This window comes from Sceloporus occidentalis, unplaced genomic scaffold, assembly GCF_023333645.1.
Source record: "Sceloporus occidentalis isolate IW3139 unplaced genomic scaffold, rSceOcc1.0.p SCAF_234, whole genome shotgun sequence".
Classification (NCBI taxonomy): domain Eukaryota; kingdom Metazoa; phylum Chordata; class Lepidosauria; order Squamata; family Phrynosomatidae; genus Sceloporus; species Sceloporus occidentalis.
In genome coordinates, this window is record NW_028317214.1 from 315,732 (window position 1) to 387,820 (window position 72,089).

Below are 72,089 nucleotides of genomic sequence, written 5' to 3' on the forward strand. Positions count from 1 at the left end.
TGCACTAATCCAGAGATTTTGTTTTATATATGTCTGCAAAGACTATAATCCTATTTCACTACAATGAAAGAAGTGGCATGTCTACACAAGATGAGAATAGCCTATGTTTTGATTCAATCATTTTAATTATTTCATATTAAAATTAATATATACATACTTACAGGTGCACACTGTAAGGAGATACACATTTTAGAAACATATGATACATAAAAACATTTTTTTAAATTTTAAATGTAAGTGCTAATCTCAATATATATGTTTCCTTATCCTTTTAAAAATGTGCATTGTTAATTCCATTATATATACTAAAACACTGTCATGGCTACCATCAGTATATTTAATAATGTTATGTTTGATAACAAAAATATTATAAAACATGCACATCAATTTTAGTCTTTATGATTTAATTACATATGGGGAAAAAAATGAAGAATCTGGACACACAAAATAAAATATATATGAAAAAATAAATTAGTTTGCCCGCTCATAGCACTAAATGCGTAGTAGAGTATATTTTTAAGACCTAATCATGAGGACAAAGAGAGACAGATGAGATAGAGAGGGAGCCGAATTATCTACCTAAGTGGATAAAGAGTTTAGAGAGGTGTTGAGTCAGGGGTATTATTTCCTCACCTGTCACTTAGCCATCTCTTCTAATAAGACATTTTTGTATTATATCTCGAAAGATCTGGATCACCATTTTACGTCTTACCTGACTGTTACTGTAACTCCAGAAAGGATTTCTTTTTTTTTATTGCTTTTATTATAGCATTTTAAACATACTTGCTTTGCAAACATGTCGTGACATTATCTTTTTTCCCCCCTCATATTTTCCTCCTGCATAGGCAATATAATGAACATACCATACCCGATTGGACATCTTAGATTATAATTCTAGCTCGATCAAAGGGATTTTGCTAAGCCTGGGAAGCACTGTTTGCAGTGGGCAGAACTTTCTCTCAGTCAATCTGTGCTGTTCGTAGCTACTCAGTTGTTCATGTTTGGTTCAGGAGCCTAAACAATCAAAGATGGATTTTGGGGCGCTGGAAACAGTGGTTGCTAATTCTGCTTATATTACCGCGAGAGGAAGTTTTGATGGAGGCTTCAATCCACAAATTACAAGGAACAAGAAATATCGTTCCAAACTAAAGCTTCCACCCCTCTCAGAGTGTGAGCATTTGAAGGATCAGATTGATTTGGAATTTGAAAACATTTGTGTCAAGCAGCCCATTGGCAAAAGATTGTTCAAGGAGTTTTTGGGATCAGTCGAGCAGTTCATCCCTCCATGTGAATTCTGGAATGATATTGAAGACTATGACACGGCCGAGGATGAAGACCGCTTGCGGAAAGCTAATAGCATCATTAACAAATATTTTGATGCACACTCTAGGCTATACTGCCGCTATTTAGATGAGAAGGCCTTTGCACACATAGTAGTGAGAAGTAATAGAGTTCCAGATGGTCTATTTAAGGAACAGCTTAAAGCTACCATGAATTATTTAAAGGAAAATGCATTTCTTCAATACAAGGAGGGCAAATATTTTTCTAAATTCCTTCAATGGAAGTGGTTGGAGGCCCAACCAGTTGGGGAGGACTGGTTTATGGACTTCAGGATCCTTGGTAAAGGTGGATTTGGGGAAGTGTCTGCTACCCAAATGAGGGCAACAGGTAAAATGTATGCTTGCAAGAAACTCAGCAAGAAACGATTGAAGAAGAGGAAAGGCTTTGATGTAAGAATTTGATTTTACATTTACGAATCAGTTTCATTTCATGAGAAAAAAGTAGCTGTAGCCTTGAGGATTTGGATTACTTTGACTGGCTGAAGATCACATGACCATATTGCTTGAAGACATTGTTTGTGTGAAGGTCACAGTGTATTAGTGTTGTAATACAATAAGGATTTGACATACATCTTATTTTAAAATCTCAGCAGTATTTACTGCATACCTAAAATAAATTAGCACATTATTGTGCTCCATAAACAGATTTTTATCTTATATTGTAATTTCCTACATATATCAATGTAATTATTAGAAAAAAATACAAGTGATCATAGTATTATTATTACTATGGTATTATTATTATTATATTAATTTTAAATCAAATACTTTAAGAACAATTCAGAAGAACTATTAAAAAATAAATCCTGGCCCTGTATGTATATGTTTGAAAGTTAAAAAAAGCCACATTAAATAGCTTGTGGATAATTCAAATAAAAAATGATTACCCAAATGAGCAAGTATGAAGATTTCCAAACAAGTATGTGATTAGAAATAACCCCCCCCCAAATTGCTATTATTATTATTATTATTATTATTATTATTATTATTATTATGTATTTATACCAAAAAGAAGTACTTTTCAGAATTACTTTCACTAAAAACCAAGAATACTGATGTAGTTATTTATGCTTTATTGTTCTATAATTCTTTACAACTAAGTTATTATTAAGTGAAAGTATGGGCATAGTAGTGTGCAAGCAATGAAAATCTGATACACAGAATATAACTTGCTTTGCGTAGCAATATGATTCCCAGTACAGGGAGTATTACTACAATACAAAGGAATACAAAGTAATACATTGAATAGTTATGAGGCAAAAAACTAAGCTCAGTACTATTAATAGTGTTTTTATTATACATTTCAGTTTCATTTTACATATCCAAGCATTTTCTGTATTTCATTACATAAAGATTTGTATTAATATTGATTTTTTTTCTTTATTACAAATGTTTACAAGTAATTTAAGGAAATGAGAGAAATGAATTAGGGGTCTAGACCTTAGTGAAAATTAACTCAGTTAAAGCACAGACATCCAAAAGTAGTCTTAGCGGTACTTTTCAGGCAACTATAGCACAAGGAGAGATATTATCTCAAAACCCCATCAACTACATCAATTACTTTTTAAAGGAACCGTAGTGTCAACATTTTCCCCTAAAGCCATAATATCAAAGTCCATCTAGCCTCCTGCTCCCACGCTGGACACCTCTATGTAAAATATATCATGTCAGTGGTTTTTGCTGATTTCAATCCTGAAGCCAGCCACAATGTTAGTAAATGTATTGGGAATCCATCAACAGTTGCTTCAAATTCATGCGCAAAGCTACACAATGTCATGCCTGTAGAACACCTGGTGCTTCCAGCCTTGAATTAGTGAAGAAGCAGCACTTATCATTTGAAATGTTGTTTGATTTTTAAATAATGATTAGTAAAGCAAACCAAGTTTACTCTACGGATCATTGAAACAAAAAGAAACATGTCTGCACCTTTGAAAAAAGTACCAAAAGCTGATACCATGTGTACAGACCTCAGAAGTAGAACATGTTGATAATATCTAATGTTCTTCACCTATGCAACATGCTTATTTTTAAAACATTATTTAATATCCCATATATCAAAATAGATTTTTTACTGCAAATGATTGTCTCTGAAGTGACCAATTACATCTGAAATCTAGGGCTCTGATGATTAGTTGTTAAACTCATTCTTACAAGAGCCGTAATCATGCCCCATTTTCACTCCCTATTATTATCTTTTCTAAAGGCTAGGGGACTTGATGCAGAGGTGTGAAAAGCCACATGTGCTAGCTCAAGAACCGGCATACTACAGGACAGATCGTAAACCATAAAAACAGAGCAGACCAAGAGATCCATACACTAATTTTTAAAATATTGTACAAAGTAATCTGGTTGGTTTCTGTTATGGTTTGTGAAGGTTTAGTTAGCCTTGGTTCTCATTCTGGTGACCTTCTCCATAATTGTATCATTGCCAGTATATGCATATTTTAACCCCTTCACAGCCTTACGACATATTACAGTACTGCGCAAAAGTTTTAGGCAGGTGTGAAGAAATGAAGGTAAGGTGAAAATGCTTTACAAATTAACAAAATGCAAAGTGAGTGAACAGAAGAAAAATCTAAATCAAATGTTTGGTGTGACCAACCTTTCCCTTCAAAACAGCATCAACTCTTCTAGGTATACTCGCACAAAGTCAGGGATTTTGAAAGCATATCGTTAGGCTATGTTAGACAATTATACCAAACAGATGCTAATGATCATCAATTGAATATGAATAATAAACCTGCTGTGTAGGAGAAATATAACTGGGTAAGAATCAGCCAAAATCGGTGAGGTTGCTGAAGTTTAATGTCAAAAGTCATACACCATGGTAAAAATTAGTGCAGCAATGAGACAAAAGGTAATTAAACAGAGGTTTCCAGATGATCTGTCCAAGCTCTTTTGAAGAAGCACAAGGAAATGGGCAATGATGAGGACTAAATGCAGTGGTCGCCCAAGGAAACTTAGTACAGCAGATGGAAGACACATCATGCTTACTTCCCATTGCAATGAGAAGATGTCCAGCAGCTCCATCAGCTCGGCATTGTCAGAAAAAAAGTGAGACCCTAGTACACCCATCTGGAGAAGTCTGGTCAGAAGTCATGTTCATGGAAGACATGAGGCCAAAAAGACATACACTTTTGACGTGGAAACAAGGTCAAGCAACTCAACTATTCATGAAAACACAGGAACTAAGGTGCAGAAAAATTGCAGCAGGTGCTCTGGACGGGTCAAGATCTGAAATATTTGGCTGTAGCAGAAGACAGTTTGTTCGCCGAAGTGCTGGAGAGTTGTACAAATATGAATGTTTGCAGGCAACAGTGAAGAATGGTGGAGGTCCCTTGGAAGTCTGGAACTCCATTTCTGCAAATGGGGTTGGAGATTTGATCAGAATTAATGGTCTCCTCAATGCTGAGAAGTACAGGCAGATACGTATCCATCATGCAATACCATCAGGGAGGCATCTGATTGGCCCCATGCAGCATGACAACAACCCCAAACATACAGCCAAAGTCATTTAGAGCTATCTTCAGTGTAAAAAAAGAATTAGGAGTCCTGGAAGTGATGTTATGGCCCCTATAGAAACCTGATTTCAACATCATCGAGTCTGTCTGGGATTACATGAAGAGGGAGAAACACCCAAGGCTGGCTAAATCCACAGAGGAACTGCGGTTAGTTCTGCAAGGTGTTTTTACATCCTACCTCCTGAGTTCTTTAAAAAACTATGTACAATTATACCTAGAAGAATTGATGCTATTTTCAAGACAAATGGTGGTCACATCAAATATTGATTTGGTTTAGATTTTTCTTCTGTTCAATAACTTTGCATTTTGTTAAATGAAAAAACACTATAAAACCATAAACATGTCTGTTTTTGAAAGCATTCTTACTTTACAGCATTTTTTCATACCTGCCTAAAACATGGTCTACATGACCATTAAGACATAATATGTTATATTTTTTCACAAGTGGAGACATTATGATGGGAAGTGGATATCTGCTTCCAAATCAATGTACAATTTTCAATATGATTTGAGAGTCATGCGTATTTTTTTTTAAAAGACACTGAAAAAGGCAAAGTGTCAGGGCCTTACTCCGCTTTATGTTTTGTCTACTAAAGCATGTGCGCCACCCACACATATATTTTTTCCCTTATTTCTTCCAGGAAATAATAATTAATAACTAATAATTGCTCAGTTGTTAAATATTAAACTTAACGAAACATAGGCAGCTTCATTATAGATCAGTCATTGAAGGGACAGCGTAGCCCTGGGGAGGGCTGGCAACAAAGAATGCATAGAGGTAGTTAAGCAGTACTTTAATAAGCATTATTTTCCTGACCCCCGTAAAAAAGGGAAAAACTGCAGCTTCAGAGGTGTTGCGGAACACCCCCATCTGCTGTCTGAAAATCTGCCATATGCCATAAAATCCAAATGGTGGCACTCCCGTGGCAGAAGTGTCCCATAAATATTTTCCAAATGCATTACTTATTATTAATTTAACTACGTATGTTTGTAAACGTTCCATCAAAACAAAATAACTCAGATTCACAACGCATTCATACAGTATTATACCACTTTCATAATTATATCATTTAACTTTGAGATCATATCTTGTATCTCTTGGAAGAAGTGATGCCATGGAAACTGTGCTGTTAGGCATTGTGCTCTGTAGTGTATATAAGCACATGTGATCGCTGCCCAAATGAGAAGCAGCCATGTGGAAGCCCCAGACAATGCTGCTGGAACAAACAGTATACAAATATAATTAAGTAAATTAAAAGGTTTATGTTATTTAGGGGATGATGTGATATATGTAAAAAAAAAAAAAGGAGCTCTTTATAATAGCCTTTCTTTTTAATTTTAGGGTGCTATGGTTGAGAAAAGGATCCTCGCTAAGGTTCACAGTAGATTTATTGTGACTCTGGCATATGCGTACCAAACGAAAAGTGAGGTCTGTCTAGTGATGACTTTAATGAATGGAGGTGACCTACGGTAAGTGGCTAACAGGGACCCTGTACACTATTCATTTTGGTTGAATATTATAGCTAGCCATGTGTATTCGTATGAGGATATAGGCTAATTAGACACAACGTTATCTCTATAATTTGACACTAATATATACACACAAACACTGCCACTTTGCCAACATGTAAGTGTGAATGCTAGCCCCTATAAAGCTGTATAAAATGACTGCACATGCCACATTTGCTACATATCGTTGTATGATGTTGTTTCAAACATTGACTGATCTGGCTTTATTTACCCCATTCTCTGATACTTAGGCTTTATAAAATTGTGCTTAACATCACATTCAGCTATATACATAAGAAGGATGTGTGATTTCCATGCTATAAACATTTTTTGGAGTTGTGTACCTAGCTATGCCAGAGATTTTATTATACTATGGGAATAAGTCTTGGTGAGTTAAGTGGAAGACCAGATTTCTTTGCAAATTAGTATGAATATGGGCACCAGGAGTTCTCATCGGTGTTCATAGTTAGTGCTGTTATAAAGCGTTTGCTGAAAAGTGTAAAATGTTCGCTCAAAAAGGAGGTAGAAACTGCTCAAGTGAAAACCAATATGTTTTGCATTTTTAAAGGTCACCACTCATCTGAAGATAATGGCCACAGAATACTTTTCATATTTTTTTGATGTGGGTAAAGGTGTTTTGCTCAGGTCTACAGGGGTGTGAAGTTCTCCTTGTATCTGCTGAAGTAAAAAAAAAAAAATAAACATTACTACAATTGTGATGTTAAGTAAAGAAATGCACATGTTTTTTTTTTTAGGTTCCACATTTACAATGTTGATGAAGAAAATCCAGGCATTGATGAACCCAGAGCTTGTTTTTACACAGCTCAGATTATATGCGGGTTGGAACATTTGCACCAAAATAGGATCATCTATCGAGACCTCAAACCAGAAAATGTTCTGTTAGATAATGATGGTAATTACTATTTTGTTATCTTGCCTGTTGTTGGTACATATTGTACCTTAAATTATGTGTCAATTAAATGTTTTGTAAGATATCTAGGATTCAGAATGAAAGTTTTCCGTTCTTTCAATCAGAGTATTTGAGCTGTGGTAGAAATATTTCCTCAATTTTTATTTATAATAATGCCCCTTTGGCTGTATGGGTGCAGACAAATTCTGGTGGAAAGCCTTACCAGAATAGACTGTTATAGGACAAGATTGGGTCCAAAAATGCACAAGCACAGATTCAGTGACCAAATGTTCTCTGCTTTTTAAAATTTGGTCAAGACCAGTTGACTCGCTGGATATTTGCCATGGTCCCAATGGCCAGTCAGAGTCTGGTTTCTTGTTATTACTCAATGACATTTGAGTTGGAGAGGAAGAAGTCTCTGTAACTGGGGCCTCTAAGTTATCACCTATCACATTTTTAATTACTCTAGGTTGTAAAGGCTGTGTAATGAGTAATAATAAATAAAAAAGAAAAAACACCTACGGTTGTTTCTGATAAATATATCTCTTATTTTTAATCTTCAAACACCCTTACAGATATTTATTTCATATATAGAACTGTAAGACATAGGTTTTAGAATAGGTGAAAACCCTTTCAGAATACTTCATTTACCGATAGTGTAGAGACAAGAGAATGTATGTGTTATCAGTTCAAACTATTTGTGTGACGTGTGCTGTATGATTATTAAACTGGCAGAAAGATATTATTTCCTTCTTAAATCAAATCTTAGGTATTCCGTTCTGTAGAACATACCTGCATTGAATTGAGATATGGATGAACTTCTGCTAGTGACATTGTTTCTACGTAATAAAGTAACTGAGATTTACCCAGTGTACAGAAAGAAACACACGCTCATATATATATATATATATATATATATATATATATATATATATATATATATATATATATATATATATATGAGCGTGTGTTTCTTTCTGTACACTGGGTAAATCTCAGTTACTTTATTACATAGAAAAAATATATATATTCTGTTGATTTTCCACTAAGGGGCACTGATGACATTCATGGAGTTTTAGCCATGTGGCCCTAATTGAAATATGCACTACATAAATATATTGAAATAAACATTAATTAAATATCTGATTTCAATTTATGTTCTATAATCAAAGTAATTAGATGTTTTAATGAATACGCTGAGACCCATTTTTTCATGATTAGTGAAGCAAGTTATATGTGCTTTGCCGTGCCATTTCTTTCAACAAAAGCAAGCAATAATTAATTTAGAAGCTTCTGTAAGGCCACACTAGTGGGTATCTGTGGACGGATACCACATGGTGCAGATGTGCGTAGCTTGGCAAGAGCAGCACCCTTTCTCTGTGCTAGTAGTTCATAATATTTTTGTTAATTTTTACTGCCCCACTATTGCCAAAGTACCATCAAATTATAGTAGATCCACATATCCGCCTGTGCATGGGTAAATCTAAACAGGTCTAATTTTTAGCCATACTTAGTTGTGTCTAATGGTACTCCAAGAATATGGTACCCTACCAAATGCCAACTCCAACCTTCTACTAAAAGCCAAACTCCAACACTGGATACAATGTCTAGATTTCACTATTCTTGGTCACTGAGTATATTTATGAAACACTACCAGAATTAAAATATATTTTTTGTTCTGGTTTCAATTTATTACAGCATATAAAATGCCTTTTTAACTGGTCACAAACAGGGTTTGTCTTGCTCGATCGACATAGAAATATAGTGTGATGGCACACAAGACTCTTTTGGCCCATCTAGTCTGTACTTTTTTCCTGATGTAAAAACTTTAATCTTAGATTCAGGATAGCTTTATGGCTGTTCCATTTATCTACCACCTTCTTGGTGAAGTAAAAAAAAAATATTTTAGGTTGCCTGAAAAATAAACTGCATGCCAAATATTTTTAAGAATGCAGCATATTTATACACAATCCAATTGAATGTAGACTAAGAGTTAAAAGACTTGTATGGTAAAACAAAGCTTATGTTTACATTGCAGGGAATGTGCGTATATCTGACCTTGGGCTTGCTGTTGAATTGAAGGAGAAGAAATCAAAAACCAAGGGTTATGCTGGAACTCCAGGTAAACGACTTATGCAAAACACTGCCATAACATCTTTGTAAGGGATTTTAGTGAAATCTCGTTAAAAGCTTTCTATTCCAGTCTGACAGATATTTACTCTCGGATATGAAGTACCAATATCATTGAGAAGCAATAATGTACTTATATTTAAAATACAATTTAAAAACAGAGAATGGTGGGCAGTTGGAGACGATCAAGGTCACAAGACGTACAGAAACCAAGTGGGATGAGGGGTCCAGAGTGAGTTGACAAGGGGTCCAGGGTTAAATGCAAGCCCACAGAAAATGTACTTTGTGTGGGACCCCTCCTAAGTACAGTGACCATGTAGAAAACAAAGGCTAAGTTCCCTGAGCACTGAAAAGAGTTTTTTCTGTTGTACTATAGAATTACATCCAAGTATGACTACTTTGCTAAAAAAAAATATTTTTTTTTCATTAGGAATTATGTCATGGTGTGGAATTCTCCAACAAAATGTTATCTTCCATTTATATAAGGCATACCTTTCAACTGTCACATTTGTTATGGGACAGTCCTGTTTTTTGTGCATGGTCCTGCTGTTCCCTTGAGCTGATCATAGGCTAGTTAGGGAAATCAGAAGATCTCCCCATAGATATGAATTTTATATTACGTTGTTTACTATGTTTAGTTTCCAGTTATTGGTTACTCAACTATAAATGGCATTGAAAAATCTTGTTCTAGCTCACACCACATCAGACACCAAAACATTCTGTTGTGTTGATTTTGTGGATACAAATAATTTGTCTGGTTCTCATAATAATTATATATATAATTTGGATTTCATTACTCATTTTGCAGGTTTCATGGCTCCTGAGTTGTTACAAGGTGAAGAATATGATTATTCTGTAGATTATTTCTCTTTGGGTGTCACATTATATGAAATGATTGCAGCACGTGGCCCTTTCAGGAGCAGAGGAGAAAAGGTACTGAATCTATTTTATTATGTAATTAATGCATAGGTTTGGGTTTATTTTCTCAAACATTTTTATTGTAGTGAGTTCTTCACCAGGTTACAAAAAGCAAAAACTGTCGGCGCTTCTCACCCTAATAAAGTTGGCAACAAATATATAAACATAATATAAATGAGAGGTTTTGGTTATATCAATTGGCCAAAGCATAATTAAGCTCACCCGCCATGTCAAGGCACACTCTCAATAGGGTGAGAACCTACTCTCACCTCCTACATAGTGGGCACATAAAGCAGTTTATACTGCTACCAAAACATTATTAATATGTTGGGGGAGGGCCAATTAAAGCTCCTCCCAATTTACCCCAGGACAGCAAGTTGCTACCAGACAAATGAGGAGCCAACAACCTCACATATGTGCAAACAGAGAAAAGAAAAATGTTGGTACGCTAAGCTAGTCCCAGGCTCAAATAATACAAATGTGTAAAAAGAGCCCTACCAAACAGTGTGAGAATGCTGCAAATACAGTGTTTTGGCTGTACAGTGTATACAAAAAACAAAAACTGTGTGCTTCTCACCCTAATAAAGTTGGCAACAAATATATAAACATAATATAACCTCTGCATATAATATGCATTATATGTATGTTATCAATTACGATCCTGATGTGCAGGCAACACGGATCTCCCTAACCAGGTCAACAGGGCCCCGTGGCGATTCTATAGGGGAGGGGGCAATCAGAAAGGCCACCTCCCCTGTGTTCTTCCCAACCAGCCCCTCTCGTCAGGCGCCCCCGTGGGCAGTGCGCACCCAGGCACCATCAGCGCTGGTCTGGGGTGTGGGTGCCCGATGATTAGGGCTGGTTGGGGATATCACAATCCCCCTCCAACCGGCCCAACATTAGGGAGTGCGAAGTCTGTCAACTCAGTGAATGCAAGCAGTGCAGGTATTTGTATGTTTGTAAGCTGATATGTGTGTATATGTATGTAAAGGCAGTCAGGTGTAAGGGCAGTGTATGTGTGTGTATATGCGTATTAATGGGCAGGTGTGTGTAAGGGCAGTGTATGTGTATCTGTGTGTTTATGGGCAGTTGTTTGTAAGGGCAGTGTATGCGTATATACGTGTTAATTGACAGGTGTGTGTGTAAAGGCAACGTGTATGTGTATTTGTTTGTATATGGACCGGTGTGTGTAAGGGCAGTGTAAATAAAACAACCTCTGCAAAAACAAAAAATAGCTGGAGGGCACACTTTTCAATTCTGGCCTTGGGTGCAAAAGGAGCTAGCTACAACTCTGCCTGATGCAAAGGCTCAGGTCCTATTCATTCCTTGATCTTGCTCAGATTGTGGATATCTTTATGCCTACCCTATGCATGTTTTGAATTACCTCACTCTGTTAGCCTCTTCCACTTCTGATGGAAGCCAGTTCTGTTTATCTACCACCCCCTGCAGTAAAACTTTCTTACATTAAATTTAAATCCCTGACCCTCTAGTTTTTTTCACTATGACTTATTCTATTCTCTTATTCTAACATTTGCTAAATCCATTTAACTATTTAAATATTTCTATCACATCTCCCCTTTCTCAAACTATACATATTAAACTCCCTTAATCTTTCAGGTTGTTTATTCTGCAAACCATTTTGGTAGCCCTCTTCTCAACCTTCTCAAAATGTCAATAAAATACCCAGGAATAGTTATGTTTACATTTTTTTTGGTGAAAATTAACTGTAAGTAATGAATTGTACAAATCATCTAAACTAAAGCACATTTGATACCTACCAGACTAGTACAAACATTAATTGTGTAGACCAGACATGTACTAGCGAACAAACAAAAAAGCATTATCTTATATTGACTGTTTCAGGAACTCGCCAAAATTGGATTTTTTAAGAGGAATGGGCTGTTTAAGGGCTGGATGGAACTCTGATCAGAGATTATGGCAATCCCTAGTCACATAATCTTAAATGAAGAGTTAATGCTGACCTCTAGTGGTTTCTTACATTAAGAAAAAATACTTAATAAAACTAACCAAATATTAATTCCAGGGCTGCCTTTACTTCTAATGAGACCCTGAACATGTTGTTGGTCCTAATACATATATTTTATGTATTTAGACAGAACTTCTGTCATATTTGATTGGTATTAGTGGGTTATTTGATAAGTAAAGTCAGCATTTGAACTCAAATGCTTATATCTTACTGTTGGCTACAAATGAATCTGTATAGCTTCTAGAAACCTCAATGTATCAAGTTAAACAAGACCAGAAACAGCTTAGTATAGGTACTTAGGGTCCCTAAAAAAAACTTTCAGAATGGGCCTCTCCCATATGTGCCTAAATTCCCAAGGACTTTCCAGGTTAGGCCACATGGAGTTTGCTCTTTTCCAGAGGAATGTCTTCATTCAAGAGTCAGAGCTAGTCACATAGAGGCAGTAGCCACAGTTAGCAGGCTTGCAGATGGAACCTAGGCAACGACTAGGCCTGACCAACAACACGCCCCTGCTGAAGACTAATAGAGGCATTGGTAGCTAGGGAGTCTCCTGACCAAGTGGGGGCCTATGTGGCTATTTAATATGCTGATATGGCATTAATGAGAAATAAAATCTATTTTAAAAGATCCACAAAAAACTAAGCGCCAGCCTTACATCTATTAATCCTGATGACTCTAAACATCCCTACCAAGATCTGGAAATGCCTGGAATATTATAGTAGGCCTTTCTTTTGTAGGCTTGGAAAGTTAGCTGGTAACTTCACATAACATGTGTAGTTTAGCATATACGGAAAATATATAACAAACTATTCTGCTATTTCTATTCCAGGTTGAAAACAAAGACTTAAAGAATAGAGTTCTCAATGATCCAGTGGCATACTCTGGAAAGTTCGGTGTGGAGTCCCTGTCCCTCTGTAAAGCTTTACTGGAAAAAGATCCTAAGAAAAGGATTGGGTTTAGAAATGGAAATTGTAATGATCTCCGAATGGCAGCCTTCTTCAGGGAAATTAACTGGAGAAAACTCCAAGCAGGTACATGCAGTCAAGTGCATGCAGACAACTGTCTACTCTTCCCCCAACTCATGTATAAAAGAATAACCTGGTGGTATAGAGCTCACTTATAGCCCTACAGCACCCCATGTTATGCTCAGTGGGCACATATAAATCACATGCACATTCTACTGCCATACAATAACACACACATGCTAACACCATATGGGGACAGAAAACTCAAACACCATCCACTTACACATCCTAACATACATCCACCCTCTCCTGTCATTAAGTGCAGCTTGCCACCTACCCTTCCCTCGTACTTTGTGTAGATCCCTGCCTTCACTGCAACTCGCACTCTTCGTGCCAGCTGCTGTCTTACTACTGGAAGGTTCACCTAACGCATGTTATGGGACCCCACTGAACACCTTGGTTACCAGCAGTCTGGGTAATGGCCACCTGTGCCACCCATCTTAGCAAACCCCTGTTAGTTATACTTGTTTCTTGTTATCAATTAATATATTTTTTTAAACTATTTACCTAAACAGGTATTCTTACACCACCATTCGCTCCAGATTCCAAGACCGTGTATGCAAAGGATATCCAAGATGTGGGAGCATTTTCCACAGTGAGAGGTGTTAACCTTGATGATAATGACAAGCAATTGTTTGATGAATTTGCCTCAGGCAACATTCCTATACCTTGGCAGGAAGAAATGATTGAAACTGGTATTTTTGATGAACTAAGTACAGAAGTAAATGATGTCAGGAGAGATTCTATTCCAAATGATAATGCTGCAAAGTCTGGAGTATGTCGAATTGCATAAAAAAATACATATTTTTTTAGCACAGTCAAAAGAAGATAACTGCGTCATATATTCTTCTGGATTTCATGTGAACTAATTTTCCTGGGAAATGAAACACATTTGACTCAACTAGATGTTATTACAGTATCCTCTTAATAGCTACTGGACATATGGCAAGAAATATTAGTTTAGACCATGTAAAACAGTCAACTAGTGTGCAAATACATTTATAACTCATATATACCACGCTATTTATAAGCAGAACATGGACAAAAATCCTAATCTAGAATGTAATAACATCCTATTTAACATATTTAAATACATATTTTTGGCAAACAACCAGGTACATGTTTATTTTATAGTTATGGTAGTTAGCAAATAAAGAGGATTCCTATTTGCTTACACGTCACATTATGGCGTGATTGCTGAGGCTTTACCATACAGGCTCGGGAACAACCTTCATGTGTATACTCCTTGGAGAACATTAAGTTCATAACATTGGTGATACTGGACTGCGTGTATGAAGACTCTTGTTATATTGTTATCGATCTCTTCAAGTGATGACCATGAGAGTTTCATACACTGAATGTATTTCTATATATGAACTTGGATACTTATATCAGCAGCGAGATGATCATACAGAACCATTTCCTGATTTAGTTTAGCAAAGATTGGGCGATACTCCAAGACAATCGTAGGACTAGAAGCTTGACCAGAGCTACTTAAATTAAATCCACAAGGAAAAACATAATATATACAGAACAACTTAAAACTATTTAATGAGTCCAATAAAGGAATAAAACAAAAAGGTGAAACGTTATTGTAGCAAAGAATGTTTGCAGTAATAGATTGTGACTCCACCAAGCTGTGTGGGAATACAAACTTGTATTGTGTGGACTGTTATAAGAAGAAATAAAAAATGGAGCTATTCATGGTAAACAGTGCAAGGACACTGCCAGTGCTTGGTAGTGCTACAGTTTTATGGCGATGCTTTATAAATGGCAACCAAGACCACCAGAAAATGGAGAGGTTCCCTAACAGACTCTACCCCCAAACTCTGAGAAGTTGTGAACACTTTGGTACAGGGTATCTCCTGTCAAGGGGAGAACAGTTGCAGCAGGAAAGCTGTGATAGAATTTTAAAATTATAAAATAATATTGTCTTTCCTTTTATCAGATTCATATGAGGGTTATGTTTACAAAGGGGATTTATTTACAAAGTTTGATCTCATTTTGTCTTATTGCTGCATGGGTCCATATTGGAATGGAACATATAAACAACGTTTTAAACTTTGCATAAGAATGCAATTCATAACCCTATGACTAAATGTAATCCACTGTTAAACTTATGTTAAAAACCTTATCCAATACCAAAAACTCAAAATATTTATGTTTAGCGGTATTTTAATATTATCTGTTTTAATTTTTGTACTGAAATTTATGCTGAGTAGAAATTGGCAATATTCGTCTTAAAGAGAAATACTGCCTTTCAAACTGTATTATAAATTATAGATATAGACACATTATTTTGCATTTTGAACCTTCACATTATGGTTTAAAAAAAAAAAGTCTAGTTATGACACTAATATTACAATTATTTATCTTCAGGATTAAAACTCTTAACCTAAGTGGTGGATTCAGTACTAGAAGAAAACTAGAACTTAATAAGTATATGTAACTGAATACCTATTCAGTGCAATGTAAGACTATGTATTCAGTTGCCTAGACATTCTGTTCTGTTTTGCTCTAGCATTCAATCCATTCCAATATATTTTCCTAATACATTTGCATATGAATAATAACAACCCCTTAAATTAATAACTTAACAGGGATTTTACAATCTATAGTCACGTTGTAATAATTTTATAGTCCAGGCTTACATGTAAACTAGAAATATATGTAAAGTATACTGAATCAGTTTCTGACAAAATAAAAGTGAGTTTTCTTAAACATCCACCTTCTGTCATCATTTTTATATGATTTTGTTTATATGTGTATACCTAGATGTATTATATTTTCAAGATCTTTTATCTCTATCACTCTTTTCTTTACATACCACTATATAACCATATCCAAAACTAGGTATAGACTCAGAGAAGAAATAATTATTTTGTCTCTTTCAATGACAATATGCCACCATATGCAGTGAAAGTATGAGCAAAAAAGGGACATTACGGAACTTATGATTATGAAAAGAAAAATTCTGTTCATAAGGGAAACTGCACAAAGTACAAGACTTCTTCAGACTTGAAGAAACTACTTCCATCGTGGTTTTTACTAAAGCAAATTGAGCTGAAATTCAGCTGCTAGATGGAAAGATGGCTGAAAGTTGAACATTCAGCTTTTTCAATTTAAACATATATTGGAGAACAATACTGTATATTCCTGCATAGTTTCAGGAAAATAAACCACTGCTAAGAGTAGAAACTTTTAAATATCAAGAGAGGGCAAGTGATTTCAGTCCTGTTCCACAAATATCCGCTTTTTGAATCATCATGAAAAACTGCTGAGAAAGGGCCCATTGGTGGTGTAAAAGCTGCCTCCATTCCTTGTCAGTGCAGGCCATCCATGGGATCTTCTCAGTTAGGTCAACCAGAACAATCTTCCTCCTAGTGGCTTTGTGAAAGGACAGGGCTAGCTGCATACAGGGACGGCACTATCCCCAGACATTTCTTAGTGGGAGGGACGTGGACAGGGAGTGGGCATGGATAAACACCACTCCCCTGCCTAAAGAAAGAAGAGACTGACCAGGAGTCTCAGGGTAGCAGTGCCTAAATTGGAGACTCTGGGTCAAACATCAATTGGACCATTTCATTGGTTGCAATGGTGATAAGATCACTTTCCAAACTTTGTCTCAAAGAATATTATTATACCCCCATTTCATAAAGCATTATAGTGATGACATATTATCAGGTTTTATATTATTTTCATTCACAACACTTTTTGTAGGACAAAGTTTTGGGTTTTTTTGCTGCCTACGGTGATTGTTATCTATCCATTTGCTATAGTCTGAAGGATATATATAATTCATTTCCTGTGTGGGGTTGAGAGCTTGTACACAAAGAGTTTTTTTTTGTCAGGAAGCATGTGCACTATGCACCTTATGTGGTTTATTATTTAAATGATCAAAAGTGAACTAGATAATTGATTTACACTATTTACCCATTAACACTAAGGCAAATAATACAGCTTCTTTGATAAGAAATCAAGCTTTCAAAATATAATTTTGCTTTTTTTCTGAAATGATTTTTTCTGTGAACTTTGAAAAAGATGGTAGCCTGTGAACACAAATAATATGTGCAATAACATTAACAACAGAAGTTATGGCAGCGGTACATAGCAATATAAAAAAAACCATAGAATAAAATGGTGCTATCGGAACACTTATTTGCTCAGAAGTGCTGTCCTTGTCCTAAACAAGAGCTGTGGATTCATCTGGATCACCTTCTTATTGATTGTGGAACTCCCACTATCCATTTATCTATTTATCTATAATTTTATTATAATGAAAGGTATCCCAATGCCATATCTAGGAGCTCTCTGCATTTCTCTCAGAGTCTTTCAGTGACTCTGCTTCTGGGTCACGGGGCTCTATCTCTGGTGTTAAATTATCCCCACTCTGCTCCCTATCCCCCAACACTTGTTTATGGATGTAACAGATGCTGGACTCCCATTTTGGGAACATTATTGGGATTGTAATTTTAGATTATTTTGCAAAGGGTTAAATTGTCATATTGTGTATATTCACCCTTTTGGTTCCATATGTAATTTTTCCATGTGTAGTCAGATTGACTTGTTGTTTAGTCTAGGTTTAAATGTTACTTCTTAATCCCTTCACCTGAGTATTTGTTACTGTATCTGGTACCGATCTTGTCTCTGTAATCCCTTGCCATTATTTTATGTGTTAATTATGTTATCCTTGTCCTGTTTAATGTGAGTGTCAATTTCCCCTCCCCTGGTTAAGTGGCTATATAAACTATGCCCAGTCCCCATAAAGCATGTTCTCTTACATCCTGATAGAATGAGCTGTTGTATTATTTCCAGTCTCTAGTGAGAGACCCTGGGTGAAACACAGCTTCTCCAGGTCACAGCACTCAAACTTAATCTGTTTGTGTGTTAACTCCCTTCTCTATTCCCCCTCCCTTCCATAAAAATTTAAGGTGCTTGTGGCTATCCTTGCCCCCTGCACAGCTGCCCACCCCACATACACGACTAACCCCTACTCCTTGTATAGTTAGCCCCATCTACTGCAAAGCCACTCATCCCGAAAAGGGAGAGCTCAAGGTAGCTGGAGCCTAGAAGTTCCTAGGTAGGAGTGTTTCCCACAGAAAGTATCAGGGGGATTTGGCTTATAGACGGGGCTAAGATAATTGACCTCTAACATAATAAAATAATTGAAAAACAATTTGATGCAAAAACCTACAAAAAAAGCACAATATTTTTTAAAATATATTTTTTCATCTGATACTAGCAATAAAAATATCATTTTGTTGATAAGATAAACAAAAATAAAGAAATAAATGAGGCTGATGGATAGATAGATTGTGTCAGTGGTGGTGTAACCTTAAATCTGATTTCATCCTGTGTACACTAATATCTCTTCTTTCCTGTCATCACTTCCTCTATTAGCACATCAATTAACTTTTTCTTATTCATTAAAAGTTATGTTTTCTCCGGACAGAGAATGGAGTTGACTGTGATTATCAGTGTTATTTTGGCAAATTTTGCTTTGTCCACGCAAGATTTGGGTAGGTAAAATGGGCTTAAATATTTAAAATTACATTGACTTTAAGGTGACTGAATCAACTACAACAGTACAGTCTTATATATAGATCTATATATTAATAATTATCACATGATTAAAACTATTTGCATTTATTAACTGTAATTACATTTTCTGCAATTGTATTTTATGTACATGTTGTTCTTCTGTGTATAGAATTGTTTTCTGTGTGCTAAAATTTGTATTCATGTTCATTTTTCTAACCTTAAAAGTGTTATAGTACTTATTAAGGTATCGTGTAATATTATCACCAAGTCCTGTAGTATGTAAAATTGTTGAGTTTAATCACCGCTGGTGGAGAATGGCTAAGCTTTTCTGTGTCCATGTTTTGGTCATCTGCGACCACATGGGAAGTCTGGCTGCCAACCTTGGTGAATTTAGAAAATTCTGGTCCAATTGTGGAATTTAACAACTATTTTACCAGTAGGTGACACTGGTGAAAACTGACACAGACCGAGTGGTATTATGTCTCAACAGGTAATATCACTTGAAATTGGAAATTGTCAAAATGCACCACTAATGGGCCATTTATATCAAATACCAGAACTGGCAAGCTGAAAGAGGCATTCTGAACATATCCCCCCCAAACATTAGTTTTTCCTGTTTCAATGGAACCCAAGCAGTGTTTTAGTGAACTTATTAGTCTACAGTAGGATGTCCAAACATCTGCACATAGTATCATGGAAGAGTTACCATTCTTCCAGTGCTTTTCCTTGGTATTTCTGTCTTGTTTAGGCATAAAACCCAGTTGTACCCTTCAATAACACAGGAGCCTGCTACAGCTGGGGCACTGAAGTGGACATGACTATAGCTCTGCAGTGTTTCTCCTAGTAGTCTACAGGCCACAGGGGGCAGTGGAGCTTTCATTTACTAGAATAAAAATGGCATTTGGTCTTACTTTTTAGACTGGTGATAAATCCATCAAAGAAAAAGAAAAACATTTACAAGTTATGTAAATTCGTATTATTGTGGCTACTCAATAAGAAGACATGGTTTAGTATGGTGTTGTAGGTAGGTGTTCAAATGAATTGAATGATTTTTTATGAAGAGGAGAGTTGGTATAATTATAATTTTATACTGTTTAATACTTGCCTGTCCTAAATGATTCTTACCTGGAGAGAAGCTTACCGATGGGTAAATGGATGAATACAGGCCACTTCTCCTTCTCAAAAGGTTATTTATGAAGTAAACTGTTTGTAAACATACTAGAGAGTGCAATTAATGTTTTGTTTCAGTGGAACAGCCCCTTTAATCTTCTGAATAACCTGATGTGTTTCTTGTAATAGTGTGTGAGTAAGGAAGGCACGTCATCTTGAATTGTTTTAAGAAATTTACTGTGGTAATTTTAACTGTGTACATCCTCTTATTTTTTAGTTATCGTTCCCCCTGAGAATGTGACAATACATTCTCAAGATGATAGTGTTTTTGTTCGCAGTGGTTTTCCACAAATAATCCAGAATTCCACAATAACAGTTCTGAATGAGAAATGTTTTAATATGGAACTCCAATTTAAAAGCAGCACTGCAATGCAATGGGAGGTTAGTACTTTTTTTTTTAATTTTTTTTTAAAACTCAGTTCATGTTGTAAAATTAGATAAAAGGGAACATTTTATGACCACCAAATAACAAGACACTATTGTATAGACACAAAAATGCAGTCCTGTAATCACTCTGTATTAACAGACTATGTACATTATATGATCTCTGGGGACAGCCTACACTTTTTACATATACAGTAAGGTAACTGTCATGGAAGCCTCCTTACCCTGGGCTCCTGGAGGAGCCTCAGGACCAGCCTCCTCCCTACAGCCTCCTACTGCTGTGACAGTAACAAAATAGAATAACAGGAAAAGGTAAGCAAATAAAACAAATATAAAAACATAATAGAAACAAGAGTGGGTTCCCATCCACAATAGACTATAGTGCATTCTGTGCAACTGAACTTGGTTACCTGTGTGTAAGGACAATAAAGGTATGGAATTCACTGCCTAGGGAGGTGGTGTTATCTAGTACATTAGATGCCTTCAAAAGGGGTCTCGATATTTTCTTAGAAAGGCATGACATACAGGGCTATAAATAGAATTAATATTTTAGAGCTTCATGATCCAAGGAGAAATCCGATTGCCTTTTTCCCCTGATGGCTGAATTCGAAGTAGCTTAAATACGTTTTCTTTTGCCTTCTTTTGGATCAAGAGTAGGAAGGTTAGGTAGAAGGGTTGAACCTGATGGACTTTTTTTAATCTTATGTACTATGTAACTATGTTGTGGTGGCATACAAGCATGGGCATCTACATTTAAAGAAAAGCCACTAAATGGAAGGTCAAGAAGGCATCATTGATGGCTCCGTGATGTCAGATTTAGTATGATAACATTTGGTGCTTGAAAGTTTTTGAATGCTCCCCCTGCTGCTAATCACACATATTATAATCATGCCTGGGAAGTCATCTGGAGACTCTGGATGAAGTGCCGCTTCTCCAAGTCATGTCCCAAATCTCTGGGCTGTGGGAGTGGCATGCCGCATTCCCTGGGTACGGCCATTCCCCCCCATCCACCCCTTTGCAATTTAAAGCGTTTGGGGCTACTGGAAGGGGAGCATGGAAGTTCCCAGGTATGACTGTGACCTTTCTGATCACTAAGGTTTTATTCAAAAACTCTTAAAGGGAGAGTTGATAGGAGAGTTTGTAGGGGAGTTGTGGTTTCAACTCCTCCATATCACTATACACAAATCCCCAATAAGCTTCTGATGCACAAAGATCTTGCCTGGCTCTGTATAATGTATTGTTTAATGAATGAAATCACCACCCTTCCCATTAAATTATGCGTGTGTGTGTGTGTGTGTGTATATATATATATATATTACTGTATAACGAACTAGGAATTTGTGCCACTCTGTGGACTGTGCATTGTAAGAACAAAGTTGACACATGGAGAATAACAGTTTTACACAGGTGCTGATTCAAAAAAATAGACAAAAATGTTATATTGTTCTTCCTTTTTACGTGTGTCAGAAGCAGAATTTTTCAAATATTTATTTGGAAATGAGTCAAAGTAACTGATGCAAATTGAGAAATACTTCTTGTTCTATTATGACTAAGATATTTATTAACCATGATTATATCATACTCTTGATCAAGACACTGATAAACCTGCAGCAGCTCTCATATTAGATTGTCCAGGGGCAATGTGTCTGTTAGACAGGATGTTTCTTAATAAGATGGTTCTCAGTAAAAACCTCATTATGCCCAATTTACACACCTTGTGGTAAAAAAAATCCACTCTGGTAGTTAGAAAAAATGCAGAAAATGTCAGATGGCACAGAACTAAATAAATAAAATAGTATTACAGTAGAAGTGTCAGAGGGTAATAGAGTGGAGTAATTTACATACATGGCATAAGCATAAGGCTTTTAGACAAGACCAAGACCCAAATAATCATTGAGGTTTCTACTGCAGGAAAATGGACAGAGTTGATGGGTTGGATGGTTTAGTCTGCCATCCAAAATGTTTCTAAGTCTGGACTAAAAATAAATCAAGATGCATTATAGGAAATGGTTTGTGTGTTGTGTGGACTTCTATACCTCTTTACCATGGGCTGATCATGTTCCGGGGTGGGCCACAGCTCTATGGTCTAGTTCACACTACAGAGGTCTAAGCTTAGCTGATATACACTGCCTGTGCTATGAGACCTTCCAAGGCAGAGTTCCAGGGTTATGATGTTATGTTTCAGCACATAGAAAAAGACATGCAGCATGATGTAGATGCAGACCCTGGGAGCAAATGGATGTTTGGGGATGCTGCTCTGGGTGAAATCCTAATGCATACCACCCAATAGTCCTAGTTTTTGGAGTTTGGGGACACTGTCCCGCTGTCCTGGGCAACACCAGCTGGACAGTGAGGCGCATAGGCTTCTTGGGTGAGATCAGAGAATATCCTCTGACCTCCCCAGAGAGGGAGAGTCACAAGAGTCACAAGGTGTCTGTTTCAGTAAGGTTGGTGGGTGGTCATGCCTATAGGTATATAGGGAGAGACGTACACTGATAAAATGTTCTCAATAATTAGCACATAAAATATTTGGCACATTGGTTTCTTACATGTAACTACGTTTCTTTTTTCTGCTTCCCTTTGTATAGCAGATAATGTGGCTGCAAGGAGGTGTTAGCCAAAGTGGTTGGAGTGGAATTTTAGGTCAGTAAGAGGAAGTACACAGACTTATTGGACAGGAAATGGCCTGGACCAAAATTATACAATAAGTAACAGATGTTAAAATCTATTACAAATTTGTCAGTCAATAATGACACACTGTTCTAGTATGACTTCCAAGAGCTTAACAAAGGCATTTTTACACTTGTGGACAGCAACACTTTTAACATTTCTGCTATGTCCTTGTTCAACTGTAATCTTCATTTCATTTAGTTTAGCAGTTATAGGGCAAATATTAAAAGGTGTGTTTTTTTCCAATTGTAATGTTTTCAAATTTGGTATTCTCTAACTTCTTGAGTCTCTAACTTCAATAGCTGCCATAGATCTCAAAATTGCAACATAAAACTATATGTTTTGGCATGATTTGGCATGTTTTAGGCCAAGATTGGAACATGAGTAGTGAGAGGCAGTATTTTTTTTTATAAGGCTTCTTTTTTTTAGGTGAGCGGTGGTATTCATTTTTATGCTGCACCTGTACTAGAGATCCCATATGGAGTCTTTTCAGATGCCAGGGATCGCATTTTAAACAGGGGAAACCCTTATGATATGATGAGTAGTAAAATACTGTTAAACCTCAGTGGAAAAGGTCTACTAGACTCAAAAACCATAAATATTTTCAGTGCGCAGAAGCCAGGAAGTTTTTTATTATTCTGTCCAAGAGTTCTAAAAGCATGCACAAGTGTCCATGCAAAGATACTAGGGAGCCAATACTGAACAGCTTTTAAGGTATACTCCAGCCTTCATATGCAGAGTAACACATATGACAGCTGAGTGTACCTTTTATCCCACCCAAATTGTGATTGTCTGCCTCAGACAGCCTAATTCAGTTTTCACAAGGTAATTTTTTAAATATTTACATTTAAGTTACATGTAATACCGTACAGTATAGTACTTTGTCCCAGTGATTTCTGGATCATCACTCTGTTGCAGAAAAAATCACAATGTAGTGCAACTTTTTTAAGACAACTAGTTAAACCTTGGTTTACATTTAATTTTTTTTATATTTGTATGGTAATTTTAACAAACCAGAATGTGTTTGAGTGAATTTATTCAAATGCAGCCAAACTGACAATGTTATTGCGTGATTACTATCAGTGATAAAATGTATGATCTGCCCATGCAATCTTTCATTTTATTTCCATATTTGACTCATCGTGAGAAGAAACCTCTGTTGTCTACAGGCTGTTCTGGAAGCAAGACTTTTTTATGTCAATTTAATAATGCAAACCTGGATCCAGAGAAGTGCTATCTCATACAAATAAGATTCATTGCAATATGGCAATGTGTATCTAACCACAGAGAAAGTAAATGGGGGCCAAGTATCCTGTTAAAGAATGGAAAAGCGCTAGGTAAAATTCATGCATCAGGTGAGATATTGTTTTTAACACTCCGAAGGGTAAAAAAAATAAGCATTTTTTATTTAATCTTTTTAAATCTAATATATATTCGAATGTGCTTGAGAACACAATTTAGTTTACTATAAAGAGAGACTAGAAGCCCTGAGAAAATTACACTGAAAGGTCAGAAAATGTATAAGCCAGGACTTTTGGTTTATACACATAAACTAGGTAATATTATTTTAGAATTATTATTGAATTTGATTTTTATTGGAGAGTGAGATTTTTAGCAGATCTGTGCATTCAGATTGGTATGAATTTTAAACATGATTTGCCAATTTTGTTACTTCATACGAATGTTGGAAAACAAGGATGGACAAACGAAAAAGAAGCAGAGAGCTACGAATTTTCATTTGCATTTTGTTGTTTTTTGGTCTCATTCTTACTCACTCACACTCCATCTCAATGGCTCCACTTGCCTTCTCTTGGTCGTCTGTCTTCTTGGTTGGTCTGCTTCTGCCCGCTAAACCTGCTCTCCTCCCCCTGATTGGAGGAATGGGGGAGCGGCTGTTTCTGTGGTGTGCACTAAGGCACCACCCTTGCGGAAGTACTCCAAGAGGCCTTAATAACGCAGATGGATATATGGATAAAGGGAGGTGCAGAAAAGCAAATCCGTTTGCATAATTGTGGCCTCTTGTAGTACTTGTGCAACAGATCGGTGCCATGGCACGCACTACTACCCATTCCTCCAATCGGGGGAGAGCCCTGGATAATGCAGCAGATAGCGTGGGGATGCAGACCAACAATGAAGACAGAAGGAAAAAGAAGAGACGAAAAAAGACAGGGACACAGAAGTGTTTGGCCAAGAAGGTAGGGAGATAATGTGAGAGAGACTGTAAGAGATACTGGCAGAGAGTGAAAGAGAGTGAGAATATGAGTGATGAGTTTCTGAATGCAAAAAGCCCTCCAAATTTGCCCGAACTGAAAGGGCAGAAAGAAAAATTTGTTGACCCCCAAAATTACAAAAAACTAAACAAAAAATGTGCCCATGTGCACAAGCCTAGTCTTTAGATGAAAAGATTTAAAGTTACTTACACTCTTGAGCAAACAGAGATCTTTTCTTCAGGTGGAAACCTATGAGATCCTGAAAGCATATGTAACTTTACGTCTTTTTGCATGTTGACCCAATAAAAGTAATCTAATTTGATGGAACTAAAAGGATATTACCTATCAATGGGTAAAAATAGGATATGTACATTACGCAAGAAACCTGCCATATACATTATATTATTACCCTCAATTTATCTAAGCACAGACAGACACACTAATTTTTCATAGTAGAGCATGGGCATCAATGTGTTATATTAGGTATTGTTACTCTTTTAAGTATTTATAACCAGTGTTCAATACATTATTTGTCATTGTCTATGCTTCTTTGTTAGATTCATGTGATGAAGAAATTATATCAAAACGACTACTGATTCTACTGTCCACATCTCTGTTTATAATAATATTGTTTGTATGTGTAATGAAAAGGTGAGTTGGTACAAGGATAGCAAACCTTTTCGTGATGGCTTAAACATTTCTCCAAGATTTTCTATCAGTCACAACCCTCACACAATACAACTCCGTTTCTTTACAGATTAATCCGATTTGTGTTTCCAGTTATACCCGACGCAAAACACAGATTTTCTGGACTCTTTGAAGACCATGAAGGAAACTTTCAGGTATCGTATTCAGCATTAATTTATCATTTAGTTTTAAAGAAGAAATGCATATACACAAAATGGAAATACCTTATTTGCTCGGTTATAAGACAACCCCCCAAAATTTGAATATGAATTTAGAAAAAACCTGAATATAAGACTACCCTATAAGAAAAAAGTTTTATTAGTAAATATTAATTTTCATATTTAATAAAAACTATGATTGAGAAAAATGCATTTTTTGTTTTTATTTCCTTTTATTTGCCAATCTGCCCCCCAGTTATGAACATCTGCCCCACGGCTTGCTACTCTGCCCCCCAGAAATGCCTTAAACCCCTCTATATGCCACTCTGCCCCCCCCAGATATGCCTTATATTAAAAAAATTAGGTTTTAAAAGTATAACAACCCACACTACTTGAGACTCACCGTTGTTATTATTGTTGTAATGTGGCCCTTTCTTTATTATACAGGTCTGTATTGGTTTGTTTTATTTATGGTGGTTTACCAACCAAATTTGCCTTATAGAATTGGACGATAATATCAGGAAATGAAACAAAGCAAGAAAAAGTAGAGTCAGTGGAAAATGAATGCATCATTGAAGAAGAGTCTGCGGAGGAAATGCACATGGAAACTGTTGAATCTGATGCTTTACCTGAAGAACAAACCGCTACTGGTACCATGAGTCCTGAGGTTTTTTTTAAGAAGGATGGTCCAGATGTTTGTGTTGGAAATTTCACATACACAATGAATGACAGCATGTACATCAAACTTTAATGTACGTTTGCCTTTTACTCTTCAGCCCTAGATAACCATACTTGTTATATACTATTGAAGTGTTTAAATCCCAGTAGAATCATGGGTTTTCCTGTGGCTAATTGCAGAAGATATGGATCTTCATGAGTTTTCTACATATTGTCCATGATTTTTGGACCTATTAGCTAACCATTGGGAATGATACAGCATTCATGCTAATTTGTAAAATCATACGTCATAAATAAAAGATAATTTCTGATCAGTTTGGTGTAATATTAGTCATTTCCATTCTCTGCTTATATGAAGTGTGGGAAGTGTGCATGTTTTAACTTGGAGCTTTGACATATGGTCCTTCTGCCACCGTGGCCTATTTGGGGCATCTTTGAAGTCGGTCAGTTCAATTCGAATCATATATTTTTGAAAACTAAACACCCCAGGGTATTTCAAATGCCAGTATTTGACCCTTTTCCATGCACTAATTTTACCACCAGCCTTTTTCAAAATTTGTGGTGGTATTTTTTGTGTGATTTTTTGTTCACACACATTGTACTTTAGGTATGAGTTTACCACTCCTGGTATATGTCACTGTCAAACAACACCCCAATATGTGTTTGGCAACATCTCTTGAGTACAGTACCACCCATGCATATCACTAAAAGGCCACATTTGGGTGGTGCGCTTTTTTCCCTATTTTGGTCAGTCTGTGCCAAGGCCCTATCTTTGAACCCGGCCACTCCAATTTACCCATTCTTTTTTTTTATTTTTTTTAACGTAGATACTCCATGGGTATTTGAAATGCTAGTATTTTACATCGTTTCATGTCAGGATTTTTGGGAAGATACAGCGCTAATTTTAGCACTTGCTCATAATAATAAACTTTTTTTTTTCATTTTTATTATTTTTGGACTTTTTTTTTTACATTTTGCTGGAACTGGATCCCTTGATAGTGAAATCACTGCATGATTATTTTTTAATGTTACCACATTTTTTTTCTTCTTCATTTTTTTAAATCATTTTTAAAAATATTTTACTAATTTTGTGATTAGAAAGCTAGGCTCTATTTACTTGCATGGTTGAATGCAGTACCTGCATTCAACCTGCAAATGGATCCACAGGTTTTTTTAAAATAATCGCTGCCCTCTTGCGGCAGTGTCAAAATCTCTCCCGAGTGGTCACAGTGCGTCCTGGGGTAATTCTTTTAATACGTGCATCTGCCGCCATACAGCTCCTGATGCCAATCTTGGTGTTGCTGAATGCCTCAACATCAAGACATTACAGCAACACCGTTTAAGTGAAGAAAACCATTGTAATTTGCTTTCTAAGCTTGTTTAATGCCATGACAGGCCAGGCATGTCATTGGTTGTTAACTAACCGTTTTTGCGTGACATGCTTGGCCCGTCATTGGTCATTAATGGGTTAAATAGATGGATAGATAAATAAATGAATTGATAAATAAATATGTGAGTCCAATAATGTCCAATCTGGGAAAAGATTCAGTTAACAACCGAATAATTCATCCAAGGATTAAAAGAGAAATATTCATAAAAGGGTTAAATTCATTCAAGGATTTAAAAGGATTAAAAAGGAGAATCAAAAAATTTTTACAATTTCCAGAGTCAATAGCTCCACAATGATTTCCCATAGAAGAAAAAAAAGAAGAAATACAATAAATATAATATTTAATGGAGGTAACGTTAAAAACTACTCACAAGAAGGGCTCTGTTAAAATGCATGTATGGAGCTCTTAAAACACGTGTATGCACTCTGACGTGTTGGCAGATAGCTGCTTCAATGTGTAGCTGCAAATAGTATGGCGTGTCCAGCCGGTCCAGAGACAAGAACCTGCTCTTCTACACGAGGATGTAGGTTACCAAGCGGGAAAAATGTATTGTAATGCAGCAACTGAACTCTACTTTTCCAATAGGCTTCCTTAGAGGTATTACGGCTATCCAAATGTCTTTGTTTAAATAACAAAGTGCATATCTTAAATAATATAAATATACACAGATCATTAACTTTTTCAGCAATTTGAGCTACAGTAGCTCGTCTGTTGGATTTGACCGCAAAGGCCAGGCTTCGCTCCCCACATGCATCAATGAGAATTTGCCGCCCATGACCCTGGCGCCGGTTCATCGCTTTTCCTTCCTTGGACCACTTTTAATTAAAAAAATATATTTACTTAGAAGCAAACAAAATGTCAACAAAACAGTCGAAACTTTTTGGCAATTACAGAGTGGTATTCAGTTTAACAGAACAATAAATGATGCTAAGAGAATTGAAGATGAAAACATGAACTACATGCCCATTCAAACAAATTTTTGCTGTGCACCAACACGAACCTGCTTAAAATTGTGATGCCAATTTACAACCCCCTCACTGTACTATGCAAGGTCAGTGGCCTTTGAAAAACCACCATAACAAAGGGAAAAAAAAGGAAAACAATAGGGCTATCTAAAGACACATTCAGTAGTGTATTAGCTATACACAAGAGAAAAAAATACACTGCACAGTTTATTATTATTATTATACTTTATTTATAAAGCGGCATACAGATACAAGAGGAATGGAGGGCCCTGTTCCCGCAGGAACTTAAACAAATCTTACACAGCCTTATATTTTTGCCTTCTTTAAAAGAATTGTGTACAGGGGGGTTAAATGCTATATAGATAGATAGACAAGAAAATGCTCAAAAGAAGAGTTTATTCGTCATCGTCGTCGTCATCCTCCTCTTCTTCATCCTCATCTTCGTCGTCATCATCGTCATCCTCTTCCTTCTTGCTTTTTTCTGGCTTGGAAGGCGCCTTCTTTGCAGGCTCTTTGCAGGCAGCAATATCCTTTTAATATTTCTCCTTCAGTTTATCAGCTTTCCTTTCATAATGCAGTGTTATTCAACATCTCCCCCAGTTTCTTTGCAACATCACCAATTGTCAGACCTGGGTGCTCTGATTTAATTTTAGGGCGAAACTCTGAACAGAACAATAAGAATGCAGATGGTGGTCTCTTTGGCTCAGTTAGATCCTTAAACTTCTTTTTCGTTTCTATGAAAGAGAAGTGAAAACTTATGTACCACACATAAGTTTTCACTTCTCTTTCATAGCAAACTTTATCAGCCTTTGCCATCTCTTTAAGCTTCCCCTTTTCCTTAGCAGACATGGTCTTCCACTGTTCTGAACATTTCTTGGAGAACTCTGAGAAGTTTACAGATGTATCAGGGTGCTTCTTCTTCTGCTCTTCTCTGCAAGTTTGCACATAGTAAGCGTATGAGGACATTTTGCCTCGTGGCTTTTTGGGATACTGTCACGGAGCTGGCTAGTCCGACCGACTACCTCCGCTGTCTTGTGCTCCCTTAGCCTGGGACAACACACTTTCTTCGGTTCCCCAGTCACTAGCCGAGACTCAGTGTAGGGTAAAACCAAACCAAGACTGATTTATTTCTCACACAAGGGCTGGATATATCCAGCAAAACACACATTAAAATAAAACAAGATATTGGGACACAAACCGCCCCTTAATCTGCCTCCCAGAGACAACAGGGGCAGTAACGGGATTAACAATACAATAGGGGGGGGGAGACTGATTTATATAACATTAAACTGAAACAATGGTGGTCACTCCCTGGTGGCAGATCCTGGCTGTCTGCTGGAGATAATCCCCTCAACCAGTGATGAGATGATACTGCTGGGGGTAGCCACAGAAGTCTTTACAAACCCAGGGCCCATAGTCAATAGGGAGGAGGCTGGCAGTCAGGCTTCTCCAGTGGCCCCAGTGATGGAGGCTTCCGTCACAATTCTCCCCCCTTCGAATTGGACTGACATAGGATGAGACCCCAAACTGGTTGACTCCGTAGTCAGTCAGTTTATTTGGCCCATTAATGCCCTCCCAAAATTGGTGCTCCTGCTGCTGCTGGGGAGATGGGCCGGCTGCGCCATCTTCCGGGTACCGCTGGGGAGTGATGCCGCCTGCATCCCCTCCCTGGTGCCCCTGTTGCTGTTGAGGGAGTTCCGGTTGATCCGGTCCTGGAATTAGGTTCTGCTGCTGGGGGGGCGAGTCGGCCGCTGTATCTCCCTGAACTCCTGCAGCTTTGGTAGGTGCTGGGCAGAGGCCAGCGATGCTCTGCCTGGTTGCCAGCACTTCAGCTGGGGTTAGGGAATCTTGTGGGTCGGCCTGCCGCTGGGGAGGGAGGGCCGGTTCCTCTGCTCCCGGACATGTGAGCTGCCGCTGGGAAGATGGACCGGCTGTCACATCTCTCGGTTCCTCCCACTGCCACTGGGGAGGAAAAACAAGTTCCTCCGCTCCCGGACATGTGAGCTGCCGCTGGGGAGAATGGCCGGCTGCCACATCTCCCTGGATCCCTGTAATCATTACAGGTGTGGGGCAGAAGCCAGCAGCGCTCTGCCCTGTTGCCAGCTCTTCAGCTGGGACTAAGAGATCTGGGCAGACTGCCCAGCATTCTGAGGCCCCCGGTGTGGAGACCGCAGTGTTATCCACCCCTCTTGGGTTAACATCCTCAGATGTAAAATCAGTTAGATCCGCAATCTCTGGATCTGGTTGTGGAGCACAGTCGCACAGCTCCAGTATCGGATCTGGATTAGCTGCCCAGTATCCCTCTGACTCAGGGGTGGAGACCGCAGTCCCATCCACTCCGCCTGAGTCAACATCCCCAGGTGACCACTCAATAACATCCACAAAATCCACACAATCCCTGGACACCGGGGCATTCTGTTGAACGCATTCGAACAGTTTTTTATACGCCTTTTCCAGTTCCCACTCCTGCTTAATTAAAAAGTCTAAATCACCTTTAAGTCCTAGCGCATCTGGGAGGTCCCACTCCCTGAAATCCCGGATGTCCTCAATCCGCCACTCCGCTGTGCTGCCGAAGTCTGGATCCTCCTGAAGACTATCCCATAATAATCCAGGGCCACCAAAGTCATAGCCCTCTGGAGAACATTCTTTCGCAGTTCCCCAATATGCTTGCTCTGTATACCACTGCAGAACCCTATAGTGATCTTCCAGCTCCACCTCCTGTTGGACCAGCTTGTCCAATTCGGATACCCATTGCTCCTGGGGTTGCTGTCCCAGGAATGACATCCGTAGTTCCCGCTGGTCTCTAATCTTTTGTTCGGAGCTTGGAAGACACTGACCCCGGCGTATAACAGCCCTCTGCCATACTGACCGTCGAACCACTTGCCTCAGGTTCTGGTATTGTTCTGTAGGCAAAGCAGTTGTGTAGCAGGAGAGGATGACCCGCAGCAGCCCCTGGAATTCTGATACCACATCCATGTCCTTGTCAAGTCTGCCGTCCTGTCGGTCAATCCCGGTAGAAAGTAAGTGTCCCTCAGACTAAGAAGAAATCCCACCGCTGCCACCAATGTCACGGAGCTGGCTAGTCCGACCGACTACCTCCGCTGTCTTGTGCTCCCTTAGCCTGGGACAACACACTTTCTTCGGTTCCCCAGTCACTAGCCGAGACTCAGTGTAGGGTAAAACCAAACCAAGACTGATTTATTTCTCACACACAGGACTGGATATATCCAGCAAAACACACATTAACATAAAACAAGATATTGGGACACAAACCGCCCCCTTAATCTGCCTCCCAGAGACAACAGGGGCAGTAACGGGATTAACAATACAATAGGGGGGGGGGAGACTGATTTATATAACATTAAACTGAAACAATGGTGGTCACTCCCTGGTGGCAGATCCTGGCTGTCTGCTGGAGATAATCCCCTCAGCCAGTGATGAGATGATACTGCTGGGGGTAGCCACAGAAGTCTTTACAAACCCAGGGCCCATAGTCAATAGGGAGGAGGCTGGCAGTCAGGCTTCTCCAGTGGCCCCAGTGATGGAGGCTTCCGTCACAGATACCTTTATCCATTTTCAGTTGGTTTCCAATGCTGTGTCTATGGAGCTCAATGTACTGCATTGGCTGTTAAAGCGGGATTGTTATGCAGCCTCTTCACGCTCCCAATCTGTAAAATTACTCTCCCCTTGGACCACTTCTGTGAATGAGTGAATGAATATTTGTGAATGAGTGATTGGATATGTGTGTGATAGCATGGATGTATAAGTAGGGGGAAGCAAGGCACAGGGACGCTGTTTAAGGCATGAGTGGCACAGGGAGGCTGTTTGAGGCATGGATGGCACAGGAAGGCTGTTTAAGGCATGGGTGGGACAGGGAAGCTGTTTGAGGCATGGATGGCACAGGGAGGCTGTTTGGGGCTAAAATGGCAAGTCCTATGCTTCCAATCTGGGTGCTAGGCAGGTCTTGTGTATGCAATTGTAAGGGCACTAGGTGCCGGATCAGGTAGGAGTCTCCATGCAGGGAGCATGGCCCAAGTCTTCCTCTTGGGCTCAATCTATGGGTGTTTTGAGCATGAGCAGGCTGGAAGCTCTCTGGCAGGGCACATGGAGGGTGCATGGCTGGAAGCCCTCTGCAAGTTAGCAATTCCTTGCATTATTTATTTTGATCTATGCCTTCAATGCTGAGTTTGCTTGTGATTTTTCACTTGATGTATACCTGCATGGCTGGGTTTGTGTGTTAGCATTGAAGGTATAGATCAACTAATTATGTTTAATGTGCTATTTATTAATATCTGCAAATACAGGGTTAATATGTTTTGATATATACCTCCAGTGCTGTGTTTCCATGTGTTGGTTATTTGATCCATACCTGAACTACATGAGGGAGAAAAAGTAAGGTATGGCACACCTAAAGCCAGCCCTGATCACGACTCACACGTCCATTTCAGGTCACTCGCCAGGCACTCCTTGGCTATGCGATCTGCATAGTATTGTGCTCCTTTTGCCCTGCGTGTGGAGAGGGAAACTCCACTGACTCTGACCGATGATATTTACATTTTCTATCAGTTACATATATTTGTTATACTATTATCTATTGGATATCTATACATTTAGCAATTTCTATTACACTTAATCATGTATTTAATTGATAAAATATTATTTATAAGTTATATTTATAACTAGTGCAGGACTTGTTTCCTATTTGCACAATTTTTTTTTCGGAGTTGTATTTTTGGTGCAACTCCTATCCTTATTGTTGCTTTACACAAGAGCTCAACATTACATTCCTCATTTTCTAAAAAAGAATGAATGAGTAATACTTCCATTGCTGTATTAATCTGTTTCTTCAATTCTGTTTTTTTTTTACTTTTTTTAAACACAAATTCCGCATAGCATAAGCATTAAAGCTTCATAATTTAGATACTTATTTATGATAATGAAATAATGTGAGGAAGTCTGTTCTGTGACAAATCTCATATATAAATCAGCAAGCACACATCCCTTCTGAAATTACTGAGAAACATAATGCGAGAAATGGACCAGCTAAGTGAAATGTTGCTGATAAAATCTTGCTGAATATGTTTGCCACAGACATTATTATTAGGGCTGCAACTAACGATTATTTTCATAATCGATTAGTTGGCCCATTATTTTTTCGATTAATTGGATAAAAAAATAAATGTAAATTTTTGACTTATTTAAAATAGTTTAATAAACAAACAGGATGTTAAAAACAAACAGCAGAATACATTTTTTTTTTGAGAAATGCATTTCTTGTTTTTATTTCCCAACCTGCCCCACCAGTTATGCACATTTGAGCCCAGACTTGCCACACTGCCTCACAGATATGCCACATACCCCCAGATATGCCACATACCCCCATATATGGCTCTCCGCCCTCCTGACATATGCCTTATATACCCTATATGCCTTATACCCCCAGATATGCCACTGTGCCTCCTGATATGCCTTATACCCCAGTATGCCTTATACCTCCAGATATGCCACTCCGTCCTCCCCAGATATGCCTTATATACCAATATGCCTTATACCCCCTGGTATGCCTTATACCCCCCAGATATTCCTTATACCCCCATATGCCATAGTGCCCTCTGATATGCCTTATACCCCAGATATGCCACTCGGCCTCCCAAATATGCCACTCTGCCCCCTGAATATGCCTTATACCCCTAATATGCCACTGTGCCCCCCGAATATGCCTTTTAACCCCCTATATGCCACTGTGCCCCCTGATATGCCTTATAACCCCGATATACGTCTGTGCTCTCGATATGCCCCCCAAATATGTCACTGTGCCCCCTGATATTACACTCTGTCCCCCTGATATGCCTTATACCCCTATATACCACTATGCCCTTGATATGCCCCCCAGACTTACCCCCCATGCTCCAGACTCCTTGGTGTCTAGTAGGGGCAGTCTGTGAGAGTCTGCGCGATGTGCGAATGAGTATGCGTGATTAAGGGAATGAATTAGTATCTGTAACTGATTAGTATCTGTGAATGAGGGAATGAATGAGTATCTGAGAATGATTAGTATCTGTGAATTAATGTTTGTGAATGAGTAAATGAATGTGTGTGTGTGTGTGATAGCATGGATGTGTAAGTGGGGGGATAGCATGGCATAGGAAGGCTGTAATCACACTCCTATCATGCCCAGCACCCTTGATTTTGGGCCAGTTAAATGGCGATCCATGAGCTCCCCAACCAGATATGCTTCTCCAGAGGTGGGCAGTATAGTCCGCCTCTGGATGAGTGCACGCCCGGGGCGGATCAACATTCCCCCGGAGTACACTACTTGTGGGTCAGTCCGGCCCTGTTATATAATATCCCACCTGCATGGGTTATTTTTAATGCTTTGTAATCCTTACATATCACACAAATGTTTTTGAATTGGGGGTAGCAAAGGCTAAAAAAAATAATGTTACATTTGGGGGTAGGTATGAGATGCTTTGGATCTTGACAATTTTTTTTATCCTTTTTACATTTTAGTATTACTGTATTTTGTTTTAAAGCTTTTTGACTTAAAGCTTGCATGCAACTGCTCGGCCATGGAAACATATTCCATGAAGCTCCCGTCACACATTTTTTTATGTTGATATTTGTCAGGTCCCCGCCGCAGTACTCACCTTGGTCCCACGCCGCGTCCTCCTTCTGACCCACACCGCCGATATGGCGACGTACGAAGAGGGGTCCGACGTGGCAGAACTGCTCACTCCCCGCCGTTGACGATGCCGCGGTCTTCTTCCCGGCCTGGTGATCTTCAGGACGGCCGGAACACAACTAAAGGGCCGTCCCAACAGAAACGGAGAACATGTTCCGTCTCTCGCACGCCCTCTAGTGGCGCGCGCGCATACAACTCCTTTTCTTAAAGGCACAGTCACAATATTCCCAGGTGTATAGAATCAGGTTAATCTGGACATCAGAGGGAGTATCCCTTCCTCCTTCCTATAAATCTGTGCCGTTTAGTTCATTCATTGCTCAGATATACTGTGCTCTCTACGTATATACGTCAGTGCTCCCTTATCATTGTTTCATTGGATATTGACCCTTCGCTTTCCTTATCGTGTCTGAACCTTCGCTGCCTGAACCGACCTCTGCTTATCCTGACTTCGTTTACGTCTCATCCCTATCGGTACCTCGCTTTTGATTCATCCACGTCTCCAGCCTTGCATATTGGGCTCCGACTACTAAACCCGACAATATTAATGGCAGTGGAAGTTTTGAACGCTTCAGCTATGGAATCAGCAGAACGTTGTCGACTTTTACAGATCATGCGTTTCAGCACTCGATGACCCCGCTCTGTTCAAACGTGCGCAAATATCTGTAAATGCAGACTGCATGGCTAGGTGCTTGATTTTATACACCTGTGGCACTGGGTCTAAATGAAACACATGAATTCAATGATTAAGGACTGTGTCCCAATACTTTTGTCCACATCGTATATAAGGTATAACAGGCTAACTTTCAAATACGTAGATGCTTGACTACTTTATACTTTGTTATTGTGAAATAGATTTTGCGCACTTCCTAAAAAAGTTGTATCTCTAATTTTTTTACTTTCTCATTTTTTTTCACAAATGTTGACAAAGGAATTTTACCAGATTGGCCATTTCCCTTTTCAAAGGAAAAGGAAATTAAAGTGTCACATGTGTACCTGCATATGAGAAAAGAAATATAATGTGCAAGCTTTCAGATGAAGAATGTAATGGTGTTTCTGCTTTTATAGGGAAGCAGGGTTTCCTATTAAATAGCCTGCAAATGTTTTAACAATTATTTTAAATTATTTTCTCAAACCTACATGTAGTTTATAGTACCCTCATTAAACTAATTTCTCAGAATGAGACTGTGTCTCATTAAATGTGTATACATTAAGAAGTCAGTAGTAAATGCCTATGTGTGTATGTATATATATTTATGAAGATTTTGTTTTCTATACCAACTAAACCATTTTCCGTGCGTGAATAAATAATGATAGTACATTTATAACTAAAAGGCATTTTAATCACTGATTAGATCTTGTTGCAGTGAAGTATTTTATGGCCTGTTACTTGCTAGTGGATATAAATATCATATCTAATTGTATAGTTTCAGCTGAGATGTTTTCCATACACTGTATGTAATAAAAATGCACAGGACAGTGTTAGCAACATTGAGCAAAAACAGAAGTACGCTCAAACATAATAATGAAAACTAAATTTTACTACTTTTGAGTTCTATTTAGTATCTAGAATAGCTTTCAGTATATCTCTTAAATCATTACTAAACTTTTTTCCTCCTAAATTACCCTGTACTTTCAGATGGATAATTAAACTTTTGACAAAAATCAATTAGATTAAATTTCCCATTTTTTTGCATTTAATATTTAAGAGAAAAAATTGCATTCCATGTTTGTAACAGTAATAAAATAGTTTTAAGTTGTATGTTTGATTTTAGTAAAGTAAGCACCTAGTATACTAGTCAAATGTATTATTGTTTTGTATTATGTCAACATGAAATCTGTAAATATACGGTAATCTTAAAATTATCTAAATCTATAAGATTAGTGTTTCTCTTTAACTTTTTAAAAAGCCAATAATTCGAGACAACCTTGGGACGGGCATTAAAATCACCCATTGCACAATAAATGACTTACATGCCTACATGGGGCCGCACACACTCTTCTCCACTTGTGGAAGGTAATTAAATATAACCCCCTTCCTCCATCCCCTGCTAATTGAGATAGAGGGGTTAAATAATCTTAAAAGCCCTATGGGAGGCACAGATGTCCAGTTATGCCTTCCCTTCACCCCTCCTGCTCTCAGTGGGATGAGTTGGTTATTTAGGAGCCATTCCAGCAAAGATCCACAAAGGGCCATCCAAAAAATGGTTGCTGCCAACCATTGGCAACCACTGTTAGAAGCCTTAATTATATGCCAGTCTTAGTATATAAGCATACCTGGGAACTTTTGGGCTCTGGCCACCTGGAGCCTTCCCTTGCGGAACGCGGGCTGGTCTATTCGCTAATGTCAGTGGGTGATCACACTGACGCCGGTGGGTGGTCCTGCTGACGTCTGTGGGCGTACCCACAGGAAGTACCGTGACCCGGAGGATACGAGTGTGGACATGGAGAACTGGAGAAGCGACACTTCTCCCAAAGTCTCTGGACAAAAAAATGGTGAAATCGCAGGTATGTAAATTATGTATTATATATTATGTATGTATATCATGTGCATGAAATAACTTAGAGGTGGGGGGAAGGGACAAAAGTATATGGGGGGATTCTGCACACATAAAGTAGACTTGATCGCTGAAGTGTACGTTTTAACATAGAAACTGCTCTTTTCGACTTCTAAGCTGACAAAACTTTTCTAACCAATCTACCCACAATCTCTCCGTGAGCCGTAACATTAACATACCTGGAAACTTCTCAGGAGAAGCTACCAGGAACTCTCCCTCTTCTGGAGGAATGTGGGGGTGTAGCTTTTGGAAGGAATGTAGATGAGGGGGAGGAAGTAAGCATTGCCACTCCCCTTCCTATTGAACGAAGTAGCTGACCTGGTGATTAAGGTAAGTAGGGTTTTGACTGGAGACTTTTTGCAAAACCTGAGATCCCAGGTATGAACATAACTGCAGGCCAGAATGAGGAAATCCTTAAGACTTCCTGCTTTTATTACATTATTAGTTACCTACGGTGCAATCAAAAATAAAAAGGATATTTGAACCCTCTATTTATTTACAAAAGTTTTAGATTCGGCAGAGTAGATAAAGTGAGAAACAGATAAAGGAACGGTGAGACAGCCATGTCTTATTACTATTATTTTTTTATCCTCATTTATGCAAGCAATATTAAATATTAAGAGCAGTTAGTGTTAGGACCAATCGTATGAATGGTATGCAATTAATATTTCCAGTCTTAAGGAGATGCATAGCCCCAAGTTCAGAAATATCATACTCCTTCTAACAGCCATTAAACGTATTAAACGTACATGAACTCATGGAGTACCAAACATGAAGTGCCTATCAGACATCATTCAGACAAGATACTGTGGACCCACCTCCACTAGACTCTCACAAACATCTGTTCTCTGCACCTACCATAATCTATCAATAAAAAAAGGGAAAACTGAAAATGTAATCTTAAACTTATTAAAAATGTCACCATGCCTGCTGTTTTTTTTCAGAGCTGGTGCAAACCATCTTCATTAGGCTCTCTGGTACATTGCTGGACATGGGACAAGGTCACAATTTTAAATTGGCTCATCTCCACACTCTGGCCCATCTCCACACTCTGCTCCGTGTTCCCTTAAGAGGTGGAACATTGAGACAAATCACGTGGGGCTTCATATAAGACCCAGAGGTCAATACTGTTTTATTAATTCATGATACACTTATTAGAATATATTAAAATTGAGATTTGGTTATAGTTAATGGACTGGATCATGGTGTAGCAAAATTATGCAAAATGATCCATCAAGGCAGGAAAGGTTTATATGAGTTATGATGACAATTTGCTATTCTAAAGAGATCCATATTAAAAATAGGGACAAGGACAAAACTGAATGGTGAACTGTCAAAAATACACATCATCGTAAGACTAAAGTTCTAGGCCTCAATGGAATAAAAGTGGGATCATTGACACTATAGACACTAAAGTTGCACTTTGAGGCAGTTTTATAATGAGAACAGTATTATAAGAAACAAATGAGCATTAATGAGCTTTGAATGTTTAAACAAAGTTTCACCCTTTAGAAAGCCGACTTTTCTTCATATTTCAGTAACACAAGACTGCCAGCAGATGGCAACAAATACCTACTTAATCATCCCTTTTTGGCTTGGCCATTCACAAGTTTTTCCACAATGTTTAAATCATATCAGATCACAGAACTGTATCAGAAAGAATTGATAATTCAGCATTTTTTCTAAATCTTCATAGACGAAGTCCATATAGAGACAATAAAAATCCATGAACTGTAAGTAATTATTCACACTTTCGTGATGGTATTTCTGTTAAAGGAACACTCTTATGCAGTTTAATGCCTAGTGTGGAAAATTGTAATAATAATAATAATGATAAAAATAATAATAATAACAAGTAATATAAATTCCATGTTTTAAAAAGTATTTCATTATTATAGTAAACATTCTAAATAATTCTAAGAAAATGAATAATGCAGTACATATTTTTCATTAGTGGTCCTGATTGAAATTTAAATACATCTTGCCACCATAATTAAACAATGCTGAAAGACATTTAAAGAGGAAGCCAGAGTATCAGGAATAAACATAAACATTAAATCTCAGAGAAGAGGTCAACATACAGGAACAATGTTTAGCTTAAACTGCTTCTGAAAGGAACATTGTCATTAAAAAGCTACTACAACTGTACATGTACACACATTTATATGAATACTGAATTATGGTTCATCAAAGAGGAGAGCAATGTTGTTCTAATTCCCTATTAATAATAGTGTCTTTGCTCATAGGTGGCCTGACCTAATAGTTCATAGTATCTGAGCTAGCTTTATGCAGGTTTGGGTTGAATTTTCCAAATTGTTCCCCATCAAACACAGATTAGCAAATATTTGTTTATTAACAATTATTTTAAAAAGTATTTAAAATGAATGGTCCGTGTAAATAAACTGCAAATTTAAAAATATTTGGTTATACATTCAACAGCCTATTTCAGTGATGGGGAATGTTTTTTGCCCCAGTTTTCTGCATGAAACCAAGTTGCAGACCTTAAAGCGTAAACACTGCATGTTGGTGTAGTGCAGTCTTGTTTTCACAGAAGCATATACTCACACTCACTTACATGCATACACACACATGCTCACACACATACATATATACATGCATACATGACACAACTTGGCAGATACAGTATATTTTGGCAAGACCTTGCACCCATCCTGTTTAATCTAAATCAGTGGCGACTCTAGAAACAATATATAGGGGGGCACACAAGATACCACAGTCAAACTGGGGGGCATTCATAATTTCCAAAAGTAATGTGCTATGGAATTATACTTTTGTTATTGGGCTAAAATAATACTTGATCATTCAACATGGGAAACCTGAAGCCACAATTGAGTGTGACTAATCCTTGAAATAAATATACACAACAACTTCAGGAGGGCATTTTATCTCTGGATAAATATAAATTAAATAATTCCTACTGTAAGTTAAGTGCCAGGAAACAGATGACCAAACACACACACCAACACAGGCTCTGTCACACTGACACCCAGACACACACCAGGACAGGCTCAGCCACACTGACAACCACACACATCAGGACAGGCCCTGCCACACCCACATCCAAACACACACACACACCAGGACAGGCTCTGACACACTGACACCCAAACACACACCATAGGACAGGCTCTACCACACTGTCAACCGAACACACACACAAGGACAGGCTCTACCACAGAAACACCCAAACACACACCAGGACAGGCTCTGCCACACCAACACCTATACACACATACCCGAGGACAGGCTCTGCTACACTCTGATAACCAAAAACACACAAACAGCAGGACACAATCTACGTCACAGACATCTACATCAGGATAGATTTTTCACACTGCATTGTCGTTTATACCCGCATTAGTGTTTTTGCCCCTTGTGTATTGATGCCCCTGCTGCCCATATATATTAATATTAGCCCCAGTTGCCGATAGCAGGTATAGATCAACACATTAACACAAAAAACAAGCTTTGCATGTATAGATCAACTGAAATTCACTTGTGATCTCAGCACTGAAGGTATATATCAAATAAACAGAATCAGACATACAAATCCTGTATTTGCAGGTATACAATATTATATGAAACGTAGCATTGCAGGTATGGATCAAATAAATACATGGAAACAGCATTGCAGGTATTAATCAACTGAATAAGACATACAAACACTGTATTTGCAGGTATACATAAATAATGTATGGAAATATATAGATATGGATCTACAGAATAACGCAAAAACCCAGCTTTGCAGGTATAGACCAACTGGAATTCACATAAAAACACGTCATTAAAAGGTATTTTTAAAAACCCCTAAATTACAGGCATAGATCACAGGTTGCACACCCCAAAGCCAGCCCTGGCGTCCACACTGCCCACACAGCAATCACACTCCTATCATACCCAGGCAACCAGTAAATGCTGGTACCTAGGCATGATGGGACTGTGCTTGCTGATAGCTTGCTATCATGCCAGGTCAGCCAGTACATGCTGGTACAGGGTGGCTGTAAGTGATGTGTAGACCCCATACTGCTGGCAGCATTTACTAGTTGGATGTGTAAGTGCTGGAACCTAGGCATGATGGGACTTTGATTGCTGTTAGCAATCACACTCCTATCATGCCAGGTCAGCCAGTACATGCTGGTACAGGGTGGCTGTAAGTGATGTGTAGACCCCATACTGCTGGCAGCATCAATACACAAGGGGGGACTATCTAGGTTTCAGCATGTACTGGCTGACTTGGCATGATAGGAGTGTGATTGCTAACAGCAATCAAAGTCCCATCATGCCTAGGTTGCAGCACTTACACATCCAACCAGTAAATGCTGGAACCTAGGCATGATGGGACTGTGATTGCTGTTAGCAATCACACTCCTATCATGCCAGGTCAGCCAGTACATGCTGGTACAGGGTGGCTGTAAGTGATGTGTAGACCCCATACTGCTGGCAGCATCAATACACAAGGGGGCAGCTAGCTAGGTTTCAGCATGTACTGGCTGACTTGGCATGATAGGAGTGTGATTGCTAACAGCAATCACAGTCCCATCATGCCTAGGTTCCAGCACTTACACATCCATGCTATCACACACACACACTCATTCATTCATATACTCATTCATTCACAGATTAATTCCCTCAATCACGCATACTCATTCAAACACCCTCCCCACCCCTTACCTGCACTGCAGCTCCTCGATGCCGCTCACACACTTCAGCAGAGGGCGCGGCCCTCCCTCTGCGTTCTCTGGTACTGCACAGAGGAAGCGGGACTGGAGCAGAGTCGTGATGTCACGTGAACTCTGCTAGGTTCTGCTTCCTCTATGCAGTACAGAAGACCCTCCCACAGGTAAGTAGCAGGGCTCGAGGTGCGGCCACCGTAAGATCGGTTGCCCTGGCTGCCGATCTTACGCGGGCCGCACCCTCTCTGTCCTCCGCATTAAAAATAAATTAAAAAAGAGACGGGATTTAAAGTCGCATTGCGACTTTATTCCAAATTCGTAGGGGGGCAACAGGAGGGGCAAGGATCAACCTAGGGGGGGCAATTGCCCCCCCTTGCCCCCCTGTAGCGACGCCACTGATCTAAATGTATATAAATATACTGTATTTATATTAAACTGGATGAGGGGCTTCTCAAATGGAACCTGTGTGCTGCGGCCACTATCTATCCCATTTCTGCTCATCTCTCCTCTTTCTTTCCTTTACTTGCCCTTCTCTGTCTATCTTTTGCCTTTCTCTCCTCTCATTACCTCCTCTCTATACCTCTTATTTTCTTACTATCTCTCCTCTTTCTCACTATCCATTTCTCCCCTTTCTCCCCATCCATTTCTCCCCTTTCTCCCCAACTCTTACCTCTCTTACTATCTCTAGACCTATGTTTCAGTGCTCCATTGTAGTGTTTGTGCCGCTTCAGAGCTGAGTGTGGGGATATGACAGCATCAAGCTTCGCAAGGGAGCAGTGAAACTGAGGTCTCTAGGAACAGAACTTGCGCACCCTTTATTGGGTCTTTACCTGCCCGTTGTGGCACACATTCCATAAGTACGACATTGCTGCCCTATTTAATTCCCTTGGTTACACAATGGGTCACCTAGTATCCTTGGTTTCCCCAGCATTAACCATTGTAATATGGGGCTATCATAATAATGTTAGTTTCCCCTTACTCAATTTTAGACAAGATTTGCACTACCTGACTCATCTTAGAATGTCCCTATTAGTCATGGCTTAAATATAAACCTCTGTACCAAATCAGAACAATTCCCGCAGCCAATCATTTGATATTCATACAAATGTAAAATTATGCCAAAAGAGCTGTGAATATTCATCCATGTAAAATGCATCTATTTTACACATATTTATCAAAGTCATTTGAGATCTCTTTAGAAATGATCCTTTTTGTCACTTTGGGGGAAAATAATGAACAGGTATATCAAATTACAAATCGTATCAAAGCATATCAAATGGTGAGAATGCTTTTTTCTGACTATTTGACATGTTAACTGTATCCACCTCACAAAAATGTTGTTATGATGTATACTAAAGAAAATGGTTGGAATAAAGAATATGGAAACTAATGGGTAACAATGCAAAGGAACCACAATTTACAGGATGTAAACTACAGGATGCTTCTTCTAACAGATCTAATTCATAAAATATAGGTGTTAATACTTTGAGATTAGATTTTTTAAAAAATCCAAAAACACAATGATTTTTGATGTTCTAATAATTCCTACTATTGAAAATATGCTTTTCATGGAATAAATAGGTAGGTACACATTGCATGAAATGAAATTATAGAATGTTTTTAACTCATATAAATTGTAGTCAGACAAATGATGTATTAACTGCAAAACATTACTAGGAACATACATTGTGGAACAGTTTGTAGCTATGTTATATGTCATTTGGCTTGTCATTAAGAATATTTGAGGACCAGACTGAACACATTTCTTCGGATTCAGTTACAATAGTGTCATATTCTCACCTAGGCCAAGTGGGGCCAGGATGGTGGTCTCTCTGCTGCATAGCCAAGATTACCATATAGGGAAATTGGTTGGGGGGATTTGTAACCAGCTCCTGTACAGTACCGAGCCGACACAGCCTCCATACTATCGCATGTGCAGTATTTCAGTATACGACAACATATCCAGCTGCACACCATGGTCAGGTAACATAGGTAAGTTGGGGCACTGCTCTGGTTCAGGCCTAGGGCAGCGCTCAGCTACATGTCTCTGACTTACAAGCAAGTTCATGCTTGAGCTTACATTAAAATTATAATGATATACTTTGCTATTGTATAACTAGGTTGTGGTGTATTTTGCAAACTAGACTGCACTTATTGTGGAGCATCAATCCATTAAAACAAATTGTTGGTTTTTTATGCATACTGGAGTCCATTTTGTTGATTTTGTTCTTATTTTGCTCCACTGCCTTGTCTGCCTCTACTGAAAACCAGAAGTATAACTATGAACCATACTTCAGTACACTTACTTCCTGCATATCCTCTGTTGTACTGCCTTTAAAATCAGTGGGATTATTAGCAGCCAATAGCAGGTACGCAAGATAAACATCAATATCCAGTTAGTCAATGGGAGTAGCATCAGCCAATCACGTAGATGTTATCTGAACACTGATCTTCTGCTAGCATACACGAAAACTATTAAAAAACTTTTTCATCATGTCAGTTTCTTCTTTTGTGTCACAAGGCAGCAACATTATGAATGAGGCAAAGTTTTACATGATTAGAGAATTAGTTTTGGGGAAGGGTCTGGGCATTCAACATTACTAAGAACTATGTTTCTGATGCTGTGTTTAGTTGCCTATATTAAATCCAGCTGCACTTTTTTAATAGTGATTCTGATCTTACTAATTTTTCATATCATTACTGTCTCTAAATGATAAAGTGTTGGAAGAAGAAGCGGTTTTTGACTTACATAAAAGTCCAGGTATAGCGCTGGAGTTAAGCATGAGAAGAAAATATAAGAAGACTGCAGAGACACCAATCTAGAATAAATGTTGTTGCTTTTTATTAATAGCTAGTTGGAATGTTAGCCAAGTTCTTGCCAAATGCTGTACATTTCAGCATTTGACTGCAGAATTTCAGAGTTCTGCCTACAACAGTGATAAGCTATAAATAGAACAACACAAAAAAGGGGTCTAAGGTTGTCCCCTCTAAAAAAGTAAAATAATGAAAAAACTACTTTATCGTATAGTAAATATTTTACAAATGAATCCATATTGATAATTCCTTAGTCTCACGTCGAAATGATGAAACGTGTCAGGCAACTGACGATTCATTATGAGTTTGGTGTACTGCGGCTGTATTTGTGATATCATTTTAAGAAGATGAATTTAAATTATACTACATATGCTTTGCACACTTTTATTTATACCTGCTGTATACCAAGGATTACTACCAACTTCTGAGTGGAGGAGGTAGGTTTTTTTATTTTTTTTTTACATATTAGGGTGAAGGTGGTTCACGGTATACACTTCGCATTGTGGAGACTGAGTTGCTACACTTGTTTCTTGCATGGTTCTTCTCAGTGTTTTCTACCCAGAGTTCCCAGTCTGTAGGAACGTAGTAGGAAATTTTGATTTTAGTGAAATGTCTTTGTCTTTGCTATATCTTTGCTATATCTTTGAAAGCCATTGGTGGAACATCCATGAGTATCTTACCCCTACTTCAATGAATCTATCTAACTCATCCCTTCCAATGTGTCCAATAATTCATAGAACTTGATGGAGAACTTTAAGATGGAAATACCATGTAGAGTGAAGATGACCTCAGCTTATCATTCACCAGATTTAAAGGCAACTCAATGTAGAAATATTTCCATGGATATACCGTACTATTTTCATTGTAGATATATTTTACACATTGAATTGATTTCATAATTTTTATATTAAATGGTGGATAAAAACATATATTACAAACAGTTTTCTATTTTCCCTTATTCTAATATTTGTGAATTTTTCACAAATATTTAATAATAGAGGTTGTAAACCAGGCAAACCAAGTTTAAACATGGAAGAGATGTTAATATAGTTATCAAATTCTGCCTCTGTTCTGGTGTTCATTTTTGACTCTAAAATGTAATTAATTCTCACCAATGCTGTTCAATCTTCATCCTGTATCTAAAATCAAAACACATTTCATGTTATGTGCTTGAAATAAAATTCACTGCATCCCATTTACTGATATTTAGACAGAATACTTTCAATCTTGCCAATCATTTCCTGCGCAGCCACCATTTTTTTCGATGAATATAAGTAGGATATTAAAAAGGCAGGGTTCAAAGGGAGCCGTGCAGGTGAGTTGGAGGGAAACGGAATTCCAGCAGTAATACAACATGAAAGTCTGATCATATTAGCATGTGTCACAAAAATGTGGTGGATTATAGATCCTTCACTGTCTTGTATTAGCACCTCATCATATCCGACTACCATATGCAGATCCTAACCCAATATAAAATGTGATTTATACACTGATTTTCATAAAAGACTTTGTGATTTTGCAATACTTTAAAAAACAAAAGAAAATAGTTTGATCATGACCATATTCCTACAATGAAACAGCATCAAAATGACAAAGCCTTTAATATTTTAATATACTCGAAAGCTGTTACAAATAAACTTTATTATGATCAAATATTGGCATCCACACAAGCAATTATATATCAATTTAGCCTCTATGTACTTTGAAGGAAACAGGAATTTAATATTTGAACCTATTAAGTAAAAATTGATAAGCCATAAAAACATGCATTTAACCCCTCCACGACCAGAGGTTTTTTTTTGTCATTTTTACCATATGTTTGTTAAACCGTGATTCCGCCTTTCCATATTTTTGTGCCTAGTTTTTTTTTAGGAGAAATACATAAAACATAATCATTCTTGGTGATCATAAGTCACTAAAAATGAAAATAAAATGTTCAAGATGGCCACATTTATCCTTCACATATTACCCTATATTACTAATACTATTAATTTAACCTGTTCGCACCCTGTAGGTTGTACCGGTACGTCCTTAAAAGCTGTGCCATGAAGCCCATTAGGACTCACTGGTATGTCCTGACTTTGTTGCAGCGCCAGGGACATCTCCCTGCTACTACACAGGACATCAGGCATCCCTAGCTTCGGTCCAGAAGATCATGCACTGGTACATCGTTATATAAGGAATACCCAATAACAAAATCAGGTATTACCTTCCTGTTGGTGTCAGTGCTGACATCTACCTAAAGATTAGTGGAGGACAGGAAAGACTCAGCAGGCTCTTTCTAGACTTGGATGGGATCTCCTTTGCTTCCCCTGCTGGCTGATTGAATGTATTGTGATCTGCAGTGCTCACCCGACAATCTCCAGGTCAAACCAGGAGAGTTCCCAGGTATGAGTACAGGGCTAGGAAGCACAGATAGTACAAACATATATTAACAATAAGAGGGAAAATTAAATATAAAGAAAATAAATAAAAATAAATGAAAAACCTTTATTGGGAGCTCAGTGATGTCACCATGACATTACTGGCATCAAAAATGTGTGAGAGATCACCCCATGAAAAAATGGCTGCTGAATGCATGGGAGCGTGGTAATTTACTCCCGATCAACAGCATCCCCAAGTGGTTAGATGATACATTACAGGCTTCATTGATTATAATGGAAGTTCTGGGCTTCTATTGCAGTCAATGGAGGATGCAATGCTTTATCTAAACACTAATTCACTGGAGGATATAAACATAATCTGATTCTCCTCTGAGTTGTGGGACATATAGGTGTGTGTGGAGAAGGATAGACAGTGAATGTTTTTTTACATGTTATGCTTAACCCCCATTTATTCTACAAAACATGAGCTCTGTGCTATTGAAAGGTGATTTTTTTAAACCCCACATCCTACTGGGAACAGGATTGGTGAATATGGCATTTGTAATCTGTAATTAACCACCACACCCTGTACATGGGGTGGGAGAAGAAGAGATGACTCATATGCCCTCCTTTGGTTAAGAGGCACTTTGAAGGACCTCTGTTTTTAAAAAAAAAATATTTTTATAAATAGTATATTAGCATATCTGATGCAAATTCCTGCTGTGCTCTCTTTCACCATAACTATTTAACAGAGTTATATAATGCACCCAGGTCAAACTAATGTGGTTGTGTGTACGAGCTCTTGCTTAATGATATATATATATATATATATATATATATATATATATATAGTTGCAGATGAAGACATACAAGTTGTTATTTACTTTCCTGAAGATTTAAGGTCTCATCAACTTCCAAACAACATCAGTGAATGTTGCTTCACAAGTATTAGTATACAGGGGCATGCAACTGTGGTTGTCTGGTCAGTCAAGTTAACCCAATCACTCAACCTTTTTTGTAAATCAACTCCTTTGGGTCATGGTCCAAGTGCTGTCTGTAAACTCCAGACTAGAACTCAACATGCCGTGAACAATTTGGAAACTTTATTATTAACTGAACTTATTGCTTGTCTTGTTATTCCAGCTATTGCAGCAACTGAAAACATATTTATTCCCAGCAAAATGACTCAGTATAAATGTATTTTAATTATAAACAGAAAAGGAGGTTATAAAGTACACCAATACAACAAAACAAAGTCTGACAAAAGTATAGTATATATATATATATATACATGTTGTGCAAATGCAATTACCTAAAGCCTCAAGGTTAATCTTACCGCAAAGTAAATGTAATGTATAAATATAATTAGGGAAAGAAGGGTCAAGACGTAACATAATTTGAAATTCCATTCTTAAAATATTCACTTAATCTTGTACTCGTGTTTGCTTTTTAAGCAGTCTGTTTAAATTTAAAATACTTAATACTAATAAGCAGAGAAATGATTTGAAAATGTAATAGAAAAAGAGATTATGTGAAGTGTCTGTTGGGTATTCTCATGTACTGAAAATTTCCTGTTGAATTAGATATAATTTTCTTGTATTGCTCTAGTTTCCCTCTGTGGATATACTGACAAACGTTTAGCGCAGGTAAAATTATTTTCAGTAATTGTTAAACTCCCAAAGTATATATGTTGAGCAGGCACCGGAGATATGACAATGTAGTTCTTGACTTCAATTGAATCACATGTTACATATAAAATTCCTTTCTTATAAATAAGAAATATTTGGACATTTTCAAGTTATTGTCTGTAGCAAATAATTAACTGTGATATAATCATTATATTGATTTTTTCTTTGCTTTAAATGTGACAAATTCATGTATATTTAGATTACTGCTTACTTCTCAAGTGTCTTGTTTTTAACAGGATGATAGTAACTTCCGGGTGCTATCCTGCTGCCACTCCAAGCTGCCCCACTGTCTTTCTTTAGTGGGCAGTGGCTATCATGGGCCAATTAGGGGAATCCGAAGAGCTCCCTTTACCATCCCACCAGGCTGTAATATTGATTGAGGTCTATGCTTTATGCCTGAATGCAACTCAAGGTAGTAAGGTCAGTCAACGGTCCGGCCAAGGCGAACCTCAAAACTTTCCCTATTGACTTCTAACCCCACTTCCAATCAGGCAGCCATCACTGATGTCCCAATTTGGGAACTTGAAATGTTAATTTATAAATGATGACCAATCTGTTAAGACTATTGATGGGACCTAGATATACAGTGATGTGAAACATGAGGGAAAATGTTGGAGCATGGCCAAAATAGGCACAAAAACCGCAGCAGTGGGCAGGCTTACAATTAAGCTTCTCAGATATAGTCCCTGTCGTGTCACTAAAGCATGGTGCTATACTCCCAAACCTCGTCTGCAGTGGGATATTGAGCCCTGTTTAAGTGGTTGAGCAATAGAGGTTCTTACTGTTGCATGTATAGGACAGAAAAATAGAGTAGACTTATCACTAAATTATATACTAATGCTCACAAGAATTCTATTCCTTTTGAAAGAAACTTTGCTAAATTCATGCAGATACAATTTAGGAATAGTGTTGCAACCTCTTAATTGGACTGATAGAAAGATCTCTTTTTTTTTAGATGGAAATAATATCATTATAATAGTGTAAACAACCCAAAACCAACACCTAGGGAAAAGAAAAAATGTTGGTGCACTAAGTTGCAGGCTCAAATAATACAAATGTATAATATGAGGCCTACCTCATATTGCATCCCATTTTGAAATTTGACTACCTTTTGAAAACAGAAGGTGTGAACAAACATTTTTCATTACAGCTACTTTTTTTGAAGAAACAATGAAGGATATTTTGGGTGACAAAGTAAACTCAGATTGCAGAAATGGAAATGAGTATGAGTTGTATTTTTTCTGTTGTTATAGATATTTTGTTCTGTTTATTAATGTGTTTAACTTTCTTTATTGTTTGTACTGGATAACATTTTGGTGTTATGCGTGTCAGAGTTAATGTAATAAGGACGGAAGCCCTATTTTTACCAGGAAATGACTTAAAATATGACTTAAAAACATCTGAACAAATAATATAGGCACTGGTAGATGGCTACTAGATTAATTTCTAAATTAAAAACCTCAAAACAGAGTTTGCAAATTTTTACACAATATGCTGGTCATTTTGGCTAATTTAGCAGCACCTGATAATAATAAGCAGGCATGCAATTTGCTATAGAATTTATTTTAGACATTTCATTTATGAGAAAATATGGGATCCTTGGTTAATTTACCCAACTAGATATGGGTAAAGACCACAAGATACTCCACACAGGCTTATCCAAACTCTTCCCTAGAATAGACAGATTAAGTATACGCCTATACATACTTCATATATAATAACAACATGTAGATAAGGCAACTAGAAGGACTTTTCTCCGCCCTACCTTATGTGATCAAGAGTGTATGTGATGAATGTTTTATAAAGATAGATTAAATTAATTTGGAATTAAAAATATATATATTTTATACATTTTACTGACTGTTCAACAAGAAATTCAGTAACTTTATTCCAAATACAGAATTCAAAGTGAATTAGCCTTTTCCAGCAGAGGGCATGAAACCTTCACTGCAGAAACATAAAAGATAATTCGTATCATAATGCTGGGCATAGAACTTACACAGAATGTACTAAAATACAGATGTTTGTGATATCAAACCATAGGTGTTTTTAGGCAGATGCAATGCATAATTCAATAGCATACGATTCTATTTATTTTTCCCTGCCCATTAGTGATTTCAAAACAAAACACTGTTGCAGGAATAAATCTTAAATCACCACAATAATCCATTCTAGCATATATAATATATTGATTTCCTTGAGTTCTCAAAATAAATTTCAATAAACAGGACACATTGCGTCTTTGTATATATATTTATGTATATATATATATATATATATATATATATATATATATATATATATATGGAATAAAGTACGTAGTTGAAAATTGCCACTTAAAATATCAATCTTTGACCAATCTAATATGCAATAAATATATCAAAATCATAATTCCAGTTTTAGAAAAGGAAACCTAGATACTGGTAAAATGTTCTTTGTGTTCCTGGGTAGCATTCACTACTTTGATGTGTGATTAAAAAATGTCTGGTAACTAAAAATATTAATAGACATAACATTGAATAACACGGTTCAAAATTTTGACTTATTTCCACTGTGAGCAGCAAAGTAACACGTAACTTCATAATCAGAAATGGCATCCAGCTCAACAACAAACCATTTATGGACCAAATGTTAAACATTTCTTTACCAATCTGGCTCAGGCAATAACTACGAGAACAGAGAAAAATGCTGATTTTTTTTGCTTATCACGTGGATGAAATAGAAGGTGAAGTATGTTTGCTGCAGACATCTCTCTTTTTTGCTTTTTTTTTTTTTTTTGCGTTTTCTTTTAATCCGCAACTCGGCTTGTTGCTCTTCAAATTGAAATATCCTGAACAGATGTAAAAACACATGTGAACCACTGCTCACAAGCTGTGCAAAGCTTTGCTTCATCTGCTGATGATGTGAGCCTTAAGGAGATCTTTTTAAAATTTCATCACTATTCAAAAAGATAATTAATACGTACCCCCAGGCTTTGATTATGCTATACCCAGTGTGTACTGCTGGTACAAAAATAATGAGGCACTCATCAGGTCCAATGAACACTTGCAGCAGAACATTCAGTTTCCATAAGAAATTTTACATTCAACCATGGTACTGCAGACGTAGCTTAATCTAATTTTCGATTGTAACACAATACAATAGATAAAATCACTTGGTTGTAACCAGCACCGGCATTTTGTTTACACAAAACCCTACTCAGGACTTAGCAGATGGTCCTATTAAAGGCTTAATTGAAGTTTTCTAATCTAACCATTTTCTGATATAAACAGAGAAAGGTAATGGAAAACTGGAAGGGAAAATAATAACCAGAAGCAATGGCACAGGGTATAACAGAATGATAGATTTTACATTAGTAGAGAGGTAAGAATGCATTTTTTATGCTAAATGAACAAAACATATGCCATACTATTAGTTGGAGGTTAAAAGATTTTAATAATATTTAAGGGGAAATATAAGATTTTGCAGTTTTTTCTAGATAACAGATTGCTACACTCCTGGACTTATATTTTATTATTATTATCATTATTATTTTTACTGCTTATTTTTTTTATAACAGTAACATAGTGGATTTGTTGAATTAATATGATCTAGATTTTTTCTCTGTAAAATGTATGTGGATCGATGTATACATTCCACAGAATAAAATCTGGGGCTCAGGGCAAGTTTTTGCTTGGCCTCTTTGCCCGACCTGCATGCCGTCACCCAGCTTGGATAAAAAGGTAAACCACTTAAATAACTGTAAAGGGGTCCTCTCCAGTAGTTGTGCACATTGCTGAGATGTTATTCCCAGCAAACACTCAACCAGAAGGTACATACCCATTCACTGTAACACAAAAACTCAAGGAGAATAATAAATAGCACCTGGCTCCTGACTAATTATAATCTTATTGCTACCTTCCAACAAATCCTGGGTCTTGTCTATTGCTGGATGAAATAAGACGTGAGACATCGCTAACGACTGAATGTGTGAGAAGAGCTTTATGAGGCTCCTCAGAGGTGCTCTTATTTCCATGGACAGTATTGTGTGTATTAATAAAGACAGTGTTATATTTGGTAATGTGCAGGAATAGTTATTCAGGCATTGAAATGTTCCCGGAGAATGCTCCACTCTTAGAGGTTTGTCCTAGCATTGTTCAAAATACGTCTTGAACTAGATTCCATTTGAATTGCTATTTTTTGTATGCAAACATAAATTTGATCAATGCTAAGGTGTGCATTGGCACAGAGCCTTCCATATTGACAAATATCAACAAAAAGCTCCAGATAACCATAAATTGTATAATAAAATAGACCAAAGGAGATTTCAAGCAGTAAAGAGACAAAGAAAATGTGCAGCCTTTGGGTATCTTTACAACAAAGTGTTACATCTGTGTTATTAAACTACTACCTAAGTATTAAACCGTTTACTATAACACTGTATGACAGTTGACAAATATGAGTAATAACTAGTTGTTAGCTGGTTTTCATAACTTATAATAGATCACAATGGTGATACGGTGCTAGGGGTTTTAAGTCCTTGAGTGCATAGGCCATATAGAATAAACTAGACGATCTACTTCAGTATTTTAAATAAGCATTGGATGGCTGTGTTTATCTGCTTTTATGGATGTACAAAATGTACATTTCATGTTTTATAGCTATTCGCATAATGCACAAGCCAAAGATTGTTCACCAAAGATTCATAATAATTCATAATAATTACAATGGACTAAACAATTTTATATCAAAAAACAGTTTGAAGTGAAATATAACAGATGAGTGTCTAGTCAAAGCAGAAAATTGATACAGGCCCATCCTAGACAGACCTGGGACTAACAAAAGCAGCATCTGTAATACTCCAATACTTTGTTCCCAAGGTGGTAGTAAGGCTAATCTTCTTCACCAGGGAATTTGGGGGAACTAAAACATATTATCCTCAATAGGAGAAAGTTCCATGGACAAAAGTCTCAGGGGACTTTTCCCCTGAAAATATGAGCATCTGCTAACCTAAATATAGTCTCCATTTTTTGGCACACTCCTTCCTAACTAAAGATGATGGGTTGTTGGGAGATATATGGTTGTTATGTATTTACTGAAAAGGTCTATAGTTAATGCAATATTAATTGTAAGTATTGCGAAGTCAGAAAGTGCTAATATTTATTTATAAAACAGGTTTTCCATTATCTTTATTTCTACATGCTGGCTGAAACATAATGACTATATTACACTGAGATATGATTTAGTTGCTTGACAGCAATGACAAGGAATTATTTAGTCTAGTTTAGCTAGTTATTATCTGTGTCAGGAATGAGGGATTCCTTAGTAGAAACTATTCAGAAAAAGTAATCTGTGTTTTTTTTCTTTCATATTTTTATAAATACCCAAATCCCTGGTTAATGTGTGCCAATCAGGCACTAAAGCAGTTGCTCCCTCTTTAGACTTGGCAATACGTACCATAAGCTTTAAAAACAATTATCATTCAGCTGGTGTTCAAATTGATTCTTGGGTTGACGAGAGCCATCCCCTCTTGGCTGGTAAGGTCCTGCCATGGGAAGCAATTACTGCAAGATGCCAGCTGACAGACTCATTCCATGGAAAGTCAGGTTGCGTTGATCCTCAGGCACTCTTAAGGCAAATTGTATCCTCACACTCATCTTAAACGTCTTACGGACTGTTCCCTTCTATAAGGGATAATGGATAGTTCCTTTTTTACTGTGGCATGTGAGAGAATAACACTGGACACCTCACATTTTACAATAGGATTTTTAATTTCACTGCAGTGATATAACACAACGATTAAGAAAGAGAGACTCATAAAACAAAGGGTATTGGGACTTGCCTTAGGAAAACTAATAGAACACAATTCTTGTGACATTATTGTAGTTGAAATACGTGAACCAAATTCAATCAGTGGAAGACTGTCTCAAGAGATTAAATTTTTTTAAATCTCTTAAAGTTGGACTAGAGATCTGGTGTTACAACAGTTGTCACGTTATTTTGAATATTATTTTTACATTATATGATTCATATTGATATTGTAGGATTTATAAATATTATCTTTGAAATTAAATATACTGTTTCTGACATGGAATATACAATATCTCACAAAAGTGAGTACACCCCTCACATTTTTGTAAATATTTTATATCTTTTCATGTGACAACACTGAAGAAATGACACCCTGCTACAATGTAAAGTAGTGAGTGTACAGCCTGTATAACAGTGTAAATTTTCTGTCCCCTCAAAATAACTCAATACACAGCCATTAATGTCTAAACCTTGGCAACAAAAGTGAGTACACCCCTAAGTGAAAATTTCCAAATTGGGCCCAACGTGTCAATATTTTGTGTGGCCACCATTATTTTCCAGCACTGCCTTAACCCTCTTGGGCATGGAGTTCACCAGAGCTGCACAGGTTGCCACTGGAGGCCTCTTCCACTCCTCCATGACGACATCACGGAGCTGGTGGATGTTATAGACCTTGCACTCCCCCACCTTCCGTTTAAGGACGCCCCACAGAGCTCAATAGGGTTTAGGTCTGCAGACATGCTTGGCCAGTCCATCACCTTTACCCTCAGCTTATTTAGCAAGGCAGTGGTCATCTTGGAGGTGTCTTTGGGGTCATTATCATGTTGGAATACTGCCCTGTGACCCAGTCTCCGAAGGGAGGGGATCATGCTCTGCTTCAGTATGTCACAGTACATGTTGACATTCATGGTTCCCTCAATGAACTGTAGCTCCCTAGTGCCGGCAGCACTCATGCAGGCCCAGACCATGACACTCCCACCACCATGTTTGACTGTAAGCAAGACACACTTGCCTTTGTACTCCTCACCTGGTTGCCGGCACACACTGAACCACATACGTTTATCTTGGTGTCATTGGACCACAGGACATGGTTCCAGTAATTCATGTCCTTAGTCTGCTTGTCTTCAGCAAACTGTTTGCAGACTTTCTTGTACAACATCTTTAGAAGAGGCTTCCTTCTGGGACTACAGCCATGCAGACCAATTTGATGCAGTGTGCGGCGTATGGTCTGAGCACTGATAGGCTGACCCCCCACCCCTTCAACCTCTGCAGCAATGCTGGAAGCACGCATGCGTCTATTTCCCAAAGACAACCTCTGGATATGACGCGGAGCACGTGCACTCAACTTCTTTGGTCGACCATGGCGAGGCCTGTTCTGAGTGGAACCTGTCCTGTGAAACTGCTGTATGGTCTTGCCCACCATGCTGTGGCTCAGTTTCAGGCTCTTGGCAATCTTCTTATAGCCTAAGCCATCTTTATGTAGAGCAACAATTCTTTTTTTTCAGATCCTCAGGGAGTTATTTGCCATGAGGTGCCATGTTGAACTTCCAGTGACCAGTATGAGAGAGTGTGAGAGTGATAACACCAAAATTAATACACCTGCTCCCCATTCACACCTGAGACCTTGTAACACTAAAGAGTCACATTTGGAAATTTCCACTTAGGGGTGTACTCACTTTTGTTGCCAAGGTTTAGACATTAATCGCTGTGTGTTGAGTTATTTTGAGGGGACAGCAAATTTACACTGTTATACATTGTAGCAGAGTGTCATTTCTTCAGTGCTGTCACATAAAAAGATATAATAAAATGTTTACAAAAATGTGAGGGGTGTAATCACTTTTGTGAGTTACTGTATATTGTATATCCATGATCTCTTTAGATACATAAAGTAAGCAAGGTCAGACTTGTTTTGTTGAGCCACATGATGCCATATAGAAACATAATACCTAGATTTTCATTAACATTCCTTTAGGGCTTATAGATAAATGGAAACGTGAAAAGCGCTAAACAACACATCAAGCTAATGCAAAATTTATAGACTAAGTTTTAAAATTTAGTGTTTTTGTGCCACAAAGTGTGTTACAGCTGTATTTTTTCTTTTAATTTTGGATACTATTAATTTGCTTTTCAAGCCTTGGTAATTTTTTTGTTACAATAAAAACAGCCTCCTGTTATTTGAAGATATCTCAGATGGTATCTGGCTACATGCCCCAAGTAAAGTGGTCATATAGTGGGAGATTTAGTTATGGCTATGTACAAAAATATATGTTTGATGAGAAGCAAAATTATTAGTTGAGATGATGGTAACATTTATCTGCAATTTAGTTTAAATAAGTACAGACATATACAGACTAGGATAAACAGGTCCCTTTTAAGGAGAGAATAGAAGGCCCATGCTTTTTAACTGTTGAGTTAAAAGCAGTAAAAAAACATTCATGTCTGATTACTTGCAGGAGATGCAAATTAGTTCTCGTACAAAGCTTGCAAAGTAGTCTTTTCACCACAGTAACCATGGAATAAGAATTTGACAGCAGATAAGTACAATTCAACCCATCTAGTCTGCCCATTTTTATTGGTTTAAAGACTCAGACCTTACTCAGTCCTTGGTCTCGTCTTAGATCCAGGATAGCTTTATGCTTATACTATACATGTTTAAATTCTTTCACTTATTCTGGGAGGAAATTTTTGCTCCAGAATAACTCAACAATGCAAGTGTGTCCTTTGAGTCATCTTCTGGGTAAAGTGTTCCTTCAATCAGATTACATGTATGAAGAAGTGGGGATTGTGCTCCGGGCTAAACAAAAGCCACCCCTTACCAACCCACCAACCAACCACTTACCCAAATAATAGCTTTATTACAAAACACAAAACCATACTGTGTTAGCCTATTTTCTAGAGAAAAACATCAATTTATAACCAATTAAATATTAACAATAAATAATTTACACTGTGCATCCAAACCTAACACAGTAATAATAAATTAACTCCGCCCTTGCCGGCCCTGATTCCATACTTGTAACCACCAAGGTACTCACCTCCCCCCCTGTGCTGCCATCCATCAGTGTTAACCACCAGCCGACCATAAGCTCGGTGGGCATGACCAAGGTCATTTACCTTACCACAAAAGGTCAATGACCCGCCTTCTGTCCTTAATACCACCTTCCATATCCACCATTACCAATTCCTGACCTGCAAGGACACGCCACCCGCCTGCTGTGACAAAGAAAATAAAGTTAGGACATAGAAATGACATAGGAAAAAAGAGGAGGGAGATAGAGAAGTGACTGCTAGCCGGCTACCAAAATGGCAATGACCCAGCTCACCCAAAGTTCACCCCTATATCCCCCCTGAATGCATGCCCCTCCCCACCACTGTGCACTCACTCACACTCATACATGTGCCCTGTACATTAAGCTACAGTGTGCTGTTCTTTGCGGGGTGCTGTTGGAGGGGATTAATAATGGCCCACCCATTTATGCGTACGCCTCTCCAACAAAACCTTTTAAAATAGATTGTTTAAGATTGGGAGTTTCAGTGGTCGATATTTCTTGGGGCTCCAAGAATGTAGACAGAGCCGGCCTTAGGTGTTCTGGCGCCCTGTGCGGACTACTCCTCTGGCGCCCCCCATCCCAAAAAAAGAAAGGAATAAAAACTTGTAACAAAACCCCAATCACTATATACTACGCCAAACATTGATGTGGTGTAGGCCTACCACTTCATTGTCTGGCTTAGTAGTAGGGATGCACCGAAACGCATTCTGGACTGAAACCGAAAGTGCAGCATTTACCTGGCCAAAACCGAATATGACCCCCCCACCCCATAAAAAAATCTAACACTTTTATTTAAAGTAAGTAACACACCAAAATAGGACAAAACAATTAAATAATATTATATATATATATATATATATGATTAACAGCAATCACATTCCTATCATGCCCAGGCATACCCAGATTCCAGGATTTACTCGCAGACTTGGCATGATAGGAGTATGATTGCCCTATCTACCCCTTCTCACTCTCTTCTGCCCTATCTACCCCTTCTCACTCCCTTCTCCCTATCTACCCCCTTTCCCCTGTCTCACTCCCTTCTCCCTATCTACCTCCTATCTACCCTTTCCCTCTTTGAAGTTCACTTACCTTTCAGGAGTCCTGCGGTGGGGGTGCAAGGCCTCTGCCTCCCAGCTCTGTATGGAACAGTATAGAGTGATGGGAGTTATGATGTACTTTTAGAGCATAATTAGATCATGAAAAAGACATTGGAAATGGTACAGCATAACACCCATCACTCTCACACACTTACCAATCCACACATATACCAATCCACACGTATACCAATCCACACGCATATACCAATCCACACGTATACCAATCCACACGTATACCAATCCACACGTATACCAATCCACACGTATACCAATCCACACATATACACTAATGCACACATATACACTAATCCACACATATATACCAATCCACACACATACCAATCCACACACATACCAATCCACACATACTAATCCACACATATATACCAATCCACACATATACCAATCCACACATATACCAATCCACACACATACCAATCCACACGTATACCAATCCACACGTATACCAATCCACACGTATACCAATCCACACGTATACCAATCCACACGTATATACCAATCCACACATTTATACCAATCCACACATATACACTAATCCACACATATATACCAATCCACACACATATATACCAATCCACACATATACACTAATCCACACATATACACTAATCCACACATATATACCAATCCACACACATATATACCAATCCACACATATATACCAATCCACACACATACCAATCCACTCTCACTGAATGCTTTCCTACCTTTCCTCTTTTCTCCTTACAGCTCCTTTTCCTCCTCTTCGTTCTTCTTCTTCAGTTCTTCTGTCTTCTTCCGGGTCAGAGGGCACGGACAGCGGTGGGCGCGGCTTCAGTGTTGTGCGCCGGGATCTGACAACAAACCCCGGCGCACAGCAGCTGTTGCCGCGCGGATCACAAGGGAGCGGTATCGGAGGTCTTTAACAGACCTCCGGCTCCCTTGAGTGATTTTAACCGGGTTCAAGGGAGATCCTTGAACCGGATTAAAATCACTCAAGGGAGCCGGAGGTCTGTTAAAGACCTCCGATACCGCTCCCTTGCGAGCCTGCTCCTCCAGCGGCGGACATTACTGTCCGTCTCTGGAGGGGTGCCTGGTGCCCCCCTGATGAGCGGCACCCAGTGCGGACCGCCCCCCCCCGCTAGGTACGCTGCTAGCGGCAGAGGTACGCTACGGTGGCGTCGGACCCCGCGGCGGCTGCGGACCCCACGGCGGCGCCCCCTGGAGTGTGGCGCCCTGTGCGGTCGCACAGGTCGCACACCCCAAAGGCCGGCCCTGAATGTAGATATGGCCTTAAATAGTAATAATTTTACACTGACGTTACCTTTTTAGAAATCCAAAAAAGTGTAGCACCTAGGCAAGTATACCTGTTTAATAAAGCTTCACAAAATATTTAATCAGCATAAAATCAAATAAGTTAGCATATTAAACTCTACTAGAACATTTATTACACAGTCCTAAATTAAAACGCTAGCTCCTTTTCTGGCAACTAAAGAGATGATAAAAAAAAAAACATTGGGGGAAAAAATGAATGGCAAGAGCAGTAGAGGGGGAAAATTGTGGATCACCTATATATATACGTTTATTAAATGAATATGAAATAATAACTCGCAGCATCTGCAAGAATTATCCGCCAAAATGATTCATTTCACATGTACAATACTTTGAATTCCCCTCCATTAGGTGTCTTCTGTTTCTCAATTGACCCAGACACAATAGGTGCACGTCACAAATATTTGGTTACAAATAGCACATCCAGATAACTGTTACGATTGCATTCCGATTTTCCTCTACATAAGTAGTTGTATGTATACAGTATTTATTGGATTTTGGGGGGGGGAAGTGCAGTGCTTTCTAAAACCGCGAGTATAAAAGAACAGATTGTATTCTAAGCTTGGAGATCTGTAAACGGATAAATAAGCACAGTTATAGTGAATCAATATGTTTTGCAATGCACCCACAGCCTTAGGCTCCCATACTCTGGCTAGGTTGCTTTGGGAATTTGACTCCCCCCACACAAACAAAACATACATTTGAATGCACAGATTCATACATTTCAGAAAACGCAGTCGGTGCCGCTATGAGGCCAGATTTTAAATTGGTGTGATTAATGGCATCCATATGCCTAATTTATTACTGTAATTATTGTGATAATTTCACGGAGATAAATTGAAATCTATCTGATTTTAATGTAAAAAGCTGTAATTAGTCTGCTTCAGATAGGGATAAGAAAACCAGTGCACATAACAGAAAAGCCATTAAGCCAATTAGAATGTTAGTGAGGCAGAAAATATGCAGCCAGTTAGAATCTACCCATGGCCTTAGCCCCGGCGTATCCTCGGCATGTCGAAGTTTCTGTCAAAACCCTTCATTAAATTAATAAACACATCAAGGCAAAATGGAAAAACAAACCTTAATCTACATACCTAATGTGCAAAGATTTGGACGGTAGAAGGTTGAGGGGGGGGGGGGGAGAAAAGTATTTCCATCAAGCAATTATCATGCAAATAACATAGAAACAAAATAGAGACAGGTTGAGGGAGAGGGGGGAATTGCTAATCACAGAACCAGCTTCAGAACAATTCCCAGAAGTGTTGAAAGCTGTCCTGGTGCAATTAAAAACCCAAACCGCAAAAAAATAGAAGGTAGCAACTGTTATCATCTATTTATTGTCAAATTAATTCAGCCGCTCCTAAGATGCCATCTGCATCGGGAGAGCGAGGGTGTCACCAGCTTTACGATCCATCAGGAGAAGTGAGTGTGCTGTTCTGTTTGATGGCTCTGATAATGGGAACAAGCTAAGCAATTGCAACAGATACATCATAGGTTTTTTTTTAGATAATTACCTGACCTGTTACACTATGTCACTCTACAGCCAAACACGCTGCTTTTATGTCAGAAGCTGTATGGGCATTCTTTACTTTGATCATTCAGTATGCTGCAAATGTCAGCATTACAGTATTTTAATTGACTCTGGGGTAGCATTAAAAAGCACCTTCTATTCTAACGGCATAGAAGTGACGCGAATAACAGTCTGGAATTTGTGTGCATTTAGGCCCTTATTGGACATATTTTGGAACACCTTTTTAACTCAAATGAATAATAAATATGACAAAACTCAATCGAGAAACCAGTTAAGTTAGTTACAAATGTCATCAAATTCTTCCTATGAAAAAGCCAGTGAAATTCAGTTAGATTATTTTCTTTATTACATATGCATTTTAGTTATACAACAATTGTTTGTGTATGATATGGAAGAATTAGATAAATAGTTCATAATGTGACGACAATATTTTTTATTTCTCTACAGGATGATAACATTTAAAATAACACACAGTTAAGATGTGACCACTGGTTTGGTTTCGTTGTTCTACTTTATTATTGTTCTATTTTTTTAGCCACTGGTTAATAATGGTGTTTCATTGTTTTTATTAAATAAAATGTACCCAATTCACACACACAACACAGAATAGTAAATTTCGGTTGTCAACCATTATATACAGTAGCCAAACTGAAATCTGAAAACTGTGTATCATAGAAACATAAAGTTTGACAGCGGAAAAGTTAGACTTTAAGTCAGACCATAGTCATGACCTGTGTCAGCCCTTAATCAGTAATTGATCTTGTCTTAGAAAGACTTTCATATGAAGGGACCAGTTTAGTCCCCAAAGTAGTATTTTTAATTCCTTAAAATTCAGAACGTTAGTTCTTTTACATAAAGTATGCAGAAAATATTTTTTGATCCATGTTGCACTTTGCATTTTGGCAAGAATAACTTTTGACTGAATAAAATGCTTTTGTATGAGCAAATATTTTTTTCATTTGTGCCATTTACTATAGCAACATAGAAGATGTTTTTGTATGAGGGAACTTTTTGTACAAACGCTGATGTATTTGGTTTGTGTTTGTGGAGGAATTTAAATTGCTGCCTTCTTGTTCGAACTTCTTGAGTTCTCTCTCCAGAGGTGGGCCAGAAGTTCACCGTCTTGGCCGGGCCATTTTGTCTACAGAATCAAGGAAGAGTTTGTCACCGGGACCTTTGTCATGACTAGGGTCTGTCACACCATCAGACAGAAAGGTTTTGGTTATCACCCCTAACTTAACTTATCGAGTTTCTATAATTAACAAAAGTTCTGTGACTCATCATTAATGAGGACTCAAATTAACATTAACTCATTAACTATGTTTGCCAGCAAGTAACAAGGGAAATAATTAGCATGAAAAAATATATAGCAGTCAAGGCCATTGGTTAAATCACAGCGAACCACTGGGCAAAGGCAGTAAAGAGAATCCTTTGCTGTAAATGCCCAAATTTAAAGTATTCTTGGGTTTTGTGTAACTGCAAGTATCCAATATTGCCACAATATGACAAAAGAACGTAACAGACACCAGTTAGTGAATAATAGATGATGAACAAAACTACAACAAATTTAAGTCAGGTAAATCACATTCCAGCAGCATGACAGGCAAAGCCACAATGGTTGATAATGGAGGAGAGATATATCCACATCATGGCCTGAATTATAACAATCATAGCAGTAAATATAGCTAGAGGTGAGTCTACCAACTATTGGTTAAAGAGCTACAACACACGCGCAAACACCTGATTAAAAATTGTAAATTACTTCATGTATAAATCATTCATGATCATTTCACATTATCAGTTTCAGCATGCAGTAAACCGCGCTTTTTCAGTTTCTCCATAAAAACAGGTGGCAAAGAGACACTGACTGATTTGTCCACATCTGCTCCTCTGAGGAGGACCCTTAAACCGTGCTCTGTGGGTGCTTTGGAAAAGTGAGGTCAAGCTGTCATGCTGATATCATCTCTTTATCATATTTTTGAAAAAGCAAAAATAAACGTGAGAAGCGGGCTCATTTTTGCTAATTTTGTGTTTAGTTGGATAGCTCTACTTATAGGATTTGAATCCGTTATGCTCGATGCTGACTAAAGCAAAGCTCAATATAGCACTTCCTGGTGTTCTGTGCAAATGAGGTAATGCATATGGAGATGAAGCCTGTGGTTCATTTTAAATAAAAGTGGGACATAAGACATGTTAGTCTTCTGCCTTTTTAGCTCATGGTTTATAAACAAGTTTGCAGAACAGAGATAACAGAAATATATTCTTAGATGTCGAATTAGAGTGCTCGCAATATGATTATTTGTCGTAGCTTCTTAGGCTTTAAGATGAAGTACCTCTGATTTTGTAATTAAAGGGAAAGTTTACTGTCCAATGCAGCCTTACCAACAAAACTGAAATTACTTTAATATGCATTCTTTAGCTGTAGAAAAAGAAAATAAAGCCACATACATTTAGGAGAAACTGCAGCTCTAAAGCCACCCTCTAGAATCCAAAATTCATGTCACTTTTGGCTGCTTGAAGTAGCAGATCAGTGGCAGGAAAGTGCTTGATCACCGGGGGTCTTGGTAGAGCCTCATGGAAATCTCACTTGAGCTAGTGCTAGAGATGGGTGGAGGTGAGTATAGTAGTGCAAATGTCCAGGGTTCTCCACATTTTAAAGAGCACAGAAATGGCAATTTAATGAAGATACTCACATATGATGGATTTAGTATCCCTTTAAGGGGGAAGCATTTGTTTTGAATAACAAGTTTTGAATATATACAACAGTTAAGAGTTCTTGGAATAGAACCTGACGGTATGATTTTGTGAATCAAACAGTAACCAAACTTATAGAAGCATAGCAGCATGTATTAAACAATAGAAAAAGCATTCTAAACAACTACAATTATAATCTGCCCTGCATCTACATAGTTTTGAATGCAGAGCAAAGTCTCTTTAGAGTGACACAAGAGTTAAACCTGCATCTCTCCCGTCTAACATCCCATTTTTTCCTTAAATTAGATTAAACTCCCAAAGTCTAATGTTGGCTTCACTTTGTTTTAGATATTTGGTTATTGTTCTCTTTTTTTCTGGTTAATTTGTTTTGGAATGTATTAAATTGTGCCTTTCTGTAACTTTCTTCCATGAGTAGGCAATACATTCTTTGTCAATATGCGTAGCAATATGGGTCCCACTTTTCAATATACTGTTTTCCTTAAGATGAAGACCAGAATACTGATTAATCTAGATACAGATACTAAAACTCTAACTGAATATTCCTGGGAACTCTCTTGGTTTGACCTGGAGTCTCCGGGTGAAGAGCTGTTTTCCTACCTCTCAGGGACACCTTTTCTTTCTCTGGAGCCAGGGACGGGTGTTAAGCCATGCCTACTCCTTGCCCAATTCCCTTCCCACTCCCTTTTAGCTTTGTTTCTGGCTTGTCACACCCCCCTTATGGCTAGGCCCCCCTCTGAATAGCCTCCCACCCTCAGAAGAGGGAGAGCAAATCCCTCAGAAGAGGGAGAGCTCAAGATACAGGGCCCCTAGCAACTTCCCAAGTACACACATAAGATATGGATCTATAGTTCAAATAACCTTTTCTACAATGATTAGATGTATACAACTCCTTGTTTTGCTCACTACAAACTTCTTGATTGAATTCACAGATTTTTTCTTCTTTTACGCTTATGCGGTAATAGACTGCATATTCCCTGACATGCTCCAAGCACCGAAACTTTAACGATTGTTAATCTCTTCAAAGGGGCTGAAAGCATATTGCATAAATATCTAATTTCTCACTGTAATAACATGGCCAAAAAGGTTTAAAGTGCCTGGATTACAATAAAAAAGTAGACAAAAGTATAAACGTTACTTTGATATTTTTTATATTAAGTGACATAGAACCATATACTATTTCTATATAAAGTATAACCCTTTTTTTCTACTTGGTGATCTTAGGTCCAAAAAACCATGTACAGCAGTAAATCAAAATCATATTTCTGTGTAGGCTCTCTATAGTTTTATTAAAACGAAAGTCTTGAGTTGAAATAACAGTGGGTACTAATGGCAGTATCATTAGAAACTCAATCTCTACTATCTAGATTTTAAAGTAGAGGTTATCCTGAAGATATTCTTAACAAATCTTTATTGCAGATCCAGTCCAGAGACACCCAGAGTAGCAAAACGACCTAAAAGTACCTAAATACCCTATTTGCAGATATATCACAACCTGTTCACCCTTATTAGGCCAAGTTCATAAGAGTCCAAATTGAAAGATTTTATTGCTCATCGTCCCAGCCTTGCCTACAAAAGACGGCTCAATCTTAGAAACCTTTTTAGTTTACAGTGATTTAAAACCCATTAACCAAAAGGGTATGTGGCTAAATCACCCCATTAAAGGTAATTACCAATGTGGCAGTTATGCCCAGTGTAACAACATGAATAATACCATCCCTACACAGGTAAAAAGGTTTATATTAACTCCTTAATTAACTGTGCCACTGCCTTTGTGGTATATGTTCTTTTTGGTCCGTGTTCCAAAATGTATGTAGGATCTACCCAAAAACCTTTAAAGAATCTGAGCATAAATTGGCTATTCGTAATGCCATTAAAATTATTGGGACTCACAGAGAGAAACATAATGCCATGTTGAGGGTACTGGAACAAAACCATACATGGACAAGACTAGAGAACGTGGAACTGATGGAGTGCAGACCAAATGTAAGGGGCTACATGAAGCGTATGAGAGAACTATGGATGGATAGAAAACCTACATCAACACTAACCAAGAAACAGCTAGAAACCCAACGCTTCAACATAGTGAAGAGGAAGTTACTCTTACAATTTGAGATTATCCAACTGCATAGTACAACCCAGATGCGAGTGTGGTGACATAACAAGTATGGTTGTCAATGTTTTTGCCAGTGGAACTCTTCCTGTATCACATGTGTCTTTTGATTTGTTAACGAGGGCACACCTCCAGTGATCTCACAAGCAATTCAATATGCATGTTGAATGCAAAATCTTAGTTCAGTCTCTCTCTCTGCCCACCATCCTGCATGGATGGGGCAATCTGGGGTGTGCTGGGTAATGTTGGGCTTTTTGGTTGCAGTGTATGTTGAGTTGTCACTCTATTGTAGGTTACTGTCTTACTGTGTACTCTAATTAAATATCTGTTAAAGTAGACAAACCTCTGTGATATATTTTTATATTTAGTTTAACGCCACAGTGAGGTGTCCCACAGATGAAAGAAGACCCAGAAGAACAACCAACTGTTCATCTAATGCCAGAACTTGAAACTTCACTACCACCCTTGCCATTATAGAGCACAGCAGCTGAGATGAGGTATGAGATCATATATACTAGCTACAGGTAACCCTCGAGATTGATTACCAAGGCTCAGTGGAGAAGGACTATCACCTGATATGCCAGAAGATGCCAATAGATGCCTTGCAACCATCCCTATTACCATAATAACCCAGACCAATGAAAATTGGCTGCAGGACCTGAGAACTGACCACAGCAATCATCTACAACAGGAACCACTCACCACAACAGCAGCAGCCATCCAACAGTAAGTCTATAGCATAAAGAGTTGGACAGCACTTGGCCCAGACATGGTCAAAAACTACTGGCTGAAGAACTTCAACACAAATAAACCACCTGCTAGCAACAGGCTCCCACCCAGACTAACTAACACATGGAAGAAAAGTGCTCATCATGAAAGACCTTGGTAAGGGCACAACACCCTCCAACTACTACCCAAGAACCTGCCTCCCCACAACATGGAAAGTCCTATTGGGAATCATATCCACCAAGGTACGGGACCACATGGGCCAATACATGAACTTATTTGAAGGGAAAGCATCTGAGATCCTTAAAATGTATGTGTCCCTATATTTTACTCTATGTATATGATGGATTGCTAAAAGGTATTATAGACTTCTAGAGGCTCAATATTCACTACTACTGTTTAGAACAGCCCCGAGGGAAAAGTATTGGACTGAGGAGCACCATGACTGGGGACGTCAGGCAGTCCACCCCCCTACATGTTTTTGTTTGATGGTAATCAATCAGAGTTTGATTGATGGCTGAGCTCTGATTACTGCCCACCTGTTTTGGTGACACCCTTGAGGAGTGTAGGGGGAAAGGGACATATAAAAAAACCTGCTCCTCCTCTGTAGGGTTGCAGTTGTTCAGTGGGCTGGCAGGGTGCAAGTGTTAACTACCTAGAGGTGTGGTCAAACTCGTGGTGCACGAAAATAGGGTCATGTGTTTGTCATGTTTGGGGCACCTGCATGTGCTATTTGGGAGGGGGGACAGGAAGGGTGCTAGCATTGATGGTACCTTAGTCATATTTTGCTGGATTTTGATGTTGGATCAAATCATGGCCAAACATGTACATATTTATACAGGTATAGTGATAGTCAAGAGAGGAATTAGTGTTTTTCTCTCTTTTAGCTGAAATGAAAAATGACAGGATTTGCATTTGAAAATGTCACAAAAAAAGACAAAAATAATGAAAGAAAAAACAATATGATGACAACTGCTAACCATCTTTTTTTTCTTTTCAACTTTATACAGTACATATCACTAATATTTATAATACTTTCACTGTATTACACCATACAATGTGTACACCATTTAAAGAAAGCGTACCACTTATATCACTGTGGTGCTACCGGCATTCCATGCACGGCAGCCCATATCCACCAAACGAAATCACGTGGATACCAGACCCAGGACTGTCCTGCACTTAACCTGGAGGCTTGTGCACCACGAGTCAAACCACCTGTAAGGGTGGTTAACCCTTGCCCCATGCCAGCAACCAACTAATAATGGGGAGGGAGGGTGGGACACTGAGATTCGGAGAGTTCCCAGGTATGATGATAGCCCATACCTCCCCTGCATATGTTATTTTACATTCATATTTAGTTTTCACAGGCATCTTTTATTTGCAGCACATCCCTCACAGGATATCGTGAAGAAGATGTGGGAAGCATCATCTGTTTATTAAATAGCCACAGGGTGTTGCATCTTCAACGTATTCAGTAATTATGTATCTTGGTAAATTTGGCCCCTTAGGATACTTTTAAAAGATTGATGCATCATAACAGGCAGAATTTTATTTTACTTGAGAGAACATTTGGTATGTAAGAATATCATATGACTGACTAAGCTGTTTTTCTAAAGCTGATAAATTGATACCATGGTCTCCTATGGATTGCTTAAGAGTCTGGATTCACAGTACAGTTCCTGTGTTCAGCTTTTTGTTTAAGTAGCCTAAATATGCTTAGTGTAATGTGTTGTGCTTTTTGGGTTCTAATATCATAATAAAGGTGGATACACAACTCCTATATCCAAGTTTACTTCTAGTCTGACAGTAGACCTCTAAGACCAACTAGCCTGGACCGAGCATGAAGCTGCTACTGAGCATGCTCAGCTTCGTAAAGCAACATAGCCACATAACATAAAACTTATTAGGCACATATCATTATATATGTTGTTTTTTAAGTAATTATTCGATTACTTATATATCCATTTTGATGGTTCTTCCCATCTAGTAATATATGATTTAGCAAGACTTAAACACAACTATTGTTTTTGGGTTGTTTACTAGACTTGTGCAAACAAACAGAACTGAAGAAAAAAGCTCGAAACTTTCATTCAAAAGAATGAAATCTACTTCATCTACTTCATCTTCTTGTTCTTTTCTCTTCTGTCTTACATTTTTGTTTCTTTGCCTGAAATGAATGAGCAGGAAACACAATATGTTGCCCAAAATCGACATTTGCATGTCTATTGTTTACCGACTGTATAGCTTAAAAAGAGCAGCCTAAGACATGTTTTTCGCATTATACAAATGTCCTTAAGTGTACCTTTTATAATCACTGCTAGGGCATGTAGGCATGTTGATATGTGGCCAAACAGTCTACCTCAAAGGTTAACTTTTGATTTTGTTAACACAATTTATACATACTATATGACAAAAAGTATGTGCATACCTGACCATCACACTTATGTTAAGTATGCAAGCATGTTAGTGTATGTGGTAATATGTCACTGTTTATATGTGTAAGTATGTTAGTATGGTACTGTTTGTGTAATTACTGTACATATGTTAGTTTGTGTGTGTAAGTATGTTAGTGTGTGTATGTAAATATGTTACTGTGTGTGTAAGTATGTGTAGGAGGAGCTTGGGGGTCACAACTGTATGAGCTGCATGGGAGACAAGACTCAGTGAGACAAAAGGGGGAGTAGTGTGTGTGTGTATATGCATGTACTTGTATTTTACTGTTGTGCTAGAATGTTACAGTCAGTGTGTGCATTTTATATATAATATACATGCTGACATCTACAACACAACAACACTATACATATATACACACACATACACACACTAACAATATATATATATTTATAATGTGGGTATAATGTTAGAGTCAGTGGGTGTGTGTTAATATATGTTGTTGGACAGTGTGCGTATGTATATAACTGTGTGGTGTATGGTGTGTGTGTGACTGTATGGCATTAGAATGAGTGTATATATCCACATGTAGTGTTACAATGTGTGTGTATTGGTGTATTAGGTTTGCTTGCCCATGCATGAGTGTATGGTGTTGTATGTGGTGGTGCATGTGTGCGTATTAGTTATAGGGGCTCTTGATGATATCCTAGGCTTGCCCCTGTTCTCATGGGAGGATCTTAAGGCACAGTGATAAGTGGAACAGTGGGATGGACATGGAGCGGGCTGATGGGAGCCCACGCATTAAGCATGTACTGGGTCCCAATATTTCTAATGGCATCCCTGTCTATGGAGATGACATGCCTATGTGCTTGCTTGTGTACAACTGTTAGATAATTAGGAGTATCCACATACCTTTGATGTAGATATATAGACACACACAGTTGTGTTAACAAAGGGTAATTTTTGTATAGATTTTTATATAGATTCCAATATATACATCTTACAACCAAAATGCTTACATTCTGCAGTTGTGATATTTACATATGGAGTTCTAGTGCAGTGATGCTATTGTTTTAGCTGATGTACACTAAAAAAAGTAATCAAAGGATAAGAAAAAATAGAAATTCTGTATAAATTTGTGGTTGATAAATTAAGTAGTAGAACATTCTATCATTATATGATTTACCTTAATTATGGCTACAGTGCAAATTAATACTCTCCTTTATTTTAGTACCTACACAACCATAATTATAACTTTTACTTAACATCCTCTTTCTCCCTCTAGTGCATAGTATTGGAACTACAACACAAACTATACGTTCGATTTTTAGAGGGCACATTATAATTTGTCTTA

The 72,089-nt window shown here is 38.1% G+C and overlaps 1 protein-coding gene and 1 pseudogene across 1 annotated transcript; one reads left to right on the forward strand and one right to left on the reverse strand.

The window, feature by feature from the left end:
- The first annotated feature begins 1,028 nt into the window (after positions 1–1,028).
- Positions 1,029–26,911, forward strand: LOC149276550 (rhodopsin kinase GRK1-like). Its single transcript, XM_089503489.1, has 13 exons — positions 1,029–1,730; positions 6,204–6,331; positions 7,126–7,283; positions 9,319–9,402; positions 10,219–10,343; positions 13,145–13,346; positions 13,856–14,115; positions 18,793–18,859; positions 20,269–20,432; positions 23,535–23,649; positions 25,873–25,966; positions 26,073–26,157; positions 26,663–26,911. The coding sequence occupies exons 1-13, from the start codon at positions 1,029–1,031 to the stop codon at positions 26,909–26,911; spliced, it is 2,433 nt and encodes an 810-aa protein (XP_089359615.1).
- A 2,678-nt stretch (positions 26,912–29,589) lies between these two features.
- Positions 29,590–36,488, reverse strand: LOC149276551 (high mobility group protein B1 pseudogene; annotated as a pseudogene).
- Between the last annotated feature and the right edge of the window lie 35,601 nt (positions 36,489–72,089).

Excerpts from the sequence above, each read along its gene's own strand:
- LOC149276550 (XM_089503489.1), top strand. The coding sequence starts at position 1,029 with ATGGATTTTGGGGCGCTGGAAACAGTGGTTGCTAATTCTGCTTATATT. Across the intron at positions 1,731-6,203 it reads AGAAGAGGAAAGGCTTTGAT|GGTGCTATGGTTGAGAAAAG; the intron begins GTAAGAATTTGA and ends TTTTAATTTTAG. Across the intron at positions 20,433-23,534 it reads GCACTGCAATGCAATGGGAG|GTGAGCGGTGGTATTCATTT; the intron begins GTTAGTACTTTT and ends TCTTTTTTTTAG.